At 36.7% G+C, this 72,089-nt stretch overlaps 1 protein-coding gene, 1 long non-coding RNA gene and 1 pseudogene across 4 annotated transcripts; 1 reads left to right on the forward strand and 2 right to left on the reverse strand.

Moving 5' to 3' along the window:
• Positions 1–13,538: 13,538 nt before the first annotated feature.
• Positions 13,539–14,910, reverse strand: LOC114382580. The gene has a single exon (XM_028342104.1). The coding sequence runs from the start codon at positions 14,771–14,773 to the stop codon at positions 13,775–13,777; it is 999 nt and encodes a 332-aa protein (XP_028197905.1). The 5' UTR covers positions 14,774–14,910; the 3' UTR covers positions 13,539–13,774.
• Positions 14,911–19,404: 4,494 nt separating this feature from the next.
• On the reverse strand, positions 19,405–26,369 carry LOC114381847. 3 transcript variants are annotated; one of them, XR_003660102.1, is made up of 4 exons: positions 26,090–26,369; positions 25,380–25,953; positions 20,575–20,702; positions 19,405–20,294 (listed from the first exon to the last, which is right to left on the reverse strand). It is a non-coding gene; the product is annotated as an uncharacterized LOC114381847 (long non-coding RNA). The 3 variants fall into 3 exon arrangements; XR_003660101.1 differs by lacking the exon at positions 26,090–26,369 and having other exon boundaries at positions 25,380–25,789; positions 25,880–26,081; XR_003660100.1 differs by lacking the exon at positions 26,090–26,369 and having other exon boundaries at positions 25,380–26,081.
• A 9,474-nt stretch (positions 26,370–35,843) lies between these two features.
• Positions 35,844–37,384, forward strand: LOC114381580 (annotated as a pseudogene).
• Positions 37,385–72,089: the final 34,705 nt, after the last annotated feature.

Consider the following 72,089-nt stretch of genomic DNA (forward strand, 5'->3'; position numbering starts at 1 on the left):
AGGGGAGAATCTAACACATTTTCCTCTGACAAACACTTTCTGATACTCATCACTCTTTCTGTTTGTTATGTCAGAGGGAATGTTGACAATGAATTCCCTGACTAGACTTTCATAGCAATCTCCCAACTTGGTGACAGTTTTCAGCAGTCCAGCAGCCTTGATGAGGTCCATGATCTCCTTGCAATCCAAGGCATCTCTTCCCAGTTCTCTTTCTAAGGCAAGTCTGCGTTGATATACAAATTTCCACCTTTCAACATTGCCAATGGAGTGGAATGAAATGTTGTCCAATGGTGCATCAGGGACATTTCCAGGCACCTTTTTCCCTGATTTCTTGGCCCTCTTGATGTCGGGAACATCTAGTTCGACATCATCATCAGAATCAGATGAGGAAATTTCTTTCCTCTTCTTGGAAGAGATTGCAACTTTGCTCCATCTGGATGTGGTAGGAGTGATTGGTGTGCTCTTCTTCTGTGCCATAGTTTTGATTCGTCCAGACCTAGTAATGGGGGTTTTTCCCTTTCTGCTTTGTAATCTTTCTGCAATGCCAGGTGCCAACTTGTTGGCAATGGGTTCCTCATCAGATTCTACTTCTTCTAGGTCAATGAGGTCACCTGGAGCAGGTTCTGGTGCCCTTGGTGCAGGGATCTCCTCTGTGGCTTGATCCTCTTCCTCTGTTGATTCCTCTTTACTGGATGAAGAGAGGACTTCAGCATTTGGGGTGGAGGATGTTGGAACATCTTTATCAGCATCAGGGACAAAAGCATTTTTCAGAATGCTACTCACAATACTGCGGATCTTCTTATCCATCTCCGTGTCTACTTCCCTAGGACTTGTTGCAAGGCTAGGGTTTTCAGAAATCTTCACTCCCTGTTGTCTTTTGGGGACCAGTTTCTCAGGAACAGGGGCTTGACCAGGAATCATTTGTATGGGTTGGATATTGAATTCAGGTTGTTCCTGGTTTGATGGTGCTTTGGTGGATGATGGAGATGATGGTACAGAGGGTGAACCAGGAGATGAAGTATCTTTTGGTGAGGTAGCCATGGAGAAGCAGAGCCTTTGGAGTGGTTTCGTGAATCTCTGAGAGGTGTTGGGGAATGCTGATGAAAACGAGATTACCACGAAAATATGAGTTTGAATGAGGAATGTAGAGGGACGTGTGAAGCAACGGTCGAATTTGTTTTGGCCCAGTAGTGAACGCGCTATTAACGTTTGAGCACGTTCAGATAAAAGTAATTGCTATAAATCCTCTAGCAGACAAATGCCCAGCTTGCCCCTCAGTTTTTCAAACTGATTTGCATCCAATGCCTTTGTGAAAATATCTGCTATTTGTTCCTCAGTGTCAACATGCTCCAGTGTGATAACTTTATCATCAACAAGATCTCTAATATAGTGATGTCTAATGTCAATGTGCTTGGTTCTGCTGTGTTGAACAGGATTTTTAGAAATATTAATAGCACTCAAGTTGACACAGTACAATGTCATGACATCTTGTTCGACATTGTACTCCTTAAGCATCTGTTTCATCCAAACTAGTTGTGAACAGTTGCTTCCTGCTGCAATATACTCTGCTTCTGCAGTAGATAGGGACACATAGTTCTGCTTCTTGCTGAACCATGAAATAAGATTGTTGCCCAAATAGAAACATCCACCAGAAGTGCTTTTTCTGTCATCTGCACTTCCAGCCCAATCAGCATCACAATACCCAACCAGCATTGAATCTGAACAATGACAGTACATAATCCCATAGTTACTGGTGCCATTTACATATTTCAGAATTCTCTTTACTTGATTCAAGTGACTTATCTTAGGATTGGCTTGATATCTTGCACAAACACCTACTGCAAAGGTGATGTCAGGTCTGCTGGCTGTTAAATATAGTAAGCTCCCAATCATGCTTCTGTACAGACTTTGATTAACACTGGTGCCAGCTTCATCTTTTGACAGCTTCAAGTGAGTAGGTGCAGGTGTTCTTTTATGGCTGGCATTTTCCATCCCAAACTTCTTGACAATGTTCTTTGCATACTTGCTTTGTGAGAGGAATATGGAGTCTTCCATCTGCTTCACTTGGAGTCCCAGAAAATAAGTCAGCTCTCCAACAAGACTCATCTCAAATTCAGATTGCATCTGTTGGACAAAATGTCGAAGCATCTCATTCGACATCCCTCCAAACACAATGTCATCAACATATATCTGTGCTATCATCAGGTTTTCAGCATCTTGTTTGACAAAGAGAGTCTTGTCAATTCCTCCCTTCCTATACCCTTGCTGAGTAAGGAACTCTGTTAGCCTTTCATACCAAGCTCTTGGAGCTTGCTTCAATCCATAGAGAGCCTTCTTGAGCCTGTATACATGATCTGGATGAGTTGGATCTACAAATCCCTTTGGCTGCTCCACATAGGCTTCTTCATTCAGGTATCCATTCAGAAACGCGCTCTTCACATCCATCTGGTACAGCTTGAATTTGAGGATGCAAGCTACACCAAGTAACAATCTGATGGACTCAAGTCTAGCAACAGGGGCGAAAGTTTCATCAAAGTCTACACCTTCAATCTGAGTGTAGCCTTGAGCAACAAGTCTGGCCTTGTTTCTGGTTATAACACCTTCTTCATTGGTTTTGTTCTTGAAGATCCACTTGGTGCCAATCACATTAGTTCCCTCGGGTCTAGGAACTAGCTCCCAAACTTCATTCCTTTTGAATTGCTCCAATTCTTCTTGCATAGCATTGATCCAGAACTCATCAGTCAGTGCCTCTTTCACATTCTTGGGCTCAATTTTGGAGACAAAACATGAATTGGAGACAATCTCAATCTCCCTTGATCTTGTAGTGACTCCTCTGTTTGGATCTCCTATAATCAGCTCCTTGGGGTGCATCTTCTGGATTCTAATGGAGGGACTCTTGTCAGGTTGATTGATGTTTGGTTCATCTGTAGCAGAATCAGAGTTTTCTGCATTTTCTGCACTTTTAGCTGTATCTGCTACATTGTCTCCCGATGTTCTGACATCTTCTTCGACATCCTTCTTTCTTGCTGGAGTTAGATCATCAACAACCACATTGATGGATTCCATCACAGTTCTGGTTCTGGAATTGAATACTCTATATGCTCTGCTGTTTGTAGAGTATCCCAAGAATATTCCTGCATCACTCTTGGGATCCATCTTTCTCCTTTGCTCTCTATCTGCCAAAATGTAACATGGACTTCCAAAGATGTGGAAGTGCTTGACAGTTGGCTTCCTCCCTTTCCAGATTTCATACAGTGTGGTTGGAGTCCCTCTTCTAAGTGTGACTCTGTTGTGGATATAGCATGTTGTGTTCATGGCTTCAGCCCAGAGATTATAGGGAAGTTCTTTGGCATGAAGCATGACCCTAGCAGCTTCTTGCAAAGTCCTGTTTTTCCTTTCAACTATGCCATTTTGTTGTGGTGTAATGGCTGCAGAGAACTCATGAGTGATGCCTTCAGATGTGCAGAATTCAGTAAACTTGCTGTTTTCAAACTCTCTGCCATGGTCACTCCTAATTCTCTTGATGACACAGTCTTTTTCTCTTTGAAGTCTTAGACTTAACTCTTTGAATACTTCAAAGGTGTCTGATTTCTCTCTGATAAAGTTGACCCAGGTAAATCTGGAGAAATCATCCACAACAACATAGGCATACCTCTTTCCTCCAAGGCTTTCAACTTGCATAGGCCCCATCAAGTCCATGTGAAGTAGTTCCAGCACCCTGGAAGTGGTCTGATGTTGAAGCTTCTGGTGGGACATCTTGACTTGCTTTCCAATCTGACATTCACCACAGATTCTGCCTTCTTCTATTTTCAGATTGGGAATGCCTCTAACAGCACCTTTGTCAATGATATTCTTCATGCCTCTTAAGTGCAGATGTCCAAATCTTTGATGCCATATTTTGACTTCATCTTCCTTGGAGGATGGACATGTGGAGGAGTAACTGGTTTCTTGAGGTGTCCATAGGTAGCAGTTGTCCTTTGATCTGCTGCCCTTCATTAGAACTTCATTCTTCTCATTTGTCACCAAGCATTCTGACTTTGTGAAGTTTACATTGAATCCTTCATCACACAACTGACTGATGCTGATCAAGTTTGCAGTCAGTCCCTTCACCAGCAGTACTTTGTTCAGACTAGGAAGTCCATCATGGACTAGCTTTCCCATTCCAGTGATCTTTCCTTTAGAGCCATCTCCAAATGTCACATAGCTAGTGGAGCAAGGTTCAATGTTCACCAGGAATTCTTTAACTCCTGTCATGTGTCTGGAACAGCCGCTATCTAGGTACCAATCTTCCTTAGCTGATGCTCTAAGTGAAGTATGAACAACAAGACTAACAATCTTGTGTTTTGGAACCCACACCATCTTTCTTCCGCTGCTGCTATTTTGAGTTCCATGACGCGGATGGCCATGTATATGATAACAAAAAGGCTTTATGTGACCATACTTGCCACAGTAGTGACACCTCCACTTCTTTCTGTTGCTCTTTTTCTGCTGCGTTCCATGATGTCGAGACCGATGTTGTGACATCGAGGCTCCAATGCTGTTTTTGGCAGGAACAAATTCTGTCATGGTTGATCTGCCAGCAGATTTATGATTAAATCCAAGTCCTCTTTGGTTTCCAACATTCTTTCCAAGCTGTAGCACCTCATCAAGCATATCTGAGCCTTTATTCAGCATCTTTATTGATTTTGTCATGTTTTCCAGTTTAGAGTTCAGAAAACCAATTTCTCCTTTAAGCTCAGAGATTTCCTCTTCATGTGCCTCCTTCTCAGCCTCCAGATTTGCAATGACCTTCTTCAGTTGTGCTTCTTGCTGAAGAATCTTCTCACTTTTGATGCATAGTTCTCTATAGGATATAGCAAGCTCATCAAAAGTGATTTCAATATCAATATCACTTGAATCTTCATCAGATTCAAATCTCCCAGTGAGTGCATTCACATCTCTGTCAGAATCACTTTCTTGTTCACTCTCTGTATCATCAGACCGACATACAGAAAGTCCTTTCCTCTGCTTCTTGAGATGGGTGGGACATTCAGCTTTGATGTGTCCATAGCCTTCACACCCATGGCATTGAATTCCTTTGCTGGGCTTTTCATCTGACATCTTCTGGTGTTCACTACCTTTCCTGATGTCGAAAGGGATGTTCCGGACATGTGGTTTCTGCCTCCTGTCCATTCTTTTCAGCACTTTGTTGAACTGTTTTCCAAGGAGCACAACTGCGTTAGTCAGACCTTCATCAGTATCCAGGTCATACTCATCTTCTTCTCCTTCATCATTGGACACGAACGCCAGGCTCTTGCTCTTCTTTTCAGTCCTATCCGAGAGTCCCAGCTCAAAGGTTTGAAGGGAACCAATGAGTTCATCTACTCTCATGTTGCAAATGTCTTGGGCCTCCTCTATTGCAGTGACTTTCATGTCAAATCTCTTAGGCAAAGATCTGAGGATCTTTCTCACCAGCTTTTCATCTGTCATCCTTTCTCCCAAGGCAGTGCAAGCATTGGCAATTTCAAGAATGTTCATGTGGAAGTCATGAATGCATTCTTCCTCCTTCATTTTCAGATTTTCGAATTTTGTAGCCAATAGTTGCAATCTGGACATCTTCACTTTGGAGGTTCCTTCATGAGTGGTTTTCAGAATCTCCCATGCATCCTTGGCAACTGTGCATGTGTTGATCAATCTGAAGATATTCTTGTCAACTCCATTGAATAGGGCATTCAAGGCTTTGGAGTTTCCAAGTGCCAATTCGTCTTCTTCTTTTGTCCAGTCTTCTTCTGGCTTTAATTCATCAGTGAGCTTTCCTTCTGTGTTCAGCATCTTGGGATGTTCCCAGCCTTTGATGACAGCTTTCCAGGTTCTGCTATCCAGTGATTTAAGGAAGGCCACCATCCTTGCTTTCCAGTATTCATAGTTGGTTCCATCCAGAATCGGTGGTCTGTTCACTGGTCCTCCTTCTTTCTCCATGTTCATCAGAATTTATCTCCCTAGATCTCACTCAGTGATTTAGAGTGCCTGCTCTGATACCAATTGAAATTCTGATACTGGGGACAGATGTCGTACAGGATGTCACGACATCGCGCTTCAGAACATGCAGATTGTATATGACCGTATGAACAGATTAAACAAGTAAATAACACAAGAGAATTGTTAACCTAGTTCGGTGCAACGTCACCTACATCTGGGGGCTACCAAGCCAGGAAGGAAATCCACTAAAATAGTATTAGTTCGAAGATCTAACAGCCACTGTATACAACCTTCTCACCTAACCACTACCCGTGCAACTTCTACCTAAGAGCCACTCTTAGATATGAGAACCCCTCTCACTCCCTCTCAATCACTCTCCCGTGTTTACAAATAAATCAAAGACACACCAGAGATTGCTCTCTGAACAATAGAGATCAACTCTACACACTCAGGTCCAACACTTGATGTTAGGGTAACATCAAGGTGGCTCACAAAACACTCAAGTCCCAAAAACTCACAAAATAACTCTTCAATCTCGGACTTGGTGAAAAACTCGTGCAGCCTTCATGTTTATATAGCAGTGTGCGTATCTGGGCTGCAACAACTTGCGCTGGATAAGATCTATCATTCTCCTGAAAATCTGCACTTAAAGATCTAAAAGATAAAGTTTGATCTTTTAGTTTTTATCTTTAATCTTTAATCCCTGAACGAACTATTCAAGTTTGTAATTCGAACTTTAATTATCTTTTAATTCGTTCCTAAAGATAGATCGCCAAATCTGTTGCTAACTGCACATTAATCTGTTAAAGATATAACAGATTTATGTGTCCAGTATTTTCGGGCAGGATGTCCTGGACATCGTATCCGACATCGTGGATCCTGCAGCTTCAATTCTTCATTTGACATTTTATCTTGCCTTGTGCATTGTGCAGCCCAATCTGATTCCTTGACATAACGTTGGACATCATGTGCAGCAACTCCAGCTTTCCTTCATTGTCTAAGTGCTTATGTTTTAACAAAATTTTAGCCAATCTTTTAAAACTCAGTAAAGCTAAGCACTAACAACATGAAATCAAATGTTTATTCAACTTTACTCGTCGCTTAGGGACCTCCACCAAACGTGTAGAACGTGTAATTTTTGATTGAGCAGACTTGGAGATCAACTCAGGAGCGCAAGTCACTTGAGTAAACAAACCAACGATGTACATTCATATTCTAGTGAAAGTTAAATAAATATGCAAAGATGTAATTGTGAGAGAATGAGACAACGACATCAAATTCATCCATGTTATTAGCATTGTGATTGTTGTTTACAGTTATAGCATAAACCTGAAAATCCTAATGAGTCATTGGAGATTTCTAACAACAACCTTCAAATTGCCCCAAGCATCATGCATAGTATTGCTTGACGACATTAGAATTCACAAGCAATTCTCCTCCTCAAATCTCAGCTTGACTGCATGAATCAAACTTTGCACCTTATGTTTCAGGGTCATACAATGCTGAATGGAATGCCCCGGAACTCCCCCATGATAAGCACATGTCACATTCGAGTTGCATCCTCAGGGAAATGGGGGTTGAGGGATCTTTGTTGGGCTTATGGCTACCATTGCATTATTGAGCAAATACGAGAGTAAGTCAGCATATGACATTGGAATTGGGGTGAATTCTACAAGCTTATTTTCTGGGAAATTTCTTCCCTGATTGGTGTTTTGGTTGGTATTAGGGGTGCTGTTTGGTCTTGGATGTGCAACAGGTGGATTTTGTGGCCGATTTAGGGATGGACTTTGTGGATGATTGGGTGTTCTTGGCTGGTAGGGTGGTGGGTAATGGGTAGGACTGATATTGGCTAGGTAGTGATATTGTTGGGAAGGATATTGGTACATGGGATTATAATGGACTAATGGAAAGGTTGGCCACGCGAGAAGTGCAGGCATAACATGAGGTTCTCCCTCCTTCTTCCTTTCACTACTCCTCCCGGGCCCTCCATTACCAGGATTCCCAAAAGCAACATAATTAAATTTTCCTTTCCTCAAACGTGCTTCAATTCTCTTGCCAGCAAACACTATATCTGCAAAACTCGAAGGCATGTAACCTATCATTTTCTCATAGTAGAACATCGACAGTGTGTCCATTATCATTGTTATCATCTTTCTCTCCTTCATCGGGGACATTACTTGAGCTGCCAGATCTCTCCACCTTTGAGCATATTCTTTGAAAGATTCATTGTCTCTCTTGCACATGTTTTGTAGTTGCATTCTATCTGGAGTCATATCAAAGTTATACTGATACTACCTAATGAAGGCATCCATTAGGTCCTTCCGAGAGCGGATCCGGGAAGGTTCCAGGTTAGTATACCAGGTAATAGCTGCCCTAGCAATACTCTCTTGGAAGAAATGCATCAATAATTTTTCATATTTTGCATATGCTCCCATCTTCCTACAATACATTTTTGGGTGATTCTTTGGGCAAGTGGTTCCTTTGTACTTATCAAATTCTGGCACCTTGAACTTCAGAGGAATAACCACGTTGGGTACCAAGCATAATTTTGTCATGTCAGCAAAGCCATAATTTCCTCCTCCTTCAATGCCCCTCAGCCTCTCCTCTATATGATCAATTTTTTTTTCTTTTCAACTATAACAAGAGGTCCTCCTTCCATCACAAAATGTAAGGGTTGTGATGGTGGTCGATGCTGAAGGTAATAGATACAAGGTTGAGAGACATAGGCATGAGTATGGTCTTAGGGAGCTTCATGTGTTTCCCCCATAGGTTGAGAGACATAGGCATGAGTATGATCGGGTTGAGGTTGTTGATTCTCAATGAATATATCTCATAAATGTCTAGGACCTGGTGTGTGCTATAGGTTGTACACGAAAGTTGATTATCAGTCTATGGACCTAAATCAAGAGTCGGAGATTCGGAGAGTTCATCTTGGTGTAGCAGTTCTGAGGATCCTTGCTTTAGGAGTGAAAGATGTGCTAGGTTTTGATTTTGTGGATGCTCCAAGTCCTAGCTCCATAGATATGGCAATCAAAAATCTAATTCAATTACGAGCCATTGAACTCAACTATGATGTTCATGATTTAACTTCTGAAGGTTGGTGCTTGGTAAGAATGGGAATTGAACCTAGGCTGGGTAAACTTATTCTTGGTTGTTTCAAACATGGTTTGGGTAAGGAAGGTATCATCCTTGCTACTGTGATGGCCAATGCTAGTAGCATCTTTTGCAGAGTTGGCAGTGAATTTGATAAACAAAGATTTGATGGTCTTAAAGTGCAATTTTGCCATTGTGATGGTGACCTCTTTACTCTTCTCTCTGTGTACAAGGAATGGGAAGCTTTGCCTCGAGAAAGGAAGAACAAATGGTGTTGGGAAAACAATATCAATGCCAAATCCATGAGGAGGTGCCAAGACACAATTTTGGAGTTAGAAACTTTCCTTGAGCATTAACATGACATTGTTACTCCGAGTTACTGGCGTTGGGACACTTGTATGCCTTCTAATCATGATAAGAATTTGAAAAGGGTAATACTGTCCTCACCTGCTGAGAATGTAGCCATGTACTCCGGCTGCTTCATTGAAGTGAATGTTGACAATAATGAAATCCACTTATATGCCTCTTCAAATTATATGGATATAGCCCTTGGGTTGGTTAATGATGTTCTAGAATAAGAGAGAAAGTGGTTATGCACTGAATGTATGGATAAGTTTTTGAATCATAGTTTTGGTTTCTCTCCACCTGTAGCTTTGTTTGGGTCTAGTGCTGAGATAAAACATTTGGAACTTGAGAAACATTCCTTGAGTGTTGATGTGTGTCATCCAAACGTAAATGAAATTGATGACAAGGAGCTCTTGATGTTTTTTTGAGAAGAATACCTCTGGTTGCATCTGTGCTGTGCACAAATTCACAGGCAATATGAGGGATGAAGATAGGGATAAGTGGGGCAGGATAACATTTATGTCCCCAAATGTTGTCAAAAGAGCTGCTAAGCTAGATGGACATGAGTTTTGTGGCTCATCCTTAAAAGTTGTTCCTTCACAGTTGGGAGGGGATAAAATTAAAAGTTGTTCCTTAAAAGTTGTAACCCACAAACTTTTGGGTCTATTTTATCTATGGCTGCATCAAGGGTTGAGTTGAAATTGGGAAGGTGCTTGCATGGGCAGATTTTAAGAGCTACTTTTTACTTGGATGCACATGTTGAAACATCATTGATTGTAATGTACTTAAAAGGTGGGAAAATTGACATTGCATTTAGAATGTTTGAAATTTGGAGTGAAGCCATCTCCTGGCACTATGGCCAATGTAATCACAACTTGTGCATAGTTGAATTTCTTTGGGTGTCCAGAGATCTAAGCCTTCAACTCCAAAACATGGTCCGTATATCTTTTATTTTAGCTTTGACACTGTAATCAATAATCTAGCTAATTTATAACCAACTAGTTGCATTCCAAACCCTAGTAGTAGTAACTAATTAACAAACTAACTAACAATCTATAACCAACTAGTTTTCATAAGAACAAATTACAATGGGAACATAAACATGTTTCAGACAGAAGTGAGCACAAAGAGCATGTACATGGAAACACAAAGTTACAATGAAGACATGAAGCTTACCTCGAACCCAACACCGACAATGGCAGCGAGACTCAGCTATTCAATGGTAGCGACAATGGGTCTCAGAAACCAAAAAAGGTACTTAGGTTAACCAAAGGTTCCAGAAACAGCCCTAGCTATTCAATAGAACAACACAGGTAGACGAAACGAAGCATACCTATCACGGTCTTCAGCACAATGGAGAGCAACAACCTTTGATGTTAACGGAGAAGAAGAGAGCGAGAGAGAATACACGGAGAAGAAGAGAACGTGAGCAAAATAGGCCGCGTCAAATATAATTTCAACATCGGTTTTGAATAAAAAATTGATGTTAACAAATTGATGTTAACGTTAACATCGGTTTTATTCAAAAAAACCGGTGTTAACGGATCATACGTTAGCATTGGTTTTGTAGAAAACCAATGTTAACGATACACATTATTTACAATTATGCCACCACATTTATGTTAACATCGGTTTTGTCAAAAACCGATGTTAATCTGTCGATGTTAAAACTGCTTTTTGTAGTAGTGAACCATCCCAATAGATGCAGCCTGAATAGGGTTATCTTGCCCAAGAGAAAGTGAAATTGCCTGAAATGGACTTAGTTAGACCCTAATTGGTGATCTTACTAGAATTGCACTTGGCTGAATCACATTAAGTTGAATTGAACTGTGAAACTCTTGTTGTGGAAGCTTGCTGGACTTCATAACTTTGCCCCACACCCTAATTCGACTGTACATTCCATCCCTAGGTAAATGATGTTGTTGAACTCCCATACGATCTTGATAATCCATTGTCAAACTCCTTCACATTATGATACTCATTATGGACCATAGGCTTTTCAATATTGACAAGTTGTTCAAACACCTAGTACATAATATCATCTATCCCTAAATCAATTTGTTGCCTAATGAATGACATAGTCATTATAGTAGACCCCTTTATTCCTACCTTCATGGCATCGACTGGTAGCAAAAACAACAAGCAAACTAGACACACTTGACACCGGGGTTGATTGTATTGCCAACATCATGGATGCATGCACATTGAGTGTGATGGATTCGATGGTTTTTCTATTGCACACCTTTTTCCAAGTTGGTTCCATATATCTTGTGGGGCGTTTGGCAGGGTAAAAACTTTTAGTTTCTTGGGAATCTTTGGTTGAGAATCCTAGTTTCCCATGTTTGATATCTATTTTAAAAAAATAATAGTCCTCAGAAACAATGTTTCTCAAGAATGTTTTTTAACTGGTTTCCCATGAAAACTTTCCCATGTGGGGAGGTAGGAATCTTACTTTCCCAAGTTAATTTTTCTTTTAGTATAGTAAAAATATGTCTTCTTACTTTTATTAAATTAAGATAACTAGTAATAATATTGGGTAACTCTTTGATTCGCAAGAAAATTATCTAAATATTCACAATGGCCAACCAAACAAATTTTATTCATTCTCAGGAAACATCATTCCTAGGAGTCATAATTTTTAGGTATGAAACAAACTTCTCCACTACCAAAAGCTCCCTTGTAGTTTTACCAAAGCGCAAATGCATAGGCCAATTTGACCAAAACCTTTATTTTGAATTTGGCAATCAATTCACCTACTAAGGTTCCACTGGACGTGCCAATTCTATTGTCGCGTGAAAATCAACCAATTGAGTTGATTAACTACTTCAACATGATTCCAAAATAGATTCAAGTGATTGGTATTGAGGAGGGAAATATGCTCCTCAATAATGAGTTCCTAAGTTACTTCCAAAAATGCTTAATGTAGATGAAATGGAAAAAAAAAATTGAAAAAAGCAATAAAACAATAAGTGAAATAAAAAAATGCATAAAAATAAGATAATTTGATTTCAATTTAAGTCAAAAGTCATTTTTGAATTCCTACATAACAAGTATTTATAGGAAAAATTATCTACAACAACCTTCAACCTACCGAATCATAACTTGGAGGTTTAAGTCCATGATATTAACGAGAGTCTAGTTTAATTGACAGAGCAGAATGAATGAATGAGGTAAATTCCTTAGTACCGTGTTCAAGTACTATGAATAAAAAAAAAAGTACATGACCTTCATTGTTTTTCAAATCCCTTGTTTTTCAGCCTCTATTTCAACTGTCATGTTCATGCTTTCCTTGACCTGGTCTCCATTGTTTCCGCAGCCTTTAATTAAAAATAAATAGATTTAATTCATTTTCAAGGCCTCCGAAATAATAAACGGATTTCATAACAATTCCTGCCCCCAATTGCTATCCCTTTCCTTGGGCTTCAATCATCTTCTATTATTAGTTACCGAAAATTTAAATTTCGGTTGCCAACAAGGTCATTGATAATCCATGTTTAAATCCAAATACAATTGTGTTTTCCTTTTTCAATTATAGTAGTAAATTGTTTATCTTTCTTCATTGAAAAAAAGGTAAATTGTTATTACCTTCAGCAATAACAAATTTGCTTGTAGTGACAGTTACAAACTCATAAAGAAGAATAGTGCTTTCATGAATTTAATTACCTTTTAAGCCGAAAGCCAACATTTCTCTCAAATTAGGAAGTATAGCTTGCTTCCGGTGCTATCACTACGTTTAAGATTTGAGATTTCCAATTACCTCTGGCCTAATATATAGAAAATTTTTTCTTTTCTTTTAATATCTTGGAATAGTCCCAATTTTTTTGTGGCACATGCTTGTCGTGAGATTTGAGTTTGAATAACTTCATTAGACGAAATTACAATTCAGATTATAGCTCTTACCATCTAACCGTATGTTCTTAATTTTCTGCTGTCACATCGGATTAATTTTGAGACTAAACTTATCCTTCTCCTTCGTAGACGTAACCTATGAAACTTCATCCACTTGCTAATTAAGGAACAATGAATGCGACTTTTAATCAACACATGATTCTATTTTTTCTCTGCCTCATACTCTAAGCTAAATTTAATTCGCTGATTGATACTGTTTACCATAACGTTCATACACACGCAAACTCAAAAACTGATGAAATAATAAACTCATCTCATAGCATTAATTAATACCTTTGCAAAAGATTCCTATTTTCAAACAGTAAATTAAATACATAATCATATAGAGATGGAGTAATCAAATTCACATCATCATACCTGCCTTAATTTCACACACAAAAGATATTTCTCATGACATCAAGAAACCATAGCAGATATAATTAACCACATCACCAATATAATTTATCCAAGCTATATTATAAATTATTAATCAAACTTGGTATTGCTCCAGCTGAACATCCTTAGCTGTCAATGGAACATACTCTCCTCTATACCCTTCAAGATGATCTGCCAAAGCCGATTTGTCAATATTCTCATGGTGATAGGACTTGCAAACAAAGTAGAGCACAGTTTGAAGAACAAGCCCAAAGAGGAACAAACAAGACAAGAGCAAGAAACAGAGAACCCCATATGCTGTTTTGTCCACAGAACTCACCCTCCATCCATCAACCACCATCACCTTGAACAAAACCCTAATGGAAACAAAAGAAGCCACAAGGGTGAAAAAGACGAATATGGATAAAACCATCTTCCCCTTTATCAACTCCTTGCTCTTGGCCATGGCTCGAATCCCCCACGAGTCCTCCAACACGGTCACAACACTTGCTAGCTGCCACACCACGGTGAGGTACACAAACCCAATGAAGTACAAAACCGTTATCAAAACCAAAACCACAACCCCACCACTACTTATCCCTATTGTGACTATTGACAAGAACATAACCAACATGGTCACGATATTGTAAATGAAAAAAGCAGCAAAGGCACATAGAAAGGTCAACATTAACCTTTTCCACACCTTAGGGACAACACTCATGACCCTCTTGAATGTCACTTCTTTTGCGGTGTAGATTGATGCGATGGTGTAGACTACTGCCGAGGTAGAAAGGAGAGAGAATATGAGAAGAAGAGTGAAGTATGCGATTTTGAAGAGCACAAGAGTGATCAATTCAGAAGAGATCATGCGGTCAAGCTTGTTGTATTGGGGTGTGTTACGCCTTGTTTCGTCCATGACTATTTCGTTGATGAGGATCTTCCTGAAAAGGAGGTTGGAGATTTCCATGTGGATTAGGAAGATGAAGGAGAGAGGCAGGATTAGTGTTGAGGTGATTTGGGTGAAGATTTTCCTCCATGAAAGTATGATCTTAGAGGCTTCTTTGTATATGTCAAAGAACCCAAGAAATTGCATCTCTTCTTGTTCTCTGTCCATGATGGCCTCTGAAAAATTTGTTTCTCTCTATTGAGGTTTTGGTTTGGAAAATTGTTGAGGTGGTTGGTTCGGTGAAGATGAGCAACGAGGAGGTTGTGTTGGAAAGAGGATCAATGAATGTGTCAAAGGTTTATAGCAAATAAAATATGACTTCGGACTTGAATGCAACACATTGCCCTTAGTTTTCAAATGAATTGCCTTTGTTGAAAAGTCAAATCACTACTTTTTCTTTCCTCTTGGCTCATAAATAATGACTAATATATATCTTACCATTTCTACAACAAATTAAGAGCATGTCATTGATTTTAGTAGAATTAGATTTAGAATCATTAAATAACATCTTGAATTTGGAGTTTGTAGATAGAAAAATAATGTAATTGTAAGAGGAGATCTAATTAAAATAATATGTTAGGTTCTCCTATTAAAATAATTGACAGGATATTTCAAACTAATGTGGCAACGAAAAAGAAAATTCTTTGATTTAATTTTGTGCCTAAATGCGTATTTTTTTAAAAATAATAATGCAAATGACTATATTTAATTTTTATCAATATTAATAAAAAAATATTTAACAATAGATTCAGATTCTCTATGAGACTCTGGCATTCTGACCATATTCAGTCTCTCTGTCTTTCTATTCCTTTGTTTTTCTTATTCTAATTTTAATTTATTTTTCTTCTATTTTCTCCGTTCTATATTTTGTTGTTGGAGTGGCAGGAGAAGATTCATATACTTCATCATTAATTGTTAAAAAATAACATTATTTTATCTAAAATATTAGTTATGAAACTCTTTTACCATTACTCTTTTTCTAGATTATACCGCTTTTGTTTTTTTGCTTAGTTAGGTCATATGTTCGTGAAAATCCTGGGCGGAAGCCATAAAGATAGGTATTTGGCAAGATTTGATTGAATTAATTTCCTTTCTTAACTAAAATTTAATATTTTTTTTTCTAATACTAATTTAAGTTCGAGTTAGGTAGTAATATGACTTTGGAGTCATGTGCAACTCCGTAGCATAAGAAAAGGAAAGGGAATACTCCTTAAAGGCTAATGCGTTTCTTTCAATAAAAAAGAAAAAGAAAAAGAAAAGATGTAATAGACAAAATGGTAAGAGAAGATGAATATGTAAAATATATCAAAATATATACTTAAATTTGCCTTTATTAATCCTTTTAAAATAAAATTTAAATGTCCTCAAATTAATATTATTTATGTGACTTGACTTATAAGCATACAAATTTGAGATTTTATATATCCTTCCTGTTTTTTTTTAATTGTTTCCTCTATGAGATCTACTAGGAGAGTTTCTTTAAATAAAAAAAAATCAATTTTTCTATCAATAACTTAGCTTAATTTAAAAAACCACCAAAATCGACCTACTAGTAGAAATTGTCAAATTAGAATATCTTATATAAAGTCCTAGATTCAAACTTTATTATCAATACTATATTAAAAATAATATCTCCAACTTAATTTACTTGATCGTTTAAGTTTCTTTTACAATATTTCATCGAGGAGATAAAAAATAGCATTAAAACTAGGTGATAAAAAAAGACAAATTATTCATCTAAAATTTGGTGATAACATATTTTTTTAATTATTATAATATTAGATTAAAATATTTATCAATTTTAATGTTAAATAATTCATGTCAAAGAAATCAACTGAACACATTTATATTCCGTATCTAAAATATATATGCCGCATATCAATTTCCATCATAAGTCAACTTTAGTGGAAAATTAGTCGGTAACTCGTGCGTACACACGGGTCTTTGTCTAAATGATTTTTGATAAAAGAATAAAAAGAAAGAGATTGTAAAAAGATAAAAGAACTAACATTCATATCAAATAGTTCTAAATAGTAGAGTTGATAAGTTGTCAAATTGTTTGAGTCACTTGATTAACCAAACTTCAAAGGTTAATGTTCATGTGAATTTAAAACCTGTGCATACATATGAGTCACTCGATGGAAGAATAAAAAGAAAGAGATTGTAAAAGGATAAAAGAACTAACATTCATATTAAATAGTTCTAAATAATAGAGTTGATCAATTGTCAAATTGTTTGAGTCACTTGATTAATCAAACTTCAAAGGTTGATGTTCATGTGAATTTGAAACCCGTGCATACGTATGAGTCACTTGATTAAGAGACTTCAAAGGTTGATGTTTATGCGAATTTAAAACCTGTGTATACGCATGGATCACAAAATTAACAAACTATATTAAGATGAATCTCATAAGGCTTAAACATAATAAACAAAATAAATGTTTAAAACTAAAAGGGTTAAAAAGTAAAAAAAAAATGTAATTAAATTGAGAATTGTAATTTCAAATAAGTAAAATAGTTTTTTTTATAAATATATGACAGCATGTCAATTATAATATAAATTACTCCATATTTACATTTGTCAGGTCACTTAACAATTGTTAATTTACATTTAAATACTTGAATTTGAAGCACCTCAACAGTGACCACACTATTTCCTCTAATTACATGCAATAATAGAGAAAAATTAGCAATTTCAAATCCATGTTCATGTTCTATTAACTGCACTTCAACTTAAATTCAAAAGACAATGCAAAAGAATAGAACTTACCACCATTTCTATGGGATTTTTCTCATTGTCATTCACTTCACCACAAAAAAAAAATTCAAGTGAAAAATGAGAGGAACGCTAATGTTTTAAAATCCCGTGATTATTTTGACCTACTCATGGTGGAGAAAAGGGATCAGAGAAGCGAACAAAAAAAATATGATAATAGCATGACTGTAATTGTAAAGAAGAAAATAAAAGACAAATTAATAAGAATGAAGAAAGAAGACATAAATCCATAACACAATAGTATGAAATTTGAAGTTGAAGTACCTCTTAAATAGCTTGAACCTTCCATAAAAAAAATTAAAATAATAATAATAAACATGCATAAAACAAAGTACAATGAAAGAACCTTGCAAGCAAGAAAATCAGAAAGTGGAAGAAAAGGAAAAAATCAGTAAGGAAGAAAAAACATGAAACAAACAATAATAACTAAATAATAATGATAATAATAATAATGATGATAATAGTAATAATGATAATAATGATAATAATAATAATAATAATAACAAAATTAATTAATTAATTAATTAAATAAAAAAAGAGAAAGTAAAGAAAATTTCTAATTTTCATTGCACCACTGACGTGATTTGTTTCCCGTGTGAATCTCAGCATTAAAGTTGGTATAGGAAACATCAATTATGGACTAAGGAACCACAATAATAAATGTTAGAAATCAAATACTTTTAATATATGTAGCTTCGTGAGTTTGGATGAAGTTCACATAGTCACTTTGGTTGTACATCCACTCAACAAAGCAACAATTTATTCTCTTCCCTAATCCTTTTTATTTATTCTCTAATTAGAAAATAAACTAAAAAACTATAGAAGAATAGAGCTTACATAATAATAATAATAAATAATAATAATAATAATAATAATAATAATAATAATAATAATAATAATAATAATAATAATAATAATAATAATAATAATAATAATAATAATAATAATAATAATAATAATAATAATAATAATAATAATAATAATAATAATAATAATAATAATAATAATAATAATAATAATAATAATAATAATAATAATAATAATAATAATAATAATAATAATAATAATAATAATAATAATAATAATAATAATAATAATAATAATAATAATAATAATAATAATAACAACAACAAAAATAATATTAATATTATTAGTATATATGAATAAGATAATATTAATAAATAAAACTAAGTTGTATTAATATAAATAACTTATTTAGTAGTAATAAATATATGCATTTATAAAAAATTAGTCATTAATAAAATTGATTAATATTTTATACTAATGCAATGTTATGGTGACTAAAAAACTAAAAAAATCAAAGCATCTCTATTTTTAAAATTATTGTATAAAATAGATTAAAAAAACAAAAACACAATCAAACACGTCTTGAAATTGCCTTTTTAAAAAATGGATGTAAAATCATTTTGAAAGTGAGGTAAAATTAATGTAACTCAATTTTGGTCAAATTTGCTTTGTATTTAAATTTTAATTTGTAACTATTTTGAGAAATAGATTGACAATAATCAATTGAATTTGTGAAGATTTTAAATAGAAAATTAAATTTTAGAATTCTAGATAGAAAAACACCACAAAACTAAATCTGCTTAATTTTAAAAATAGGTGAACTTAGTTAAATAATGGGTGCGTTCGCATAGGTTGAGTTCGTTGTTATGTCATTTATTGATTTTTAGTGGCTTTTTGTTTGTTACTTTTCATATACATTTCCGTTTAAAGACATTTTTTTTATTTAATTACTATTATTATATTATTTTTATGTTGAAAACTTTCATAAAATTTAATTTACATTCATCTTAAAACATAATTGACTAAATTTTTCTCTTGTAAATATTACTCTTTTTTATTATAGAACTTTGTAACCCCGCTCTATCTTAATATTTACTATTGAATAAACAAATTAATTAACGAAATCTTTTATTTAATTAGATGTTTTAAATTTAAATACATAAAAATACAATTCTATTAAAAACTTGGAATAAGAATTATGCGTGTAAGCTTGGCTCAAGGAAAACGTGCATAAGGTTAATAGAAATTTGGGAAGGCTTAGATGTTCAACAATGGTGCCATAGAAATGAGAAGTGGATGCTAGTATACCTACCATGATGCAGTTGATGTACTTTGCTGAGGATTTCCTTTTCATTTCTTGTGGTGTATAAATTATTTACTCCCACTTTCAAAAGATCTGCTGACCAGAATGTTGTATTTTGTGTTTAACATTTTTGCTGATACTAACATTGGCCTATCTATTGCTTCCTTCTTGGCTCACTGAATCATACATTGAATCACATACTCTATTCTCGATCTATGTAACATTTGCTATGAAATGATCAGCACTCGAAGGTGTAAAGTTTGTACCATAATGAAATACAAACTTCAAAATACATTTTCTTTTTGCTACAATTTTATAAATGGGTAACTTGAACATACTGCAGAATCTATAATGCTAGTATGCTGAAATAATTGTTTATTTGATTCAATATATACCACATTTTAAACAAATTAGTGAACTATTGTGCATGCACAGCTTTTAACATCATGTGGTTACATTTAAATCTCCAGCTATGGACAATGAAATTGTGAATTGTATTGATGTGGAATCTGCAAACCAATGTATCCAAACTCCATGTGATTGCCAGCACAAATATATTTTTTTGTTTAAAGTGATTGTTGTTGTTGGCATGCCAAGAACCATTGCTGCATGTCCTTCCCCATTGGTGCAGCCGGATATTATGAGAGTGAATTATTTCTTGACGGAATTCTTACAGAAGCACAGCTTTGAGTGAAAATTGTTGAACATCAATCAGACCACCCTCCATTAGTCCTGTACCCATTAGTCCTGCAGGTACAGGTGATCCCTGGAAACTTGTCACTGAACTTTTTCCAGATGACATGCCTGTAAAGAGAACACAATAAAAATTAAGACCACATGGAGTGCATTGTTCTCATGAATTTGAATCCCTCCTTACATAGTAGGCAACTCTATACCAAAAACATTTGATGATGAAATACCATAAAAGACAATCATGTTGATTGATTAATAATATAAAAGGAATTTGTAGACCATAAAATAGAAAACTGTTACGAATGCAGTTCCACAATCACCATTAACAGAGGCACAAGCAGAGCAACCATCAACAGAAAGGAATCAGAGGCAGAGAACTAAACCAAAGTACCTGAAGGACTTTATTGTCTAAAGGGGAAAGGAAGCTGACGTGGCATAGAGTGGTCCAAAAGGGAATTATCCCACGAGCCTTGTAATTCTGTTAGAATAGAATCTTCGTGAATCCTTTTCGGTTAGGCCCTAGCATCAGAATTTATCAATTCTGTTAGTAACAATTCAGAGAACATACTATATAAAGCAATTACTATGTAATCAAAAAAGGGCAGAATGAATAAAACTCATCTTCTTCATCTTGTTTCTGGAGAGTCCTAGCTCTCGAATTCTAGGAATTGCAGAAAAGGGGAATTCGGCCATAACAACTTTGGTGCTTTCATTGAGAGGTTGTCCATGGCCGAATCCACTCGATCTAAGTCCAACATGGAACGAATCGAGGAAGCCATTGCCAAATTAGCCACTAACCACCTCAACGTTTCAAATAAACTCGACGATCTTCTTAATCGAGTCTCCGCCATTGAAGCCAACCAACACAATACTCCTTCTCACTCATCTTCCTCCGCTAACCCAACACCCCCTCACAACCCAAATCCCTTACCTCGCATGAAACTGGACGTCCCCCGTTTTGATGGGACAGATCCCTCCGGCTGGATGTTCAAAATAAGCCAGTTCTTTGCTTATCACGCAACTCCTGAACCAGATCGACTCACCGTTGTTGCTTTCGCCATGGAGGGCCCTGCCCTCGCATGGTTCCAATGGATGTCACGGAGTGGGCAAATTTCTTCGTGGCTGGGATTCTTGCAAGCTCTTGAAGGCCGATTTGCGACGTCCCAGTATGAAGACCCCACAGGGCTCTTCTCGAAGCTTACTCAAACCGGTACAGTCGCGACGTACTTGTCTCAATTCGAGACCCTTGCCAACAGAACCATAGCGCTTCCAAACTCTTTTCTGCTCAGCTGCTTTGTCTCCGGTCTAATACCAGAGATACGTCGTGAGGTGCAGGTTGCACAACCCCTCACTCTCACACATGCCGCGGCCTTGGCTCGTCTACACGAGGAAAAGCTAGCAGACCAGCACCACGTGAACCGCGGTAGGTTTGGCCCACCAGCGCCACCACGGTCGTCGCTCACCGTGTCTCCATCAATGGTTCCTGCTCTCCTGCCGCCACCAGCTAAACCTCCCCCTCCGCCACTTAAACGCTTGTCACCGGAAGAAATGGCGATGCGTCGCGAAAAAGGGGCTGTGCTTCAACTGCGATGAGAGTTCTCGTGAGGGCACAGGTGCTCCTCCAAGTTCTTCCTTCTCATCGCTGAAGCAGATGACGCGGCCGTAAACCCCAATCCTATGGAAGAAGAAGAAGCCACTAATAGTGACCCTGACCCGCTCCAGGCCCAAATCAGCTTCTACGCCCTATCGGGTCAATTAGCCCCAGAAACCTTGCGAATGGTGGGCCGGGTCGCTAACCAACCCGTGGTTGTGTTGATCGACGGCGGGAGCATGCACAATTTCGTGCAAACCCATCTCATCCGTCCATTGGGCCTCACGGCACAAGCCACGCAACCTCTCCGCGTGGTGGTCGGAAATGGCAACGAGGTCCTCTGTCAGCAGCTATGCACGGGGGTCACAGTCACAATTCAGAACCAGGACTTCACCATGGACCTTCACGCATTACCCTTGTGCGATGTCGACATTGTTCTCGGCGTCCAGTGGCTTAAGTCTTTGGGTTCGGTCTTGACAGATTACAACGACCTCACCATGAAATTCATTTCCGACGGACACATAGTGGAGTTAAAAGGAGACACTGATGATACCTTGCAAGAAATAACACCGCCACAACTCCGCCGTATCGTTCGAACCGCAAGTGCCAGTGCCTATTTTCATATCAGCCTAATCCCACCTGAGCTTCCTTCAACCCAAACACTACCCAGAGATTGATGCCTTGCTTACTACCTTCATCACTCTCTTTCAGACCCCTACGTCGCTACCCCCTTCGCGCCCCACTAACCATTCCATCCACCTCCTTCCCCAATCAGAACCTGTGAATGTAAGACCCTATAGATATCCTTACTTTCAGAAATGCGAGATTGAGGCCCAAGTCGAGACCATGCTTCAACAAGGGATAATCAGACCCAGCACGAGCCCTTTTTCTTCTCCGGTTCTGCTCGTGAAGAAACGTGATGGGTCCTGGCGTTTCTGTGTTGATTACAGGGCGCTGAATGCCATCACCGTGAAGGACAGGTTTCCGATACCGACAATTGATGAGCTACTAGATGAATTAGGCGGTGCATGTTGGTTCTCGAAGCTAGACCTATTGCAAGGGTATCATCAGATCCGGATGAAGGAGGAAGATGTTGCCAAGACCGCTTTCAGGACCCACAACGGTCACTTTGAATTTCGTGTGATGCCCTTCGGGCTCTGCAACGCACCTTCATCGTTCCAGGCAACGATGAACAGTACATTTGGGCCACACCTACGCAAATTCATCATCGTGTTCTTTGATGATATTTTAATCTATAGCAGAACCTTTCAGGAGCACGTGAGTCACTTGGAACAAGCTTTCCAGATCCTCCTCGCCGGAAAATTCTTCCTCAAATTATCCAAGTGTACTTTCGCTCAGCAGCAGGTGGAGTACTTGGGCCACGTGGTCTCTTAGTCTGGGGTTCAACCAGTCTCGACGAAGGTCGATGCTATTCAGCAATGGCCGACACCATCATCGACCAAGGCCTTAAGGGGCTTCCTTGGGTTATCCGACTTCTATCGCCGGTTTATAAAGGGGTATGCTTCAATTGCAGCACCCCTCACTCAGCTTTTGGCCAAAGACAAGTTCCGATGGTCACAGGAAGCTCAAACAGCTTTTGAAAGACTCAAGACTGTCATCTGCAACGCCCCAGTCTTACGGCTGCCGGATTTCTCTCGGCCTTTTGTGGTGGAGACGGATGCATCGGGAATCGGGATGGGGGCCATTCTTTCTCAGGGAATCATCCCATTGCCTTTTTCAGTAAAGCTTTTTGCCCCAAGTTGCTCTGTGCTTCGACTTACGTCCGTGAGCTCGCCGCCATAACATCTGCTATGAAGAAGTGGCGCCAGTACCTACTGGGCCACCAATTCATCATACTCACTAACCATCGGAGTTTAAAGGAACTAATGTCCCAAGTGGTTCAAACTCCCGAACAGCAACTCTACTTGGCGCGATTATTAGGATACGATTATAAAATTCAGTATCGCTCCGGCAAGGCCAATGCGGCGGCAGATGCCCTATCTCGCATTCCAGACACAACCCCAGGACAATTACTTCTGCTAACAACACCAAATTTCGTGTTTTTGCAGGAACTTCAGACCCAACTTCACCAGCACCCAGACTTCATTGCTCTTCGAGCCTCAATTAACCAAGAACCTGAGAAACACCCTGATAGCATCATTGTTCAGGATTGGATCATGCAAAAGGGGCGAATCTGGCTTCCAAGGTCACTCAGTCTCATTGAACCCCTCCTTCATGAATTTCACTCAACCCCAACAGGGGGCCATATGGGTATCACAAAAACACTGGCGCGCCTTAGTGACAACTTCACATGGACAGGGATGAAAGATGATGTTTGTAAGTTTGTTCTAGCTTGCAAGGATTGTCAACAAACTAAGAATGACCATAGGAAGTCACCGGGATTACTTTGTCCCTTATCTGTGCCGGTACGACCGTCAGAAGACTTATCGTTGGATTTTATCGGAGGATTATCGGCATTCAAGGGTCACACAGTGGTGCTCGTGGTTGTGGACAGGTTCTCGAAGGGAATCCACCTGGGTTCACTTCCTTCCCATCACACCGCGTTCAATGTTGCCCATCTCTTCATGGAAATCATAGGGAAGCTCCATGGGATGCCTCACAGTCTTGTTTTTGATCGTGACCCGTTGTTTCTAAGCCGATTCTGGCAAGAGCTGTTCAGATTAAGTGGCACGAAACTCCGTATGAGCTCGTCCTATCACCCCCAGTCTGATGGGCAGACTGAGGTGATGAACAGGGTGGTGGAGCAGTATCTCAGAGCGTTTGTTCACTCTCGACCGACGACGTGGGGAAGGTACCTTATGTGGGCTGAATGGTCTTACAACACGTCCATTCATTCCGGAACGCAGATGACTCCATATGAGGCGACTTTCGGCAAACCACCTCCGTCCTTTCCTCAATACATCACAGGGAGCTCGAGCGTGGATGCAGTAGACGATTTCCTAAGTAATCGTGAGGAATTATTTGAGAAACTTCGAAGGAAGCTCCTCAAGGCACAAGATAATATGAAGCGCTTTGCTGATCGAAACAGACGTGATGTTGAGTTTGAAGTAGATGATTGGGTATTTGTTAAACTCAGACCACGACGCCAAGTGTCAGTAACGGGCAATTCCCACCCTAAGTTGACCAAGAGATTCTTTGGTCCTTTCCAGATTACTCAGAAAGTGGGCCCAGTAGCGTATCAACTTCGACTTCCCTCGTACTCGCGCATACACCCAGTTTTCCACTGTTCTCTGCTCAAACCATGTCATGATCCCTCAGATACCGGAGACACTGTGGAGTTACCCCCATCGTCGATTGGCAATGATCCCCTCATCACACCACTTGTGATTCTCAACACCAAATGGGACTCAACAGGGGGCACTCCTAACTTAAAGGTTTTGGTTCAATGGGCAGGCCTTCACCCAGATGATGCTACATGGGAATCGTGGGAAGAACTCAAAGCAGAATACCACCTTGAGGACAAGGTGCTTTTCGAAGCACAGGGGAATGTTACGAATGCAGTTCCACAATCACCATTAACAGAGGCACAAGCAGAGCAACCATCAACAGAAAGGAATCAGAGGCAAAGAACTAAACCAAAGTACCTGAAGGACTTTATTGTCTAAAGGGGAAAGGAAGCTGACGTGGCATAGAGTGGTCCAGAAGGGAATTATCCCACGAGCCTTGTAATTCTGTTAGAATAGAATCTTCGTGAATCCTTTTCGGTTAGGCCCTAGCATCAGAATTTATCAATTCTGTTAGTAACAATTCAAAGAACATACTATATAAAGCAATTACTATGTAATCAAAAAAGGGCAGAATGAATAAAACTCATCTTCTTCATCTTGTTTCTGGAGAGTCCTAGCTCTCGAATTCTAGGAATTGCAGAAAAGGGGAATTCGGCCGTAACAAAAACCGTTACAGTATTCTCAAATACAGATGAAACAAAATCAGATAATTGGAAATAGAGCTTTCTCAGCATATCAATGGCCGTATGCTACATTTGGAGTGTTCCCTGCTGTTCACAATATCCCATAGAAGTATTTATAAAACAAACAAAAAGAGGAGACCCATGATGCAGAGAAGAAAGCATATACACCCATACCTCTCAAATATACCAATAAGAAATAAGAAAATATATCCAAAAATATCATCTTGACATTTGATCAAACACATAACCTGCAACCAATAAATGTCCTAATGAACATGATCAGAAAATGTGAATTATCAATCTGAATGATTTTAATTAATCAAAAATGGGAAAAAAAAGTTATCCTAAAATGCTAATTAGAAACCTGCAACCTATGTATATTACCTATGATGAGCTTGCCAATTTGAAAATTTGCGAGCAATTTCCTTGGTTTGTCAGAATCTAGGATCCCTTTCGAGTGATGTTCCAGAATACCTTTAGCCAGATTGATACCATACCTGCAGCCCGTAACATGCCTAGAGTATTGACCAGTTTTTTTCCCTCCACCCTGTGCTATAAAAATAATCAGGTAAACATAAGCTCATCAAACACGCGATTGTGACCAAAAACTTTGCCCAAATCCACACACTTAATCCAATTTCCATAGAACATTGCATCATAAATAGTGCATGCACGACAATCATATAGAGTATGCAAACCTAGGCTTTTTGGTCCCTCAATCCCTAACAACAAAAATTAACTTAAAATCACAATGAATTAAGAAAAGACTTAACCAACATCGAGAAGCTCATTAACCGTTCGTAGAATCAATTGTGTCCGAAATCCAAGTGGACGCATTGCGTCCAGGGCAGCATCCATGCGCGTGATACCCTGCATCTTGTTCTGCAGACAAAATAAAACACCATTAAGGAAGGGAAAAATGTTAGAAAACTCCCAAATACGTTAAAACAAAACAAAAACAAAAACTTGGCAAACATAATATGATAAAAATGCAAAAATATTCACAAAAAGTTCAATGAATGAGGAAGAAACTCAAGAGGGTAACAAAATAGGGGGGAGAAAGTGCACGAAAGTGTGAAATGAATGAATTAAAAACTGTTTTAGTGCTTTAAGAAAAAGAAGACGTGTTGCTGTTTTGGAAAAAAAGCAAAACATGTGTTGCTGTTGAAAAAAAAGCAAAACACATATTCAAAATAGGTGAGCAAGTGAAGTCTGGAAAATCAGACACATGTAAGAAGCAAGAGAGTGAGAAATGAAAGGGCTAAAAGACCAAAAAATCAAGGAAATGAATAACTGTCACAATCTTAGACAGGAGTATTTTAGGAATTTTCTGAAGATTCTCTTTTATTAAGAGTATATAGATAAGAGAAATAAAGGTTAAAATGGCAAATCCGTAATATTGGGTGTAAATGAATGGTTTTTGGGAAAAGGCAAAAACAAAGATTTTGTTCATTAAAAGGACGGCGAAGACCAACCCAACAAGTCGTTCACGTCGAGGCAAAGACTATGAAATATTTAAATAATTAAATAAATAAAATAAAAGGGTTCAACCATTCAAGTCAATTTTTCGGCCATCGTCTATTATACCTCGACACGCTTTCTTGTTTCTATCCTTTCTTCTCCGAAATTTCTCAATCTTAGACTAACTCTCAATTTGTATTTAAAACTGAAATTTCTCAATTTAAGAGATTAAACGTGAATACCTTAATATTATAAATATTCATATAAAAATTCTCATTTTATTCTTTTTCTTTTTTATGGTATGAGGCCCGTGCATAACACGGGTTGCTATGTGTTTTTTTTTTTACGTTATTTAACTATTATTTTTATGTAAGTATTTAAGTTTTTGGTTCTAATTTATTTTTTATATTTAATTTAGTTATTTAATTTCTTAGGTTTAATTTGTTAATATAATTTTTAAAATTGATTCAATTTAGTTTTAGGGTCTAAATTGAATCAATAATATCAAAAAATCACATTTTAATTGAATCAATAATATCAAGAAATCACATTTTATGATAGTTTAAAACAGTAATTAAGTGATTTAAACAGCCTCAAAATATATCAAATGGAATCGGTTTTAAAAATAAAGGAACAAATAAAACTAAAAAAAAACTAATATACCCAATTAAAAGCCTAAATAATAAATTAAAGTATCAATAAACTACTTTAACCAATATCCTTTTATAATGTTTTAGTATTTTTTTACACAGTCAAGTTTGTTATTATTTGGAATATTTATACCATCGATCTTTTTATTAGCTGAATAAAGAAAAAAATGTAAAAAGTCGCTGAAGCATTTACACATGTATTTCCCCAGAAAAAATTATTTAGACTAATGAATAAATTATAAAAACCATACAACAATGTAACAATTATATTAGGTGTTAGTTAAACAATATATAATAATATATGGGCTTTAGCCCCTTTGAGTCAGGAAAAAAATAATATATAAAATTTTAGACATTTAATTTTTGTATCTTTTGATTTTTTTTCTTTCGAAAACAACATTATTATTAGTGATATTAAAGTTTCAAAATTTTATGAAGTCATAAAAAATATACAAATCAGAGCTAAAGTTTTTGGACTAATTAAATTAATACTTACAAAAATAAAGATAACTCTTTCATATATAATCATTTTTATATACTGATTATTTTAAAAATATCCTATAATTTAAGGTAAATTAATTAATCTAGTTTTCTAGGTTTTTAATCAGAATATATGTATTTTGCAAAATTACCATTTTTGTTAAATATAATATTATCTGTGAGAAGAATAATGGAGAAAAAGTAAAGAATAAGAGAATTTAAAAATAATGATAATTGTGTCTATTATTTTTAATATGAGTGTTGGACAAGTGGCCTCAGAAATTTTAAGAAGGGGAGTTGAATTAAGATTTCGTTGACTATTCCTAATTGAAAATTTTCCCTTACTTAGATATTTCCTAAATTCAATTATTTCTTTAATTGTAAGTTACTCGAATAACAAATAAGGAGAAGTAAACTTAAAGAAATATAAACACAACAGAAAGTAAAAGAGATTAAGGAAAAAGAGAATGCAAAATCAGATTTATACTGGTTCGACCACAACCCGTGCCTATGTTTAGTCCTCAAGAAAATTTCACTTAAGCGTTTTCACTAACCTTGTAAAAATCCTTTACAAGCAATGAACCACAAAGGACTTCCCTCTTTTGTCTTCAGTGTTTACACCAAGAAGCAAATTCCACTTCTTGCAGTGAACCCCAAAAGACGTTACTCCTTTGTGTCCAATGATTCAACCAAGGAACAAACTTGTCGATCTCTTGAAAAGCTTTTTGTAAGAATGGAGGAGAGGAAGAAAATAGAATAGCACAAGTTTTTGCTCAATGAACTTTTCTTGACAAAGCAAATGTTGAACAAAAACTCTTAGAAAGATGTTTAGAATAATTCTTTTTAAAATTCGTGCTATGGTCACATATTTATAGTCATTTGATGACTCTTGAAGAAACCATGTTAAAAGTTGTGACTCTTGGTAATTTCTTCAAAAGCAGTCACTGGTAATCGATTATGGTGTAATTGATTACACAGTTTATTTTATCAAAGGTTGTGGCTCTTCATGTTGAGGTTTTAAATCTAACGCTCAGAATCACTAGCAATCAATTACAAATATTGTGTAATCAATTACACTATTTTGAAAATATTTTTGAACATTACAAGACAATGGTAATCAATTACATGCCCATGGTAATCTATTACTACTTTGTAAATCGGTTATAAAATTGTTTTGGACTTCTGTAATCGATTATTACCTTATGGTAATCGATTACCAAAGAGTAAAAACTCTGGTAAAAAAATATTTCTTGAAAAATTCTCTTGGACAATTTTGTGTTGTTCAATCTTTTCTTCGAAAAATTCTTTTTAAACTTATCTTGATGCTTTTCTTGATGTTCTTGCATATCTTGAGTCTTCTCTTGAATCTTCACTTGAATCTTCTTGATTCTTTAATCTTGTTTGAATGAATCTTTAATAATCTTTGGCATCATCAAAATACTCATGGAAGCTTTGCTTCTACAATCTCCCCCTTTTTGATGATGACAAATCCTAAAATGAAGAGAATATATGCAATATTTGATCTATCGTTCACTCATCCCTTTCTCCCCTTTTCTTTTTGAATTTGTGCTTAATTTAAAATTCAATAAATAATTTTGTCTTGATTTCTAAAATACCCATTTTTCTCTCCCCCTTTGGCAACATCAAAAAGCCAAAGTGCGTGGAAAAGTAAAATCATACACAAGACATAACTAAAGCATATCCATAAATGCTAGTCATAGTCATATACCAATAAGGTAACCAAGTTTAAACACATAACACAAACAACTAAGTGCAAATAATTAAACAATATAACCAAGTTCAGAAAACATACAACTAACATAAAGTCATAATAATAAAACTTAACTGAATGCAATAATCAAACCTTGAGATAGTTCAGATGTTACCTCTTTTGAGATATAACTGATAATGTTGTCAAGAAGATGTTTTTAGGAGATATTCTACTCTTTTTGCTTTAGTCTTTGATTTCTTGAGAATCATCTTCTTCGCTTTCATAGTTTTTGGTCAAAAGGTTGATTTCTTCTTTTTCAGAACCTTTAGATGAATCATTATCATCCCAAGCAATGTAGGCTTTCTTAGCCTTCTTTTCTCCATAATTTTTCTTCTCAGTTTTCTGAGTCCACTACTTATTTGTTGGACAATTTTCCCTTAGATGTCCAGGTTGATTGCACTTGTAACATCTTAGGGTTGGAGAAGTCTCTTGTGATTCCTTATTTTGATTGAAATTTTGACGTCTTTGATTTCCTCTTGTTTTGATGAATTTGTGAAATCTTTTCACAAACAGAGAGAAACTTCTTCATCATTCGAGCCCTCGTTGTCACTATCTTCTTGGATGGAGGATGAGGCTTTGAGTGCTATTCCCTTTTTTCTTTTTTCACTTTCTTCATTTTGATTGAGTCTTTGCAATTCCATCTCATGTTCCTGCAACTTTCCAAATAATGTGGCAAGAGACATACTAGATAGATTTTTAGATTCAGTAATGGTAGTTACCTTTGGTTGTCATTCTCTACTTAGGCATCATAGTACTTTATTTATTAAATCCTCATTTGGAAATGTTTTTCCTAATGATGCAAGATGATTAACTATGTGAGTGAATCTTTTCTGCATATCTTGTATGTTTTCATTTGTTTTCATCCTAAAAAGTTCATATTCATGGGTTAGAGTATTAATCCTAGACCTGTTAACATCAATTGTGCCCTCATGTGTGAGTTGAAGTGTGTCCCACATCTCCTTGGCATTTGTAAAGTTTGAGACTCTAAAATATTTATCTATTCCTAGGGCAGAAGTAATGATGTTTTTGGCTTTAAGATTATATTGAACTCTTCTTCTATCTTCTTCGGACCATTGATCTCTAGGTTTTTCTATTGTTGTGCTTCCATCTTCTATGGTGAGTAGTCCTATTCCTATGGCTTCCCAAATGTTTAAATTTGTTGCTTCAATGAAGATTTGCATATGGGTTTTCCAGTAGTGGTAACCCTCTCCATTGAAGATAGGAGGCCTATTGATGGAATTTCCTTTCGGGAATAAGAAATTTGTTGAGGCCATTTTTCTTGAAGTTTCTAAGCTTTCTACAAGAAACCTACTTTTATACCACTTGTTGGACAAGTGACCTCAGAAATTTTAAGAAGGGGGGAGTTGAATTAAGATTTCATTGACTATTCCTAATTGAAAAATTTCCCTTCTTAAAATTTTTGAGGCCATTTGTCCAACAATGAGTAGCCTATTTATAAGTACAAAAGATATCTGAAAGATTATAAAAGATAAACATAAATACAAAAAGATTCTAAACTTTAATAACATATGTAAGAGGAATTATCCTAAACCTTAATTAATAACATATATAATATGGATAACCACAATTAGATTATTCATAACACTTTAATGTCCATTATTTGAGAATGTGTTTGGTTAAAACCTTGTTAGGACAAATCTCGTGGGATAAAAATCTAGTAAAGGAAAAAGAATACATCATTCTTCAATATGTTATCTCTTGCCTCATTATAAATCTTGCCAAGAAAATCCAGTGGGGCAAAACCATGACTAATAGAAAAAAAGTGCATAATGCATTATTTCTCCCCGTCATGCAGGTAGTTATCTTTAACATGACAAAATTCAATCTTGTTAACAAGGTACTCAAAATTTTTCCTTGACAATGAATTTATAAAGATATCTTCTAGATTTTCATGCGAACGAACTTCTTGAACATTTAGATCACTATTCTTTTTTAGATCATTGGTGAAAAAAGAACTTTGATAAAATATGATTTGTGTTATCTCCTTTGATGTTTCCTTCTTTCAATTGAGGCAATGCATCTATAACATTGTCTTCATGTGTGATCGTTGATGCCAATTTTCTTCATGTTTGGCTAAAATTTCTGCATGATCAATTAATGTGCCTATTTTTGGCTTGGTTCACATATTATCATGAAATTGTTGTATAACATCAAGTAAACTTATGATACATCATTATGAGGATCTAACAAATAACATCTAAAATAACAAAACACATGCATAAATGCCTTCATATTGGTGAATAAATATATTTTGCTAGTGAATTAGTGGAAAATGATATGTCAAGTCATGTATGCTTAGTAAAATACATTAGTGTTTCAATAACACTTAGACATAGCACTATAGGACCAAGTATTTCTTCATTATTTTCTCAATACCTAAAAGGATCCTAGTTAATATTTAGAGACCTTACGATCATTGGAGTGCACAATTAATGTGATTTTCCCATTTAAAACTTTTTAAGCATCTTTGCTATAAAAGCTTCTTGATGTAGAAAAGACAAAAGTTATATTCTTTAAATATTTAATTTCTCAAATAGAACTTTGGGTTTCCTATGTATTTCATCTCAAATTATTTCTTCAATCAATCTATAGCTTTTGGAAGCTCTTCAAAAGTTCCAATAATATATACGTCATCTACATAAGCAATGATTATGAAAATATATTTTTAGATTTTCCTGAAAAATGACAAATAAGATCATTTTAATATCCTTCCTTTAACAAGTACTCACTAAGTCTATTATACAACATGCGACTTGATTGCTTTAGTCCATACAAAGTATTCTTCTTGAGAATATGCATTATTGGACAAACTATTTCCTTTAAGGAGTTTTATGCAAATGCCATTATAAATAGAGTTATATAAGTAAGATGTAACAATATCCATTATATTTAAATTGAGCCTTTCATCTGTAACTAGACTAATTAAGTCTCACATCCACTACAAGTAAATATGTGCATTCAAAATTAATGTTAGGTCTTTGTGAAAATTCTTGAGCAACAAGTCATGCTTTATATCTCACAATTTCATCATTCTTGTTACAAAAATCTATTTTCATCCAACTAATTTGACATCTTTATGTGTATAACCTATGAGTTCAAAAACATTGTTGTTTTCACATCTTCAAGTGTATAATCTATGAGTTCAAAAACTTAGTTGTTTTTACATCTTCAAGTATATGGACTACAAGTCTAAAAACCTAACTAGTTTTATGTCTTCAAGTATATGGACTACAAGTCCAAAAATCCAACTAGTTTGTCATTTTCAGGTGTATGAACTAAATGTTCAAAAACCTAACTATGTTTTACATCTTCAGGTGTATACACTACAAGTCCAAAAATCATTCACTTTGGGAAGCAAGTCTAATTTTTCCTCAATTAAGTCTTTCTATTATGATCAGTCATTTCTTTGTTTACAATCCTTTATAGACTTAGATTCTTGATCCTCATTATCATTCATTACATTTAGTACTACATTATATACAAATATATTGTCAACTTTGACTTTCGTATGGTTCATTGTATTCCATTCATGACATAATATGATATCTCTTTATTTTCACTAATTTCATGCACCTAAGTTCTTCTCGAACCAAAATATATAATTATGTCAGAGGGATCTTTCAACATCCTCATAACCTCAATTTGGCCATTTTACTTTTAGCTCTTTTTCTCAATTTGTCTCCAAAGAAAGAATTGTCCATTTTCTCAAATATTTATGGGATTATGTTTATTGGCAAAAAATATTGCAAAATTTTACTATCAACAAAATGGTGCACTAGGTAGGGAGCCCTTAAAAGTGGGTAGCATATGTTAAATATTTAATCATGTCCATCAATTAATTGCCCTATAGATAGATCTGTTCATGCTTTACGGAATTGCAATTTTTGGTTATTTGCATAAAGCTTTTTAATATTTGATAATGGCCAATTTACGTTTGATAGTAACCACCCTAGTTTAAAAATTGGTTTTTATGAATTTAAATCTTTCAACCTGAAATAGTGGAAGTTATGTTCTAAAGCAATTAAAAAAATTGACCTCAGTGAATGGTAATTAAAAATCTAGGCTTCATGTATAGAAGTTTGGTATAAATCTTTGGAAATTTGTATTGGCAAAAAATAAATCATGTTGGCACGTGAAATGATTATCGAAGAATGGTTTAGCCAATAACCAAGCATCCAATTCCAAATTGAAAGTTCAAAAGTGAAGTTTAGTATAAAAAAAAAGTGGTTTTGAAGTCAAAATTGGAAAAGAAAATTTTGATTTTGAAATTGAGTATGCCATGCAATATTTATTTTGAAATTAGAGTTTTAGGCCAAGATTGAAGTTATTATTACTTGAAAGAGATTTTAGTATTTATCTTTTTCACTTAACTCAAAAGATAAATGTTGCAATCAATTATTGGGGAAGGGTTTAGTAGATGTGTGGAGCTTTGTTAGGGTTTAGGTTTTCTTCTTCTTGAACCCTAGTTGTGCAGCGATCATGGCGAAGGTTACGGCCATGCTATAAATAAATAAAATATAACAATTAATATATAAATATAATACCAATTACTATTAATACTACAATTACTATAGTTACTACTACTATATAATAACATGGTTTATGTGTGGCATGTAAGCATTATTTTTGTAAAGATTGCCTTGTGTTTTGTATGAGAAATTTATCAATAAGTTTTCGAACATTGCAATAATGATATATAAAATTAATGTTCATACATGTAATATGTTGTTATGACAATTTTTTTAATTTTCAATGTTTAACAATTGGTTTTGTTTGTAGGTACAAGTGTTGGACTGACATAGGAAGTTAAGGCTAACTTTTATGTTGTTGTTGTTTCACTCAACAAAAACTTGTATATACCATTGGCAGCATTGCAATCATTGTTTTTGTTAGTGAGCATCTTTCCTGATATGTATGTCATTGTCAGACTTATGTGCTTATTACATGTTTCCTCTTGTATGACTATTGTTTAATTATAAAGTTATGCGTATTGTGAGTGAATCATAGTTTCCCATTTAAAATTTAATACAATGATTAATATGAACAATTTGGATTTATTATTGTATTGAATCTTGAATTGTCTATTTGGACAGTTTGGGAAAAGTCATTTTTATACTTTATTCATACTTATAGGTTAAGTATGATGTGTTAAATTTTATGCAATTTATGTTTATTGTATAATGTTTTGTTCACCGAGTGCATACCTGATGGTGGTTAATATATCTCACCACTTTCATATCGTGTACTTGGAGACCAATGCAAAATATTGTCAAAATTTCATCAAATTTAACATTATGCACTTAACTAGTACGTATGAATGAAATATAAAAAATGTCCTCCTAAATGGGATAGGACAACACCTCTTTTATGAAAAAAAAGTGAGATCTTCATGCATATTGGATAGCATACTTAGTATCACAGAACACCAATCATGGATCAAAGTTGGATGAAACCATCACACATAAGTGATGAATATAAGAACGGGGTTGAAGAATTCTTGCAATTTGCGCAACAAAATGCATTAATAATGGGTGGAAAATATTTTTGTCCATGTGTGTAATGTGGGAATGGGAGATGACACAATCAGTGAATGACATATAGGTGGAAAATATTTTTAAGATTTCGTTGTATCTTCTTCCTTGTTTTTAAAGAAATTGAGGTAAATGCCATTTACATGCTTGCCATTATTTTCTACAGAACTTCTGTTAATAAGGATAGTTGGGAAAAGTTGGAAGGGACATTCTCATTGTCAACTATGCCTCATCGAGTTATATTTTATTTGGAAGGACCTACTCCTGGAGTTGACCTGCTTATACGATCAGTAGAGATCAATTGTTCCACTCCAAATAATAGTGTAAGTCAGTATGTCATGAAGTTGTGTATTTTAAGCAATGTTATTTCTTTGTGCAATTCAACATATTGGCAAAGTCTAATACTGTTAGATAAATATCAAACTCATGATTGTGCAATTTTTATTACTTCTTCTATGATTAGATTGAAATTGCAAAAAATGTGTTAGTTTCCCTGCTTAGTTGTCTTGTGAAATCTGTATGTTTTCAACATACTAACTCTTGTACATTATCCTCCTATTTTAAAAGACCACAAGCACAGGAAGTGTTTCAGCTAGAGATGACAACATCATAATTAACCCCTAATTTGATGATGGCTCGAATAACTGGCTTAGAAGAGGCTGCAAGTCGCATGATTCCATGAATGATGGGAAAATTGTTCCAAAGTCTGGGAAATTCTTTGCATCTGCAACAGAACGCACACAAAGCAGGAAAGGAATTCAGCAAGAGATCATTGGACGTGTGCAGTGCAAACTGGCCTATGAGGTCACTACATTAGTTAGAATATTTGGAAACAATGTATCTACTGCTGATGTACGGGCAACTTTGTGGGTCCAAACACCAAATCTTCGAGAGCAGTATATAGGCATTGCAAAGTTAGTATCTGTCTTATTTTTCTATCACTGCATTTCACATGGACTCTGAGGCATAATATGACTTTCTTTTTCTTCTTCTTGAATCTTGATGAAAAAACAAAAAGAAACTTGCTATAGTATGATTTACTGATATAATGATATTAGCATTCTCCTTTAACATTCCTTCCACTTGTTGAAGAAAGTCGGTGTGTTCTGAAGTGTGCAGGCAACAGATAAAGATTGGGTTACAATGCAGGGAAAATTCCTTCTAAATGGTTCTCCATCGAAAGTGGTCCTTTATTTAGAGGGCCCCCCTCCAGGCATTGACATTCTTCTAAAAAATTTGGTCTTATAGCATGCAACTAAAACACCTCCTTCAACCCCACTAGATGTAAAGGTTAGACTTTTGAAGCTTTTTTTGTTTTTGTAAATTACTTTAATAAAATTATTGCTAGTTTTTCCTGAAAATTTTTCCCCTTAGCAATCTGATTGATATGCAGATAATGAGAAATGTTTACCTCCTTCCTATATGACCTTCCAACTCACATATTTCATGAATTGTTCTATCTCTAAAATCTGCTCAAGATTACTAACAGGCATAAATTTTCTTCTAAACAAAACAAATTTTTCCATGGCAGTAAATAAATGTTGCATGAAGCTAAGTATGTTTTAGACTTTAGTGCCTTATCTTAATATTACATGATCCATTCTTCATTGATAGAATATGACATGATTTGCATTATTTTTATATATATTTTAATTTATATGAACTTGCTGCACTGCAGATTCGTAAACGTGGTGTTATCCTGAAATTCTCTGGACTGGACTCTGGTAGCTATGCTAATACCTTGGTAACAGTTATACAAACATGAGGTAAATTCTCTAGACTGGACTCTAGCAGCTATGCACATGTAATGTTATTAATCAAAGTATGATGTTGCATGTATTCTTTAATCTTCGTTGATGCTCTTATCTCCCTCTTGCCCCTTTTTCCAATTTATGCTTGAAATTCCTCTATTATAAATGTTTGATATGTTCTATGTCCTTATTCCTTTTCTTCTCTATAGCTGTTTATTTTTCATTATGAATCATCAAGATAAACAATTATTGTTATAATTTTGGTTCAAATTTAACTAGTTAGTGGTTTCTCTCATTGTATATACCTTATCTTATATGCATAAAAGTAATTCATTTTCCTAATTAGTACATTTGTTCCGACAACCATAGAGATGTAGAGAGGCTTATATATTGAGCTTGTGAAGGGAATTCCTTGCAAGATTAATCTTATCTCATTCAATCCGCACAGTGGATCATTCTTCAAACCAACCAAAGATGAAAGAATGATTGAATTCCATAATACATTGACTGAATCTTTCAGGGCAGTATACTGGCTACTTGTAGGTGATAGTGAAGATTCCTTTTGGAAATGACATGATGAAGGTGTTCACATTGGTATGGGTACTCGCTACAAGGAAATGGCTATTATTAACAAGAAGCAGGGTGTTCTAGTTCCTTTTCGTGAGACCAAAGCTAATTCAAACTTTGGACAACCACCTATTTTAGATTGATACTATAAACATTATTTACATTGTTACCTAATTCTAATTTGTCATATATGGTAATTAGTTTGTTATTTTTGTATTAGGCTATTTTAGTTTAGCAAATGAAATTAATTAATTAGTTCAATTGGTTATTTTTTTCGGTTAATTTTCAATTGTAGTATTTACGTGCAATAAAAAAACAAAAAAACCAACATCGATTAATACACAAAAACCGTCTTAGAAGGGAGCCTCTTCTAAGATGATTATCTCCAAAGACTGACGTAAAAATGCAGGAATTCAAAGACGGTTGAGACCTCATAACCGTCTTTGCATGCGTCACATTCTAAGAGAGTTATTGATGCAATCTACCCCCTAAGGGTATTGGATAGAAGACTCCAAGAGTATTGGGCTAGAGCTGCTAAAGAAGGCCTTGGGGTTCCCATGAACCTAAGGGTAGATTTTTTAGCCCAAGGGTCAAGGTTGGATCCACTCTTCTTTGTAAATATTAGAATAGGTTTTTCCTTCTTTTGAGCCTTGTATTTTGGTCATTCTAGTAGTATAGGGTTTTAGCCTTGTATTTCAGGGCATTTTGAGTAGTCTTTGTAGTAGGGACTTTTTTTTTTTGTATTTTCATATACTTTTGGAATTAGGGTGAGCTTAGCTATTATAGGGGGTGTGTAACTAAGCTCTAGCTTCTCATCTTAAGGAGGTGAGCTTAGCTATTAAAGAGGTATGTATAGCTAAGCTCTAGCTTCTTTAGGAATCTTCTCGAGGAAGATTCTCAAGGAGGTGAGTTTAGTTATTAGAGGGGTGTGTGTAGCTAAGCTCTAGCTTCTCAAGGAAGTTTTCTCAAGGAAGCTTCTCAAGGAAGCTACCTAGTCTATAGCAAGAAGCATGTGTAACACTTGTTGTAACTTTGATGAATGAAAGTCTTATGAGACACACTTCAAAGTTCCACTTCTCTCCCTCTTTTATTCCTTCAATTTCGTGCTCCCCCTTCTCTCTTTCTTTTCCTCCATTGAAGCATCCTCTCAAAGATCCAGCCTTCATAGAAGCCCCACAAGCAAGCTTCCATCAGTTATAACCTCAAAATCGTCTTGGTAAGTGACATATTCTAAAACGGTTTCGGCCTTATAACCATCTTAGAATGTGGTAGGCTTCAAAGACGGTTTAAAGGTGACAAACGTCTTAGAATGTGTCACATTCTAAGACAGTCGGAGAACCATCATCGTAAATGGAGGCACATTCCACGATGTTGGTTATGACAATAGTTAAAAACCATCGTCGAATGCGTAAAAGAACAGTCGTAGTAAAGCATTTTCTTAGTAATGTCTTCATTTAATACTTTATGTCTGAGATTCTTTCATGTGAAAAATATTCTCTTAGGATCTATCAAAGTTCTATGAAGAATAAATAAATTCCATAGTCTGGAAGACGTTGATCCTCATCAAAAGGCGTGCCCTATTGTTGCAGACCTACTATGATGAAAGAAGTGACTTCCCTACTAAAGTACAAGACACATTATCCTATCATCATGGACTTTGCATGAAGAAGGGACATGCATTTAATGCCTAACATTAAATGCCCCAATGAACTTAGGACCTCAAATGAAGAATAGAGTGAAGAATCCAACTATTGAGAGACGACGAATACTTGAAGATAAAGACTATATATAAAAGAAGCTTTGAAGAAACATGATACAAATTACCTACATGAATCATTCCTTCTTGTAAAGCTTTTTGTAAATTTATGTAAAGATACAAAGCTCTCAAAACACCTTGTATATCTTGAGAGAAAAGACTAAAAGAGTTAAGTGTTATATTCGTTTATTAGGCGATCATACTTTAGTTAGTGAGCAATCTTCCAACAAATCTTGTTGATTTGTTTAGAGCCAACAATAATGTCTTGGTAGGACAAAGAATATTGGGGTTTAAGTCAAGCTTAGGGTAACACTTGCAAATGTAAGAGCCAAAAGTGGAAGTAAACAATACTTGTAACTTTGATAAGTTAGTGGAAACTTGGTGGTTGCCATGAATTGGACATATTCTTTGGGTCATAGTGTAAGAATTGCACTGTGCATTGAGTCGTAGTGTAATTTGTCTCTATGTGAGTGGACTATGTGCATGGTTCACTCTAATTACAAATATCCCAAGGGATATTAGCACACTAATCTAGGAAGATAGCACATTAATCTAGAAGATCGAGATAAGATTTATCAGTTTTATCAAAAGTAGTTTTTACCATTTTTGCTTAAATCTACTTTAGTCATTTCTGGTTAAAAATTCAAAAGGAAAAATACCCATATATGATAGAATTTGGTAGGTCCACCATGGCTATCAAATAGTCATTCATGTTTTCAATTTGATCTTATAAACAAACATTAATCCTAAGTAAGTTTCATTTGGACCAAGCCTTAAAGTCTTATCACTTCACTTCTCCAAAAAAAACCAAACTTGGAACCTTCATTCTCCATTGTTTTGAATCAGTTCTTCAAGGGAGGGAGAGGAATCCATTTTCTTGTTCTTCTTTCAATCTTCATACAAGTGTCCTTGAGGCTTCTTCTCTCCAAGCTATGGTAGCAGGCTCTTAATCTTCATTTTCTTCTTGTTTCCTTACCATTTTCTTTCAAAACTCTCATTCTTGGTTCCAAATTTTTGTTTTTTCATCCTTTGAAGCTTGGGAACATCCAGATCTGAGTTCTTGGTTCATCTAAGTATTTTTTGTGAAAGCTTCATCAAGATAAGGGGGGCATTTCCACTTCTTGAACCCTAACCTTGTTGTCTTTGGAAGCTAGGCTTCATTGCATGTTGTTATGATGTTCAAAATTTGTAGCTACTATCTTGGCTCGAACTAGAGGATATGCTTTTTTTTTTTTATAGAAATTGTAAGGTTAAAAAGGAGTCCTTTGGGTGCCAAAACTTAGGGTTAGCCTAAAATTTCATTTAATTTGGAGTTTTCTAGAAAAAGTTATGAACAAAACAAGTTTAAGGATATTTTGTAGGATTAAATCTGTCACGAAATTAAAATGGTGGTTATGGTTGTATGGACTGTTTTCCTTAAATATTTGACTTTTAAAAAATATTTTGTTAGGTGTGAATATATATTTTAGCATGTAAAATTTATGAAAAAATGATTTCTAGAACACTTATAAATTTGAAGATAAGTTTAAGAGTGAAACTTTGCGAAACAGGACAGCAGCTTGACACTAGACATTAGATGACTTAATTTGGTAATTCTAAGACTAAAAATGGATTTAGAATGAATAAAACCCTAGGGAAAGTGTCAAGGATCCCTGAGAACAGCTCTAGGATCCATTGTGAACCTATAAGCTAAGACAAACACAATTACTAAACTCATGAGCCAGAAGTGGAAGTAAACAATACTTGTAGAGGCCATGTGTGTGCATTTTTTCAACTTTGATCATTTGAGAATTACACTTCAAATTTCATACCTCATTTGAGGCACAAAATTTCATGCTCCTTCTCTCCTTCTCCCTCCACTCATCTTCTCCTACCTTCGAGCTCTTATCTATGGCTTCCTATGGTGGTGAGCTTCTTCTTGACTCATCTTCTCCTTGAAGTGGCATATCCAATAATCTTTCTTCCTTCTCTATTTTTCTTTCATTCATCTTCAACAAGCAAAGGACTCCATTGATGAAGAAGATCCAAGGCCTACAAGCTCCACATGAGCTACATCATATGGTATCAAAGCATCTTCGTCTAGGTGATGTTGTTTTTCTTCCTCTATCTTTTTGTTCGGTCAATACACTTTAATTCCTTGCTCTTCATCTTATTCTCCATGTATATCCTCCATTGTCTTGTGGTTTGGTGTTGTTTAGAGTAGATTAAAAAAAAATAAACCGATTAAATCTTAGATCTACACTTGTTCTTGCATTTCTATGGTTCAAATTTTATAGATTTACTCTTGAATCATTTCTATGGTTTGGTGTTTTTCAGTCATAATTTTCTTGTGCTGAACCTTTAGATCTAAATTTTCTTCCAAAATATTGATTAGAAAAAAAAACACATAAATGTAAGTGTAAATTACTTAATCCATGTTGTCTTAGAGTCATGTTTAGTCATAATAATTGTCACATTATGTTCTAAGTTTATGCTAAATTTTGATTTTGTTGATTGAATTCTAGATACATTTGTTCATGTATTCTTGTCATTCTTAGCCTATCTTTTAAATTTTGAGTCTAATGCATGCATGTTATTTAGTTCATAACATGTTCTAAATCAATTCCTAGAAGTAGTCTGGTTGTTGAACTTTGTTTTGTTTTCTAAGTTTCCTATATGATGCCTATGAAGAAATTGAGTTGTGGTGCTGAGTTGTGGCTGGATTTGTGAATAAAAATAAGTCTTAAGCTCTCTTGAATATTGTTATTCAAGACATTTGAGCATAAACAAAGACAAATTGTAATTACCCAAGCCTTAAGCAACATAAATACTACTCTTGATTTCTAGGCTAAAATCACTAGTGTAGGCAGCTTGAACATACGAACTTGTAAAAATAACAGGGAATTGGTCACTGCAAATTTTAAGCTGAAATTTTTACTGAATTTTCTAGAAATTTGGAACAAAATTATAAAAAAGAACCAAGTTATTTGGATAAAAAGAAAAAATACGAAAAATAACAAAAGTTGTCAAGAAAAAAAAAAGTAAAAGGGAAGTGTGCTTGTTGTTTTGGCTCGAAATATTTTCTATAATTGGTGTCTATTTTATACCAATCTTAGTTCTGAAATTTCAATTGAAAATTAGTGTGAAAAAAGTGCCAAAACAAGAGGTTTCTTGAATCTTTTTTTTATAGTTTTTTTTACTCTACTCTAGAGCCATTCTAGGTTTCTCTTTGAGTCCTCGCTTGCTTTTGTGTGTTTTTCATTGCTTTAATTGTTGAATAATTCTTGAAAATTTGTCTTGTTAAAACTCTATTGGTTTAGCTTTGATTTCATTTTTTCGGTCCTTGGTTATTGCTTGTCTCTTTGTTTCCTTGTTTGTGAGTTGCCATATAGGAAATTGGAAAGGAGGATTGGTGTCATCCCTTAAAGAATTTGAGTCAAGAAGCAAGGGGCCAACTACCTTAAGAGCTGTTGGACTAAGAAGCACTCCAAATTGAGTGAATCACCAAAGAGAGAACAACCACCAAAATGGAGGACCATTTTGTAATTTTGTAATTGGCAATTTACTTACCTTCATTGCTTTCAAGTTTTGTAACAAAAAGGCCTTTCAATGGAAGTGTGTTGGGAGCCTCCAATAGGTTACCAAACTTCCATTTGTGTGTAATAATTTTAGGCAATTTTCCCTTAGGATAGTGAGTGTTTGTTGGGAACCTTAAATATGGTCATCCATACACTCCTAGGATCCGCCTAGTTTACATTTCTTGCACTTTAATTTCTTGCTTACTTTCATAGATTTTTTTCTTTACTAGTCACACCTAGTTTATCTTGTAATTACATAATACTTTCTTCTTGATTATCACGCTTATCTTGAGTTCTTTTGAACCCTAGCTTTTACCTTTTACAAACTCCCAACAAGAAAGAACCACAACTTAGGAACCAATATGAGTCATCATTCATCTAGTGTTAACGGTGAGGGTACTAGTCATAAGGATCCTCTATCTAGAATATTAGATGAGTTGAGTTCCCTCAAGTTATGGAAATAAAAACAAGAAAGAAAATAAAAAGGAAAAGAGAGGGTAGAAATAAATCAAGATGAGAGAGAACAAATAAGAGAGGAAAAAAGAAGAAAAATAATGAAAGAAATTAAAAGAGAAAAACATGCCTCCTATAGTAGTCATGACTCTTGCAAGAGTTTTAGTGAAGAATTTAGTGACTATTATAGAGGGCGCCATAGTTCACATACTAAACATCTTTCCCAAAGAAGAGAAAAGGATAGAAGACCTTAAGAGGTGATGCAATCCTACCCCGCAAGGGCATTGGGTAGAAGACTCCAAGTAGATTGGGCTAGAGATCCAAGGGAAGGCCCTAGGGTTCTCATGAGCCTTAGGGTAGATTTCGAGCCCATGGGCTAAGTATGAGCCCGCTTATCTTTGTAAACATTAGAATAGGCTTTTCCTTCGTCTAGGCCTTGTATTTTGGCCATTCTAGTAGTATAGGGTTTTAGCCTTGTATTTCGGGGCATTTTGAGTAGTCTTTGTAGTAAGGACTTTTTTTGTATTTCCATGTTTTTTGTCATGGGGGTGAGCTTAGCTATTATAGGGGGTGTGTAGCTAAGCTCTAGCTTCTCATCTCAAGGAGGTGAGCTTAGCTATTAGAAAGGTATGTGTAGCTAAGCTCTAGCTTCTTTAGGAATCTTCTTAAGGAAGCTTCTCAAGGAGGTGAGCTTAGTTATGAGAGAGGTGTGTCTAGATAAGCTTTAGCTTATCAAGGAAGTTTTCTCAAAGAAGCTTCTCAAGGAAGTTTTCTCAAGAAAGCTTCTCAAGAAAGCTACCTAGTCTATAAATAGAAGCATGTGTAACACTTGTTGTAACTTTGATGAATGAGAGTCTTGTGAGACACAACTCAAAGTTCAACTTCTCTCCCTTTTTCTTTCTTCAATTTCGTGCTCCCCCCTCCCTCTTTCTCTCCCTCTTTCTTTTCCTCCATTGAAGCATCCTCTCCAAGCTTCTTATCCAAGGCTCATCTTGATGGTGAAGCTCCTTCTTCCATGGCTTATTCCCTAGTGGATGGCGCCTCCTCTCACCTCTTCTCCTTTGTCTTCCGCTGCATCTCCATGGTGGAAAACCACCATTAAAGGACCTCATTGAAGCTCAAAGATCCAGCCTCCATAGAAGCTCCACAAGCAAGCTTCCATCAAAAGGTTAACATTAGCCTCCCATATTTCCATGGAAAAGATAATGTTGAGGCCTACATAGATTGGGAAATGAAGGTTGAACAACTCTTTTCTTGCCATCATATTAGCAAAGAGAGAAAAGTTCCATTGGCTACCCTTAGCTTTCAAGGGTATGCCCTCTATTGGTGGACTTCCCTTGTTAGGGAACAAAGGATTCATGGGGATCCTCCAGTAGAGTATTGGAATGATCTTAAGAGTGCCCTTAGAAAGAGGCACATTCCCTCCTACTATGAAAGGGAGCTTATGGACAAGCTCCAAAGGCTTAGACAAGGGAGTACGAGTGTTGAAGAATATAGACAACAAATGGAACGACTCCTTTTAAGAGCTGGACTTAGGGAAGAGGAAAGAACAAGTATAGCTAGGTTCCTTAGTGGGCTTAATATGGAAGTGAGGGACAAGGTTGAACACCTTCCATATAGGGACCTAGATGAGCTTGTCCAACTTTGTATAAGAGTGGAGAAACAACTAAAAAGAAGCCTTCTTCAAAATCATATGGCTTTCACTCTAATCCAAGAAAGGACCAAACCCAAGGAATTTAAGGGGCTGCACCTTCAAAACCCAAGGAAGATAAGAGTAAGACCATAGAGAAATCCACACCTAAGACTAATTCCCAAGAAAGTACTAGCAACATTAAATGTTTCAAATGTCTTGTGTATCACTTTCTCTCCCTTGTGTATCACTCCATCTCTCAAGTGTATCACTCTTCCTTTTTCTATTCCTCTGTGGTGCCTCACTATTGTCTTTCTCTTGTTCTCTCTTTTCTCTCATTCTGATTTGGTCATCACACACTTCTTTCAGGGATTGAGGTTTAAGAATAATTTTCTGGTCATGGTGCTGGAAAGAAATCTTGTTGGTGAAGCCATCATGCACTGCTTTGGTGTCCTCTTCAATGTTGGCTCTCACTAGAGCCATCTCCATCTCCTTGTCCTCAACAATCAAACTTCCCTAGGATAACCTCTGGAGTTTTTTTCGCATGGTTCTACTGTAGCTAGTTGGAACATACCTCTTTCGCATAACCCTTCTCATCTCACAGTCCATGTATCTATCTCCCGCCCTTCTTCTCTCTTCATCTCTCTTTGATTTTTCTTCCACCAAAAAAGGGCATAGTCTGAGAATGAAGCTGCTGCTAACTTCACCTTCTGCTCTTCAGGATAATCATTGTATGAGAATGCATGCTGAATCTTCATCTCCCAGTCAACATAGGCATCTGGGTCACTCCTGCCTTTAAAAGAGGATACATTGAGTTTTACGCCCTCAATTCTATCTTGCCCCTCTATTCGGTTCGATCCATCACTGACCCTTGTGTTGCCACCTTAAGGTCTCCCAGCATTTGGATTCATTTGGTGCTCTAGTCCTTCTATTCGCCTATAAAGCTCTTCATTGTTACAGTTCAACAAACATTGCATTTGTGTAGTCATCACGTCCAGTAATAAGCGCTGAGATCCGTCCAGTTGATAATATACACCACCATTGTCACCAGCTCCTGCCATGATTAAGGAACAAAGAATTTTGCAGTAATTTAAAAAAAAATTCAGGACCTCACCACACTCTACTCACGTGTTTCTTTTTTTTGATGATAGTTCACTCATGTTTGATGCTCTCAATATAGGCTTTTGTGTGATGTTTTCACTCTTGCCTTTTACCACTCACTCCCTCTTAAGTTCCTAGATGAATCAAATTAGACGCACAAGGTATATAACGGCAAAGACAGTTTAATTATCACAGATTGTGTAGCATATTTAATTTGGATAACAAATCAAATTTGATTTTGGTTAACAGATTAGACTTGATTTGGATTTAGATTTGATTTGGAAAACATATTAGACTTGATTTGGATAGTAGATTAGATTTGATTTGGATAACAGATCTGATTTGGATAACAAATTTTGGTTTGATTTGATTTGGATAACAGATCAGATTTGGATAACAAATAGAATAAACAAGGAAGATAACAAATAAGATAATGGATAAGATAACAGATAGAATAAAAAAATATTTGAATAATAGACTTGTAAAAAAAAAGCCTCTAATTGCCTCAATTTCGTGTTCAAAGATCAAACACTCACTTTCTTTCTTTCTTTTTCTTTCTTCTTTTCTTCTTTTGTTTTTTTCAAAATTTCTGCAACTTTTTTTTTAACTTGAAACAGAGTTCAAACAGATTTTTTTTATTTTGACACAATCTGAAAGAAACAAGAAACAAGAATAAGAACAAAAACGTGACAAGAACAAGAACAAGAACGAAACAAAGACACAAACAAGAACGCAACAAGACGCAAACAAGAAAACAAATAACAGAACAAGGAACAAAACACGAACCTGGACAAATTACAAAGAAAAAAAAGAAATGGATAAGATAGAACCTGTATCAAGAGTTGAAGCTCTAATACCAGATGATGTAATCCTGCCAGGGAGTAGATCGCTAGATACAAGCTATGGAGATTTGGATGATGCCACTTCCAGTGAAGGAAGATAAGTCACGGTAGATGCCACAAGGATTACCTTGATAAGCCTGAGATTGGTTCAACAAGGAACCCAGAGAGAAGTTCTCACCAAATTTTATGAAAATGCCAAAAGTTTTTTATTGAAAACAAAAAGCAATACTTATAGTGTATTTGAACAAAAAGATAAAAATAGACATGGGCCTTCAAAACAGTTTGGGCCAAAAAAATTATAAAAAAAAATAGAACATATTTATTATGGGCCTTCAAATTAATCTGGGCCTTCAACAACAATTAATAGTCTTGATAATCTGTTTGCCTCTGGGCCTTCATCCTTCTCCACTTGGGCCTTTAGCCTGTATTTGGCCAGTTTTAGGATTCTCATCATTCCCTCCTTCTTGGAAAACATTTGCCCTCAAATGTCAAGGATCATCACTGGGTTCAAGTACAACTTCCTTCCTTTTCTTGTTGGCTTGCTTATAATAGCTTTCATTCTTCTTTGCAATTTGCACCTTCACTTGGTTATACAATCTTTTCACATACTTAACTTTGGCCTGTGCATCCTTATGCTGAGTCTCTTGGGGCTTGCTGTTGTAAGTTGGCCTGTTAGGCAATGAAGCTTCTGGAAAAAGATCAACTTGATGTTCTATGCTTCTTGAAGGTGGCAGTCCATGAGAAATCTCCTTGGGAAAGACATCTTTAAATTCCTGCAATAAGGGTTAAACACTAGGAGAAACATAAATAGTTGACTGATTAGAATTATCACTCTCTCTCTCTTGTGTATCACTCCATCTCTCAAGTGTATCACTATTCCTTTTTTTATTCCTCTGTGGTGCCTCACTATTGTCTTTCTCTTGTTCTCTCTTTTCTCTCCTTCTGATTTGGTCATCACACACTTCTCTGAGGGATTGAGGTTTAAGAATAATTTTCTGGTCATGGTGCTGGAAAGAAATCTTGTAGGTGAAGCCATCATGCACTGCTTTGCTGTCCTCTTCAATGTTGGCTCTCACTAGTGCCATCTCCATCTCCTTGTCCTCAACAATCAAACTTCCCTGGGATAACCTCTGGGGTTTTTGTAGCATGGTTCTATTGTAGCTAGTTGGAACATACCTCTTTCGCATAACCCTTCTCATCTCAGTCCATGTATCTATCTCCCGCCTTTCTTCTTTCTTCATCTCTCTTTGATTTTTCTTCCACCAAACAAAGGCATAGTCTGAGAATGAAGCTACTGCTAACTTCACCTTCTGCTCTTCAGGATAATCATTGTATGAGAATGCATGCTGAATCTTCATCTCCCAGTCAACATAGGTGTCTAGGTCACTCCTGCTTTTAAAAGAGGATACATTGAGTTTTACTCCCTCAATTCTATCTTGCCCCTCTATTCGGTTCGATCCATCACTGACCCTTGTGTTGCCACCATAAGGTCTCCCAGCATTTGGATTTAGTTGTTGCTCTAGTCTTTCTATTCGCCTATAGAGCTCTTCATTGTTACGGTTCAACAAACATTGCATTTGTGTAGTCATCACGTCCAGTAATAAGCGTTGAGATCCGTCTAGTTGATGATATACACCACCATTGTCACCAGCTCCTGCCATGATTAAGGAACAAAGAATTTTGCAGTAATTTAAAAAAAAATTCAAAACCTCACCACAATCTACTCACGTGTTTCTCTCATTGATGATTGTTCACTCGTGTTTGATACTCTCAATATAGGCTTTTGTGTGATGTTTTCACTCTTGCCTTTTACCACTCACTCCCTCTTAAGTTCCTGGATGAATCAAATTAGACACACAAGGTATATAACAGGAAAGACAATTTAATTATCACAGACTATGTAGCATATTTAATTTGGATAACAAATCAGATTTGATTTTGGTTAACAGATTAGACTTGATTTGGATAACAAATTAGACTTGATTTGGATAGTAGATTAGATTTGATTTGGATTTGATTTGGATAACAGATCTGATTTGGATAACAAATTTTGATTTGATTTGATTTGGATAACAGATCAGATTTGGATAACAAATAGAATAAAAAAAGATTTGAATAATAGACTTGCCAAAAAAAAAGCCTCTAATTGCCTCAATTTCATGTTCAAAGATCAAACACCCACTTTCTTTCTTTCTTCTTTTCTTCTCTTTTTTTTTCAAAATTTCTGCAACTTTTTTTTTTAACTTGAAACAGAGTTCAAACAGATTTTTTTTAATTTTTTTTTATTTTGACACAAAGTCTGAAAGAAACAAGAAACAAGAACAAGAACAAAAACGTGACAAGAACGAAACAAAGACACAAACAAGAACGCAACAAGACACAAGCAAGAAAACAAATAACAGAACAAGGAACAAAACACGAACCTGGACAAATTACAAAGAAAAAAAGTATTGGATAGGATAGAACCTATATCAAGAGTCGAAGCTCTGATACCAGATGATGTGATCCTGCCTAGGAGCGGATCGCTTGATACAGGCTACGGAGATTTGGATGATGCCACTTCTAGTGAAGGAAGATAAGTCAGGTTAGATGCCAGAAGGATTACCTTGATAAGTCTGAGATTGGTTCAACAAGGAACCCAGAGAGCAGTTCTTACCAAATTTTATGAAAATGCCAAAAGTTTTTTTTATTGAAAACAAAAACCAATACTTATAGTGTATCTGAACAAAAAGATAAAAATACACATGGGCCTTCAAAACAGTTTGGGCCAAAAAAATTATAAATAAAAAAATAGAACATATTTATTATGGGCCTTCAAATTAATCTGGGCCTTCAACAACAATTAATAGTCTTCATAATTTGTCTGCCTCTGGGCCTTCATCCTTCTCCACTTGGGTCTTTAGCCTATATTTGGCCAGTTGCAGGATTCTCATCATTACCTCCTTCTTGGAAAACATTTGCCCTCAAATGTCCAGGATCATCACCGAATTCAAGTACAACTTCCTTCCTTTTGTTGTTGGCTTGCTTGTCATAGCTTTCCTTCTTCTTTGCAATTTGCACCTTCACTTGGTTATACAATCTTTTCACATACTTAACTTTGGCCTGTGCATCCTTATGTTGAGTCTCTTGGGGCTTGCTGTTGTAAGTTGGCCTGTTAGGCAATGAAGCTTCTGGAAAGAGATCAGCTTGATGTTCTATGCTTCTTGAAGGTGGCAGTCCATGAGAAATCTCCTTGGGAAAGACATCTTTAAATTCCTGCAATAAGGGTTAAACACTAGGAGAAACATAAATAGTTAACTGAATAGAATTATCACTCTCTCTCTCTCTCTTCTGTATCACTCCATCTCTCAAGTGTATCACTATTCCTTTTTTTATTCCTCTGTGGTGCCTCACTATTGTCTTTCTCTTGTTCTCTCTTTTCTCTCATTCTGATTTGGTCATCACACACTTCTTTCAGGGATTGAGGTTTAAGAATAATTTTCTGGTCATGGTGCTGGAAAGAAATCTTGTTGGTGAAGCCATCATGCACTGCTTTGGTGTCCTCTTCAATGTTGGCTCTCACTAGAGCCATCTCCATCTCCTTGTCCTCAACAATCAAACTTCCCTAGGATAACCTCTGGAGTTTTTGTCGCATGGTTCTACTGTAGCTAGTTGGAACATACCTCTTTCGCATAACCCTTCTCATCTCACAGTCCATGTATCTATCTCCCGCCCTTCTTCTCTCTTCATCTCTCTTTGATTTTTCTTCCACCAAACAAGGGCATAGTCTGAGAATGAAGCTGCTGCTAACTTCACCTTCTGCTCTTCAGGATAATCATTGTATGAGAATGCATGCTGAATCTTCATCTCCCAGTCAACATAGGCGTCTGGGTCACTCCTGCCTTTAAAAGAGGATACATTGAGTTTTACTCCCTTAATTCTATCTTGCCCCTCTATTCGGTTCGATCCATCACTGACCCTTGTGTTGCCACCTTAAGGTCTCCCAGCATTTGGATTCATTTGGTGCTCTAGTCCTTCTATTCGCCTATAGAGCTCTTCATTGTTACAGTTCAACAAACATTGCATTTGTGTAGTCATCACGTCCAGTAATAAGCGCTGAGATCCATCCAGTTGATAATATACACCACCATTGTCACCAGCTCCTGCCATGATTAAGGAACAAAGAATTTTGCAGTAATTTGAAAAAAAAATCAGGACCTCACCACACTCTGCTCACGTGTTTCTCTCTTTGATGATAGTTCACTCGTGTTTGATGCTCTCAATATAGGCTTTTGTGTGATGTTTTCACTCTTGCCTTTTACCACTCACTCCCTCTTAAGTTCCTGGTGTAGAAGCAAATCTTCATGATGAATCAAGAGTGATTCATGGATGTTTTGATGATAACAAAGATGATAACAAAAGATGATGACAAAGGTGATGACAAAAAGCTCAAAGGTCAATCAAAGAATGAGTTCAAGATATTCCAGATAGAATCAAGAACACTTCAAGATTCAAGAGGAAAGTTGAATTCAAGAATCAAGAATTAAGATTCAAGAGATCAAGATTCAAGACTCAAGATTCAAGAATCAAGAGAAGGATTAATCAAGATAAGTATGAAAAGGTTTTTCTCAAAAATTGAGTAGCACATGGATTTTTCTCAAAACATGTTTACCAAAGAGTTTTTACTCTCTAGTAATCGATTACCTGTAGCAAAATGGATTTGAAAAAGTTTTCAAATGAATTTACAACGTTCCAATTGATTTCAAAAATTTGTAATCGATTACAATGTTTTGGTAATCGATTACCAGTGCCTTTGAACGTTGAAATTCAAATTCAAATGTGAAGAGTCACATCCTTTCACATAAAAGCTTTGTGTAATCAATTACACTGTTTTGGTAATCGATTATCAGTGATTGTTTCTGAATAAATCAAAAGATGTAACTCTTCAAATGGGTTTTGACTTTTTCAAATTGGTTTTAAGTTTTTCTAAAAGTTATAACTCTTCAAAATGGTCCTCTTGACCAGACATGAAGAGTCTATAAAAGCGAGGCTTTGTTTTGGATTCAATTATTCATTCAATCTTTTAAAGAATCTTTCTATCCAATCAATTCATTACAATCCTTTACAAGCCTTGAATCTCTTTGAACTTCTTCTTCTTCTTTGTACCAAAAGCTTTTTGAAGTTTTCTGGTTTTCTAAACCTTGAAAACTTGTGCTATTCATCTTTTCATTCTCTTCTCCCTTTGCCAAAAAGAATTCGCCAAGGACTAACCGCCTGAATTCTTTTTGTGTCTCTCTTCTCCCTTTTCCAAAAGAACAAAGGACTAACCGCCTGAATTCTTTTGTGTCTCCTTTCTCCCTTGTCAAAGAATTCAAAACAACACAGTCTGAGAATTCTTTTGATTCTTCCATTTCCCTTATACAAAAGTGTTCAAAGGACTAACCGCTTGAGAATTCTTTTGTATCCCCATTCATAAAGTATTAAAGGTTTAACCGCCTGAGATCTTTGTCTTAACACATTGGAGGGTACATCCTTTGTGGTACAAGTAGAGGGTACATCTACTTAGGTTTGACTGAGAACAAGAGAGGGTACATCTCTTGTAGATCAGTTCTAGTGGAGGGTACATCCACTAAGGTTTCAAAGAGAACAAGGGAGGGTATATCCCTTGTGGATCTTTTCTTGTAAAAGAATTTTTACAAGGTTGAAAGAAATCTCGAGGACCACAGGTCGCTTAGGGACTGGATGTAGGCACGGGTTGTTGCTGAACCAGTATAAAAACTCTTGTGTGTTTGTCTCCTTCTTCCCTACTCTTTTACTTTCCGCTATGCATTTTAATTTCCGCTTTTACTTTTGGTTAAGTTTCTCATCTACTCCTTATTCTCTTGATTTGGATTTAGATTTGATTTAGATAGCAGATTGGATTTGATTTGGATAACAGATCTGATTTGGATAACAAATTTTGATTTGATTTAATTTGGATAACAAAAAGAATAAACAAGGAAGATAACAAATAAGATAATAGATAAGATAACAGATAGAATAAAAAAAGATTTGAATAACAAACTTGCCAAAAAAAAGCCTCTAATTGCCTCAATTTCGTGTTCAAAGATCAAACACCCACTTTCTTTCTTTTTTTTCTTTCTTCTTTTCTTCTCTTTTTTTTTCAAAATTTCTACAACTTTTTTTTTAACTTGAAACAGAGTTTAAACATATTTTTTTTCTATTTTGACACAAAGTCTGAAAGAAACAAGAAACAAGAACAAAAACAAAAACGTGACAAGAACAAGAACAAGAACGAAACAAAGACATAAACAAGAACGCAGCAAGACGCAAACAAGAAAACAAATAACAGAACAAGGAACAAAACACGAACCTGGACAAATTACAAAGAAAAAAAAAGAATTGGATAGGATAGAACCTGTATCAAGAGCCGAAGCTCTGATACCAGATGATGTGATCCTGCCAAGGAGCGGATCGCTTGATACAGGCTACGGAGATTTGGATGATGCCACTTCCAGTGAAGGAAGATAAGTCAGGGTAGACGCCACAAGGATTACCTTGATACGTCTGAGATTGGTTCAACAAGGAACCCAGAGAGAAGTTCTCACCAAATTTTATGAAAATGCCAAAAGTTTTTTATTTGAAAACAAAAAGCAATACTTATAGTGTATCTGAACAAAAAGATAAAAATAGACATAAGCCTTCAAAACAGTTTGGGCCAAAAAAATTATAAATAAAAAGTTAGAACATATTTATTATGGGCCTTGAAATTAATCTGGGCCTTCAGCAACAATTAATAGTCTTAATAGTGTCCCTGCCTCTAGGCCTTCATCCTTCTCCACTCGGGGGCTTTGTCCTTCTCCACTTGGGCCTTTAGCCTATATTTGGCCAGTTTCAGGATTCTCATCACTATGAAAGACAAGAGGGATGAGGAAGAAAAACTAGAAAAACAAAAGAAAAAGAAGGATAGTAAGGCCTTGTCTTCAAAGGCCAAGGGGAAGGAAAAAGAGGAAAAGGATTCCACCAAGAAGATTGTTAAGAAGGAAAATCATTTTGTAACATAGGGACTCATTAGGTAGGTTTGTTCTTATTTTTAGTTTCAATACAAACTTAGGTGTTCATATGGGACACCTTAGGTTTGTCGTACTTTTTGGTAGGAATAATCAACATGAAAATATAGAAAAAGGTATGTTTTATTGCATTACTTTCCTTAATTTTTTAAATAAAGATCAAGGGGTCCTCACGGACCCTAAGAGAATAAAGGTCATTCCTGAATGGCCCACTTTACTAAGTATAAGGAAAATTTGGGGCTTTCATGACTTAACATACTTTTACAAAAGGTTTGTCCTTTATTTTTCTATACTTGTAGCACCACTCATTGAGTTGGTGAGAAACCATGTTCCCTCATGGGAAGATGCCCAGGAAAGGGGTTTTCAAACCTTACCCTACTCCAACATACCAAACACCACTAATATATATGTTATTATTCTTTTTACAAGTGTTGAGGGAAGAAGCCCAGAGCTTCAAGAACCTCTAGATTTGAGGTCAAATCCTTTTCAAGGGGAAGGGAATTGTTAGTGCTTAGCTCTACGGAGTTTTAAAAGATTGGCTAAGATTTTGTTAAAACATAAGCACTTAGACAATGAAGGAAAGCTGGAGTTGCTGCACAAGATGTCCAACGTTATGTCAAGGAATAAGATCGGGCTGCACAATGCACAAGGCAAGATAAAATGTCAAATGAAGAATTGAAGTTGCAGGATCCACGATGTCGGATACAATGTCCTGACATCCTGCCCGAAAATACTGGAGTTGCTGCACAATGTATAAGTCAAGATAAAATGTCAAATGAAGCATTGAAGCTGCAGGATCCACGATGTCGGATACGATGTCCTGACATCTTGCCCGAAAATACTGGACACATAAATCTGTTATATCTTTAACAGATTATTGTGCAGTTAGCAAGAGATTAGATGATCTATCTTTAGGAACGAATTAAAAGATAATTAAAGTTCGAATTTCAAAGTAGAAGAGTTCGTTCAGGGATTAAAGATTAAAGATAAAAACTAAAAGATCAAACTGTATCTTTTAGATCTTTAAGTGCAGATTTTCAGGAAAATGATAGATCTCATCCAGCACAAGCAGTTGCAGCCCAGAAACGCACATTGCTATATAATCATGGAGGCTGCACGAGTTCTGTACCAAGTCCGGGATTGAAGAGTTATTTTGTGAGTTTTGGGACTTGAGTCTTTTGTGAGCCACCTTGATGGTACCCTAACATCAAGTGTTGGACCTGAGTGTGTAGAGTTGATCTCTTTTGTGTAGAGTTGATCTCCTTTGTTCAGAGAGCAATCTCTGGTGTGTATTTGATTTGATTGTAAACACGGGAGAGTGTTTGAGAGGGAGTGAGCGGGGTTTCTCATATCTAAGAGTGGCTCTTAGGTAGAGATCGCACGGGTAGTGGTTAGGTGAGAAGGTTGTAAACAGTGGCTGTTAGACCTTGAACTAACACTATTTTAGTGGATTTCCTCCCTGGCTTGGTAGCCCCCAGATGTAGGTGAGGTTGCACCGAACTGGGTTAACAATTCTCTTGTGTTATTTACTTGTTTAATCTGTTCATACAGTCAAATACAATCTGCATGTTCTGAAGCGTGATGTCGTGACATCCGGTACGACATCTGTCCCCAGTATCAGAATTTCAATTGGTATCAGAGCAGGCACTCGAAATCACTGAGTGAGATCTAGGGAGATAAATTCTGATGAACATGGAGAAAGAAGGAGGACCAGTGAACAGACCACCAATTCTTGATGGAACCAACTATGAATACTGGAAAGCAAGAATGGTGGCCTTCCTCAAATCACTGGATAGCAGAACCTGGAAAGCTGTCATCAAAGGCTGGGAACATCCCAAGATGCTGGACACAGAAGGAAAGCCCACTGATGGATTGAAGCCAGAAGAAGACTGGACTAAAGAAGAAGACGAATTGGCACTTGGAAACTCCAAAGCTTTGAATGCTCTATTCAATGGAGTTGACAAGAATATCTTCAGACTAATCAACACATGCACAGTGGCCAAAAATGCATGGGAGATCCTGAAAACCACTCATGAAGGAACCTCCAAAGTGAAGATGTCCAGATTGCAACTCTTGGCTACAAAATTCGAAAATCTGAAGATGAAGGAGGAAGAATGTATTCATGACTTCCACATGAACATTCTTGAAATTGCCAATGCTTGCACTGCCTTGGGAGAAAGAATGACAGATGAAAAGCTGGTGAGAAAGATCCTCAGATCCTTGCCTAAGAGATTTGACATGAAAGTCACTGCAATAGAGGAGGCCCAAGACATTTGCAACATGAGAGTAGATGAACTCATTGGTTCCCTTCAAACCTTTGAGCTAGGACTCTCGGATAGGGCTGAAAAGAAGAGCAAGAACTTGGCGTTCGTGTCCAATGATGAAGGAGAAGAAGATGAGTATGACCTGGATACTGATGAAGGACTGGCTAATGCAGTTGTGCTCCTTGGAAAGCAGTTCAACAAAGTGCTGAACAGAATGGACAGGAGGCAGAAGCCACATGTCTAGAACATCCCTTTCGACATCAGGAAAGGTAGTAAAGACCAGAAAAGATCAGATGAAAAGCCCAGTCACAGCAAAGGAATTCAATGCCATAGGTGTAAAGGCTATGGACACATCATAGCTGAATGTCCCACTCATCTCAAGAAGCAGAGGAAAGGACTTTCTGTATGTCGGTCTGATGATACAGAGAGTGAACAAGAAAGTGATTCTGACAGAGATGTGAATGCACTCACTGGGAGATTTGACTCTGCTGAAGATAGTGATACAGATAGTGAAATCACTTTTGATGAGCTTGCTACATCCTATAGAGAACTATGCATCAGAAGTGAGAAGATTCTCCAGCAAGAAGCACAACTGAAGAAGGTCATTGCAAATCTGGAGGCTGAGAAGGAGGCACATGAAGAGGAGATCTCTGAGCTTAAAGGAGAAGTTGGTTTTCTGAACTCTAAACTGGAAAACATGACCAAATCAATAAAGATGCTGAATAAAGGCTCAGATGTGCTTGATGAGGTGCTACAGCTTGGGAAGAATGTTGGAAACCAGAGAGGACTTGGGTTTAATCATAAATCTGCTGACAGAATAACCATGACAGGATTTGTTCCTGCCAAAAACAGCACGGGAGCCACGATGTCACAACATCGGTCTCGACATCATGGAACGCAGCAGAAAAGGAGCAAAAGAAAGAAGTGGAGGTGTCACTACTGTGGCAAGTATGGTCACATAAAGCCCTTTTGCTATCATTTACATGGCCATCCACATCATGGAACTCAAAGTAGCAGCAGTGGAAGGAAGATGATGTGGGTTCCAAAACACAAGACTGTTAGTCTTGTTGTTCATACTTCACTTAGAGCATCAGCTAAAGAAGATTGGTACCTAGATAGCGGCTGTTCCAGACACATGACAGGAGTCAAAGAATTCCTGGTGAACATTGAACCTTGCTCCACTAGCTATGTGACATTTGGAGATGGTTCTAAAGGAAAGATCACTGGAATGGGAAAGCTAGTCCATGATGGACTTCCTAGTCTGGACAAAGTACTGCTGGTGAAGGGACTGACTGCAAACTTGATCAGCATCAGTCAGCTGTGTGATGAAGGATTCAATGTAAACTTCACAAAGTCAGAATGCTTAGTGACAAATGAGAAGTGTGAAGTTCTAATGAAGGGCAGCAGATCAAAGGACAACTGCTACCTATGGACACCTCAAGAAACCAGTTACTCCTCCACATGTCTATCCTCCAAAGAAGATGAAGTCAGAATATGGCATCAAAGATTTGGACATCTGCACTTAAGAGGCATGAAGAAAATCATTGACAAAGGTGTTGTTAGAGGCATTCCCAATCTGAAAATAGAAGAAGGCAGAATCTGTGGTGAATGTCAGATTGGAAAGCAAGTCAAGATGTCCCACCAGAAGCTTCAACATCAGACCACTTCCAGGGTGCTGGAACTACTTCACATGGACTTGATGGGGCCTATGCAAGTTGAAAGCCTTGGAGGAAAGAGGTATGCCTATGTGGTTGTGGATGATTTCTCCAGATTTACCTGGGTCAACTTTATCAGAGAGAAATCAGACACCTTTGAAGTATTTAAGGAGTTGAGTCTAAGACTTCAAAGAGAAAAAGACTGTGTCATCAAGAGAATCAGGAGTGACCATGGCAGAGAGTTTGAAAACAGCAGGTTTACTGAATTCTGCACATCTGAAGGCATCACTCATGAGTTCTCTGCAGCCATTACACCACAACAAAATGGCATAGTTGAAAGGAAAAACAGGACTTTGCAAGAAGCTGCTAGGGTCATGCTTCATGCCAAAGATCTACCCTATAATCTCTGGGCTGAAGCCATGAACACAGCATGCTACATCCACAACAGAGTCACACTTAGAAGAGGGACTCCAACCACTCTGTATGAAATCTGGAAAGGGAGGAAGCCAACGGTTAAGCACTTCCACATCTTTGGAAGTCCATGTTACATTTTGGCAGATAGAGAGCAAAGGAGAAAGATGGATCCCAAGAGTGATGCAGGGATATTCCTGGGATACTCTACAAACAGCAGAGCATATAGAGTATTCAACTCCAGAACCAGAACTGTGATGGAATCCATCAATGTGGTTGTTGATGATCTAACTCCAGCAAGAAGGAAGGATGTCGAAGAAGATGTCAGAACATCGGGAGACAATGTAGCAGATACAGCTAAAAGTGCAGAAAATACAGAAAACTCTGATTTTGCTACAGATGAACCAGACATCAACCAACCTGACAAGAGACCCTCCATTAGAATCCAGAAGATGCACCCCAAGGAGCTGATTATAGGAGATCCAAACAGAGGAGTCACTACAAGATCAAGGGAGATTGAGATTGTCTCCAACTCATGTTTTGTCTCCAAAATTGAGCCCAAGAATGTGAAAGAGGCACTGACTGATGAGTTCTGGATCAATGCTATGCAAGAAGAATTGGAGCAATTCAAAAGGAATGAAGTCTGGGAGCTAGTTCCGAGACCCGAGGGAACTAATGTGATTGGCACCAAGTGGATCTTCAAGAACAAAACCAATGAAGAAGGTGTTATAACCAGAAACAAGGCCAGACTTGTTGCTCAAGGCTACACTCAGATTGAAGGTGTAGACTTTGATGAAACTTTTGCCCCAGTTGCTAGGCTTGAGTCCATCAGATTGTTACTTGGTGTAGCTTGCATCCTCAAATTCAAGCTGTACCAGATGGATGTGAAGAGCGCGTTTCTGAATGGATACCTGAATGAAGAAGCCTATGTGGAGCAGCCAAAGGGATTTGTAGATCCAACTCATCCAGATCATGTATACAGGCTCAAGAAGGCTCTCTATGGATTGAAGCAAGCTCCAAGAGCTTGGTATGAAAGGCTAACAGAGTTCCTTACTCAGCAAGGGTATAGGAAGGGAGGAATGGACAAGACTCTCTTTGTCAAGCAAGATGCTGAAAACTTGATGATAGCACAGATATATGTTGATGACATTGTGTTTGGAGGGATGTCGAATGAGATGCTTCGACATTTTGTTCAACAGATGCAATCTGAATTTGAGATGAGTCTTGTTGGAGAGCTGACTTATTTTCTGGGACTTCAAGTGAAGTAGATGGAAGACTCCATATTCCTCTCACAAAGCAAGTATGCAAAGAAAATTGTCAAGAAGTTTGGGATGGAGAATGCCAGCCATAAAAGAACACCTGCACCTACTCACTTGAAGCTGTCAAAGGATGAAGCTGGCACCAGTGTTGATCAAAGTCTGTACAGAAGCATGATTGGGAGCTTACTATATTTAACAGCTAGCAGACCCGACATCACCTATGCAGTAGGTGTTTGTGCAAGATATCAAGCCAATCCTAAGATAAGTCACTTGACTCAAGTAAAGAGAATCCTGAAATATGTAAATGGCACCAGTGACTATGGGATTATGTACTGTCATTGTTCAGATTCAATGCTGGTTGGGTATTGTGATGCTGATTGGGCTGGAAGTGCAGATGACAGAAAAAGCACTTCAGGTGGATGCTTCTATCTGGGCAACAATCTCATTTCATGGTTCAGCAAGAAGCAAAACTGTGTGTCCCTATCTACTGCAGAAGCAGAGTATATTGCAGCAGGAAGCAGTTGTTCACAACTAGTTTGGATGAAGCAGATGCTGAAGGAGTACAATGTCGAACAAGATGTCATGACATTGTACTGTGACAACATGAGTGCTATTAATATTTCTAAAAATCCTGTGCAACACAGCAGAACCAAACACATTGACATTAGACATCACTATATCAGAGAGCTTGTTGATGATAAAGTTATCACACTGGAGCATGTTGACACTGAGGAACAAATAGCAGATATTTTCACAAAGGCATTGGATGCAAAACATTTTGAAAAACTGAGGGGCAAGCTGGGCATTTGTCTGCTAGAGGAATTATAGCAACTACTGCAATCTGAACGTGCTCAAACGTATCACTTAACACTAATAGCACGTTCACTACAAAGCAAATTCGACCGTTGCTTCTCACGTCCCTCTACATTCCTCATTCAAATTTATATTTTCGTGGCATTCGTGTTTTCATCAGCATTTCCCAATAGCTCTCAGAAATTTGTGAAACCATTCCAAACGCTCTGCTTTTCCATGGCTACCTCACGAAAAGAAACTTCAGCACCTGGTTCACCCTCTGCACCATCAAACCAGGAACGACCTGAATTCAATATCCAGCCCATACAGATGATTCCTGGTCAAGCCCCTGTTCCTGAGAAACTGGTTCCCAGAAGACAACAGGGAGTGAAGATTGCTGAAAACCCTAGCCCTGCAACAAGTCCTAGGGAAGTAGACCCGGAGATGGACAAGAAGATCCGCAGTATTGTGAGTAGCATTTTGAAAGACGCCTCTGTTCCTGATGCTGATGAAGATGTTCCAACATCTTCCACCCCAAGTGTTTCTGTGCCTGATGTTGATAAAGATGTTCCAACATCTTCCGCTCCAAATGCTGAAGCCCTCCCTTCACCCAGTGAAGAGGAATCAACAGAGGAAGATGATCAAGCCACAGAGGAGACCCCTGCACCAAGGGCACCAGAACCTGCTCCAGGTGACCTCATTGACCTGGAAGAAGTAGAATCTGATGAGGAACCCATTGCCAACAGGTTGGCACCTGGCATTGCAGAACGACTACAAAGCAGAAAAGGAAAAACCCCCATTAAGAGGTCTGGACGAATCAAGACTATGGCACAGAAGAAGAGCGCTCCAATCACTCCTACCTCATCCAGACGAAGCAAAGTCGCAATTCCTTCCAAGAAGAGGAAAGAAATTTCCTCATCTGATTCTGATGATGATGTCGAACTAGATGTCTCGACATCAAAGAGGGCCAAGAAATCAGGGAAAAAGGTGCCTGGAAATGTTCCTGATGCACCATTGGACAACATCTCATTCCACTCCATTGGCAATGCAGAAAGGTGGAAATTCGTGTATCAACGCAGGCTTGCAGTAGAAAGAGAACTGGGAAGAGCTGCCTTGGATTGCAAGGAGATCATGGACCTCATCAAGTATTGTGTGGCATTATGTTGAGTCAACATCCCAATATGTTAAACTACACTGACTCTGTGATGAAGAGAGAATCTCCTCTATCCCTGCATTACAAATTGTTTGAGGGGACACATGTCCCAGACATTGTCTCGACATCAGGGAAAGATGCTTCAGGTGCTGTGTCCAAGGATGCCTTGATTGCTGAACTCAAGGACACATGCAAGGTGCTGGAGGCAACCATCAAAGCCACCACAGAGAAGAAAATGGAGCTGGAACGGCTGATCGAAAGACTCACAGACAGTGGCATTGATGATGGTGAAGCAGCTGAGGAAGAAGAAGCAGCTGAGGAAGAAGAAGAAGCTGCTGAGGAAGAAGAAGATGCAGCAGAGGATACAGAATCAGATGATGATGATTCTGAAGCCACCCCATGATCATCAGACCTTTATATTTTTTACTTTTACTAGCTAAAGGGGCATGTCCCTTGAACAATTACTAGTTATTGGTCTGTAATATTTGCACCTTAAGTTCATGCATTCTACTTTTGTCAAATTCTGTCTAAAAAGGGGGAGTAATAGTATTATGCTTGCTATTATGCATGATTTTGAGCAGTAGGATACTATGTATGCAATAGTCGTATTATGCATGATTGATACGATGTATGGCAGTAGGAAATGATGTATGTATGAATATGATCTTGAGGGGGAGACTGCTGCTGCTGAGGATGACTGATGTAAGCTACTAGAAGCTGATAGAAGATGCTGCAGTAAGAGCATGAAGACAGGGGGAGCAGAAAGCTGATGTCACAAGAGATGTCTTGACATCCTGGAAAGACTAGTAGCTGATAGAAGATGCTGCAGTAAGCATGAAGACAGGGGGAGCAGAAGCAGAAAGCTGATGTCACGTGAGATGTCTTGACATCCTGGAGAAGACTTGTAGATTTGCAACTTGAAGAATTTCCGTTGTGCTTGATTACTCTGATAATGAAAGTTGCTGATCCCACTTGCATAACTGCTCGTACCTGCTCAGGAAGTGTCTAAGTATGTTTTAGACAAAATTTGCCAAAGGGGGAGATTGTTAGTGCTTAGCTCTACGGAGTTTTAAAAGATTGGCTAAGATTTTGTTAAAACATAAGCACTTAGACAATGAAGGAAAGCTGGAGTTGCTGCACAAGATGTCCAACGTTATGTCAAGGAATAAGATCGGGCTGCACAATGCACAAGGCAAGATAAAATGTCAAATGAAGAATTGAAGTTGCAGGATCCACGATGTCGGATACAATGTCCTGACATCCTGCCCGAAAATACTGGAGTTGCTGCACAATGTATAAGTCAAGATAAAATGTCAAATGAAGCATTGAAGCTGCAGGATCCACGATGTCGGATACGATGTCCTGACATCTTGCCCGAAAATACTGGACACATAAATCTGTTATATCTTTAACAGATTATTGTGCAGTTAGCAAGAGATTAGATGATCTATCTTTAGGAACGAATTAAAAGATAATTAAAGTTCGAATTTCAAAGTAGAAGAGTTCGTTCAGGGATTAAAGATTAAAGATAAAAACTAAAAGATCAAACTGTATCTTTTAGATCTTTAAGTGCAGATTTTCAGGAAAATGATAGATCTCATCCAGCACAAGCAGTTGCAGCCCAGAAACGCACATTGCTATATAATCATGGAGGCTGCACGAGTTCTGTACCAAGTCCGGGATTGAAGAGTTATTTTGTGAGTTTTGGGACTTGAGTCTTTTGTGAGCCACCTTGATGGTACCCTAACATCAAGTGTTGGACCTGAGTGTGTAGAGTTGATCTCTTTTGTGTAGAGTTGATCTCCTTTGTTCAGAGAGCAATCTCTGGTGTGTATTTGATTTGATTGTAAACACGGGAGAGTGTTTGAGAGGGAGTGAGCGGGGTTTCTCATATCTAAGAGTGGCTCTTAGGTAGAGATCGCACGGGTAGTGGTTAGGTGAGAAGGTTGTAAACAGTGGCTGTTAGACCTTGAACTAACACTATTTTAGTGGATTTCCTCCCTGGCTTGGTAGCCCCCAGATGTAGGTGAGGTTGCACCGAACTGGGTTAACAATTCTCTTGTGTTATTTACTTGTTTAATCTGTTCATACAGTCAAATACAATCTGCATGTTCTGAAGCGTGATGTCGTGACATCCGGTACGACATCTGTCCCCAGTATCAGAATTTCAGGAATGATTCAATCTTACCTCCCAGGGGAATTGGATAGAAAAATCCAAGAAGATCGGGCCAGAGATGCAAGAGAAGGCCCTAGGGTTCTCCTGAGCCTTAGGGTAGATTTTGGACCCATGGGCTAAGTATAAGCCCACTTATCTTTGTACATACTAGATTAGGATTTCATTATTTTTGGGTCTTGTATTTAGGGCTCCATAATGTAGGTAAGGTACCCTAGAAATGTAGGATTTTTCAGCCCTTGTATTTTAGGGCACCTAGACTAGTTTTTGTATTAAGGGTAGTTTTGTAATTTCACATGCATTAAGTGAATATTTGATGTGTGTGTTGAGAAATAAATTTAATTGAATTAGGAGAAGCCCAATCCAATTAAATTTTAGAGGGGGAGGTGAGCATTTGCTTGCTACACCCCATTACCACATCATTTAGTCACACTTTGTGCATTTCCTTCATGCTTTACATGTTTCATGACACCTAAGCACACTTAGTGGAGAATCTTGGACTTGATCTTGGATTATTGGGCTGAAATTTGAATAGAAATTCAATTTCAATTTTGTGTGACACTTAGGCTATAAATAGAGGTCATGTGTGTGCATTTTTTCAACTTTGATCATTTGAGAATTACACTTCAAAGTTCATACCTCATTTGAGGCACAAAATTTTGTGTTCCTTCTCTCATTCTACCTCCACTCATCTTCTCCTACCTTCAAGCTCTTATCCATGGCTTCCTATGGTAGTGAGCTTCTTCTTGACTCATCTTCTCCTTGAAGTTGTAGAAGCAAAGCTTCAAGAATTATTTTGATGATGCCAAGGAATTTAAGAATTATTTTGATGATGCCAAGGAATTTCAAAGATCATTCAAGATGAATTTCAAGGATGAAGAAAGCAAGATGTCAAGCAAAGCAAAGATCTCAAGATAAGAATTAAGATAGACTCTTAGAAAAGTTTTTGAAAAGCACAAATGATTGGCCAAGTGAGTTTCTATCTTAACAAAAACTTTTCCAAGCATTTTACTCTCTGGTAATCGATTACCAGAGGTTGTAATCGATTACTAGTGGCCACAAAGCTTTCTGGAAATATTTTCAAAGTTTTCAAAGTTGTAATCGATTACCAATGCTTTAAAATGGTCAAACATGATTTTGTAAGTGCGTAATCGATCGATTACTAGAGCTTTTGAACGTTGGACATTTGAATTTTGAATAAAAATAATTGTGTAATCGATTACGCCAATGCTGTAATCGATTATCAAAGAGGATTTTCGAGAAAATTTGCCAACAGTCACAAATTTTGATTGGATATTTTAATGGCCATCAAAGGCATTTAAATAGGTGACTTGGGCACGAATTTTCTTTAGAGTTTTCACTGTTCACAAAAGGCATAATCCTCTCAAACAAAAATCTCTAATCTTCAAAAATTCCTTGGCCAAACACTTGTGTTATTCAATAAGGAATTGAGGGCTTCGTTGTAACATCTGTCTCTTTCAAGAGAGATCATTTTTTCTTCTTCTTCTTACTTCTGAAATAGGGTAAGAGACTATGAGTCTCTTGCTTTAAAGCATATGAGCACAAAGGAAGGGTTGTCCTTGTGTATTTCAGAAGGTGTAAAGGATTTGTGAGATAGTGGAATTCCCAAGTGGGTTTCTTGGGGACTGGACGTAGGCAACAGACTTTGTCGAACCAGTATAAAAATTGTGTTTTCATTTTCTCTTCCCTTAAACTCTTTTATTCATTGTTGCTTATTGTTTCTATTCAGTAAGTTTAATTTGAATTATTATTCAGGAATTCATTTTAAAAGGAATCTTGGGACTTGGGTTAAAATCAAAGTAGAATTTTTAATTGGGGAATAGTTTGTGATATCTTAATTCAACCCCCCCCCCCCCCCTTCTTAAGATTTTTGAGGCCACTTGTCCAACAAGTGGTATCAGAGCTTCATTCTTGTACAAAGTTTAGAAGCTTCAAGAATTAATGGCCTCATCAAACTACTTGTTCCCCGAAGGCAATTCAATTAATAGGCCTCCCATTTTTAATGGAGTGGGTTACCACTATTGGAAAACCCGCATGCAAATCTTCATAGAGGCTATAGATTTAAACATTTGGGAAGCCATAGAAATAGGGCCTTATATTCCCACCATGGTTGCTAGAAATACAACAATAGAAAAGCATAGGGAAGATTGGAGTGAGAAAGAAAGAAGACTAGTACAATATAACTTAAAAGCCAAAAACATAATTACATCTGCCCTGGGAATGGATGAATACTTTAGGGTATCAAACTGTAAAAGTGAAAATATATGTGGGATACCCTACAAGTAACACATGAAGGCACAACAGATGTTAAAAGATCTAGGATAAACACATTAACTCATGAATATGAACTATTTAGGATGAATACAAATGAAAGTATACAAGACATGCAAAAGAGGTTCACACACATAGTTAATCATCTTGCATCTTTAGGAAAAATGTTTCCAAATGAGGATCTAATAAATAAAGTTTTGAGATGTCTAAGTAGAGAATGGCAACCCAAGGTAACAGCCATCACATAATCTCGAGATTTATCTAGTATGTCTCTTGCCACATTATTTGGTAAATTACAGGAACATGAGATGGAGTTGCAAAGACTAAATCGACATGAAGAAAATGATAAGAAGAAGAATGGAATTGCTCTTAAAGTCTCATCTTCAATCCAAGAAGAAAGTGATATGGAAGATTCAATTGACTTGGATGATGATGAAGAACTTAGTCTCTTTGTCAAAAGATTCAACAAATTTCTTAGGACGAGAGAAACTCAAAGAAGACAAAACTTCAAACCTAAAAGAAGGATTGAAGAATCATCTCAAACTTCAACATGCTATGAGTGCAATCAACTCGGACATCTGAGGGTTGATTGTCCAATCTTTAAGAAAAGAATGGAGAATTTTGAAAACAAGAACATTGGAGAAAAGAAGGCAAAGAAGGCCTACATCACATGAGATGATAACGACTTAGAATCATCTGATGATTCTGAAAAAAAAGTGATTAATCTATCTCTAATGGGCAAAAACTATAAAAGCGACGAAGAGGTAACATCTTCTAACAAATCTATTTCTTTTGATGAGTTACAAGATGCATTTGCTAAATTACATAGTGAATCTATTAAACTTGCAAAACTTGTTTCTTCATCTAAGAAAACTATTTTAGATTTAGAGAAAGAGATTTCAAAGTTAAATAAAGAGTTAGATCATCTTAAGTCTGAAGTGTCAATCTCTAAATCAAGTGATAAAGTTCATGCTTCTACTATGACTATTGAAAAAGAAAATTCATGTCAATGTTGTAGTAAATATGTAGAAGAAATTAAAAATCTAAAAAACTCACTTGCCAAATTTTCAAGTGGCAAAAACAACCTAGATATTATATTAGGGAAACAAAGATGTATTTTTTATAAAGTAGGGATTGGATATAATCCAGAAAAATGACAAAAGTTTTATAAAAATTTCTTTTCTTCCACACAAAAATATAATTCTCCTTTCATTACATGTTTTTACTATAGAAGAAAAGGGCATGGCATATCTACATGCTATTTTAGGAAAAATTTAACAATATTAAAATGATTTGGGTCCCAAAAGGATCCATTGTTCACACTAACACTCAAGGACCCAATAAAGATTGGGTACCTAAGTCACAATATTGATCTTGTAGGAACCCTTGAGGAAAAAGTGATACATAGATAGCGGGTACTCAAAACATATGACGGGAGATGCATCAAAATTCACACATATTTCTCCCAAGAAAAGCGGGCATGTAACCTATGGTGACAACAACAAAGGTAGAATTCTTGGAGTTGGTAAAATAGGTACAAATTCTTCAACCTCCATTGAAAATTTTCTACTTGTTGAAGGTCTTAAGCATAGCCTGCTTAGTGTTAGTAAATTATGTGATAAAGGCTATTTAGTATCATTTGATTCTCAAAAATGTGTCATTGAACATGGACATGATACAAACATAAAGCATGTAGGGTTTAGAGTCAATAATGTTTACATGATAGACTTAAGTCAAAAACTAGGTGATAATCAATGTTTTCTTAGCAAAAATGATGATCCATGGCTATGGCATAAAAGGATTGGTCACATTAACATGGAACACTTAAACAAATTAATTTCAAAAGATTTATTTGTTGGTTTGCAAAAACTAAAATTTGAAAAAGATAGACTATGTGATACATGCCAAAAGGAAAAACAAACTAGAGTTTCATTCAAATCCAAAAACATTGTTTCAACTACTCAACCTTTACAATTATTACACATGGATTTGTTTGACCCTTCTAGAATCATGAGTTTTGGAGGAAGTTACTATGCCCTTGTCATAGTTGATGATTATTCTAGATACACTTGGACACTATTTATCACTCATAAGAATGATGCATTTCAAGCATTTAGGAAACTTGCAAAAATGATTCAAAACAAGAAAAATCTCAAAATTATATCTATTAGGAGTGATCATGGGGGTGAATTTGAAAATAAAGAATTTGAATTATTTTGTGATAAGCATGGCATTGAACATAACTTTTCTGCACCTAGAACCCCTCAACAAAATGGAGTTATTGAAAGGAAAAATAGATCTTTGGAAGAAATTGCTAGAACCTTATTAAATGACACTCCTCTTCCAAAATATTTTTGGGCTAAAGCTGTGAATATTGCATGTTACATCATGAATAGGGCTTTAATAAGACCCATTTTAAAGAAAACTCCATATGAACTATTTAATGGTAGAAAACCCAACATTTCACACCTTCATGTTTTTGGTTGCAAATGCTTTGTATTAAACAATGGAAAAGAAAACTTAGGAAAGTTTGATGCTAAGTCAGATGAAGGAATTTTCCTTGGTTATTCCTTGCATAGTAAAGCTTATAGAATATATAATAAGAGAACTATGACTATTGAAGAATCTATTCATGTTTCCTTTGATGAGTCTAACGTTATTCCTTCAAGAAAGGATATTTTAGATGGTATTGCAGAATCTTTAGAACAAATGCATATTTAAGGACAAGATTCTAAAGGAAAAGGAAAAGGAAAAGGAAGCAATGAAGATCCTCCAGAAGAAGCCAAATCAAATGATGAACTTCCAAGAGAATGGAAAGCTTCAAGAGATCATCCCCTTGACAACATTATTGGTGATATCTCAAAAGGGGTAACAACTAGACATTCTCTTAAAGATTTATGCAATAATATGGCTTTTGTGTCTATGATTGAACCTAAAAATTTAAATGAAGCCATAATAGATGATCATTGGATAGTTGCTATGCAAGAAGAACTAAATCAATTTGAGAGAAACAATGTGTGGGAACTAGTAGAGAAACCTGAAAACTACCCCATCATAGGAACAAAATGTGATATGAACCCTCATGGCACAAGGGCTGACTTAGGATCATCTAGGATTAAACCTTGATGGAAAATACGGAAATTGATTAAGGAAAGGATGGAAAATAAGGTGGTTAATTTCGTGGGTCTTAATAAGGTGGTTCTTGGCATAAAATGGATGAATGGGATGGTAAAATGTAGGTTAAGTGGTGGCTGGACAGAAATATAGAAATGGCAATAACTGAAGCTACAGGGCTCCAAATGAGATGATTCCAAAACGAGGTGAAAGGTCTCGTTTTGAAATTCAATTTAGGCTCAAGAATCACTTAATTTGAGTTCGTAAAACGGGAGTTATGGCCACGAGATAATTCTGGGCAGAGGTGGATTTTCTGGAATTGTGGTTTGAAAGAACAAGGGTGAAGATGAAAGGAAGGAAAGAATCACTCTTTCCAGCGAGGGCAACACACAAAGGTTGTGAAAGTCCTTTGATACAGCCAGGGTGTTCTTGAATCACTCAAGAATTTAGGAGAATCACTCTCACTAAGATAAAAGAGATAAACTCTAATTTTCTGAATAAAACTCAACTTGTGTTTATTGATAAAATGGTTCAGCTTATATAGAAGCTTTATAGCAGATTTTAGTAATGACCCACTAACCTAGAATTAAAATAACTTAATGTCATTAACCTAGGGAATTAAAAAAAAAACTTAATGGCTGAGTGTAACTAAAATTGTGGCAACCAAAAGTCACCCCCAACAGCCAACAAGTCAGCCACCATTTGGTCTCCCAAAAGGCTGATTCCTAGGTTGCCAATTGGGCCCTTATTACAACTTGAACTAAACCTAACTAAAGCCCTTTTAGTTGATTAACCCAAAACATATTTTTGGTCAGCCAACTTTACAAGGATTGGGTCATTATTTAGACAAACTAAACACTCTAAAATTGAAACAAAGTGGTGTCATTTAGTCCTCCTCCATTTGGGCCATGATACAACTCACAACCTTGGACTTTTCTCCTTGAAACTTGGGCTTGTATTCAAATAGTATGGACAGCACTTGTTGAAGATCTTCCTTGGCTTTCCTTGCTCTATCCCTTGTCATAGGTCCTCCAAGTGGATCCTTGCCCTTGCTCTTGGTCATGTCCTCATCATTCTCTCCCTCTTGAGAAGGATTTGTCCTCAAATCGGATTCTCCATCTGCATCAAAAAGAGATAAATCAGAGACATTGAAGGTGGAACTAACATTATACTCACCGGGCAGCTCAACTTTGTAAGCATTGTCATTGATTCTTTCAAGCACTTGAAATGGTCCATCTCCCCTTGGTTGAAGCTTTGATTTCCTTTGTTCCGGAAACCTTTCTTTTCTCATGTGCACCCAAACCCAATCTCCGGGTTCGAAGACAACCTTCTTTCTCCCTTTGTTGGCTTGTTTATCATAACTTTTATTTTTCCTCTCAATTTGATCTTTGACTCTCTCATGAAGCTTCTTCACATAGTCCGCCTTTGCTTGACCTTCTTTATGCTTAAAAACAGAAACATTAGGCATAGGCAAAAGATCAAGAGGAGTTAGTGGATTAAAACCATAAACAACTTCAAAAGGAGAACAATTAGTGGTGTTATGAATAGCTCTATTGTAAGCAAATTCAACATGGGGTAAACAAGCTTCCCAAGTTTTTAAGTTCTTCCTTAAAACTGTCCTAAGCAAAGTTCCCAAAGTCCTATTAACAACTTCTGTTTGCCCATCGGTTTGTGGGTGACAAGTGGTTGAAAATAAAAATTTAGTGCCCAACTTGCTCCACAAAGTCCTCCAAAAATGACTTAGGAACTTAGAGTCCCTATCACTAACAATGCTCCTTGGCAGATCATGGAGTCTTACAATCTCCTTGAAAAACAAATCAGCCACATGGGAAGCATCATCAACTTTTTTACATGGAATAAAATGAGCCATTTTAGAAAACCTATCAACAACCACAAAAATGGAATCTTTACCATTGCTTGTTTTTGGCAGCCCCAAAACAAAATCCATGGATAAATCAATCCAAGGATACTCCGGAATTGGCAATGGAGTATACAATCCATGAGGCTTTACCTTAGACTTTGCCTTTTTACATACAATGCAATGTTCACAAAATTTCTGCACATCCTTTTTCATATGAGGCCAATAAAAATGTTTTTGTAATGTTTCTAGAGTCTTTTGGACCCCAAAATGCCCCATTAAACCTCCTTCATGTGCTTCACAAACAAGCAAATTTCTAGTAGAACATTTAGGCACACACAATTTGTTTTCTTTGAAAAGAAAGCCTTCATGTCTAAAGAAACCATTTTCTGAAAATTTTTCACAATTTTTAAAAATTTCTCCAAAAGTTTCATCATTTTCATACATGCTTTTCAAACATTCAAGACCAATCAATTTTGTTTCAAGCATAGAAAGTAATGCATGACGCCGAGAAAGAGCATCAGCTACAATATTACCTTTTCCCTTTTTATGTTTGATAACATAAGGGAATTGCTCTAGGAATTCCACCCACTTCGCATGCCTTTTGTTAAGCTTGCCTTGCCCATTGATATATTTGAGGGACTCATGGTCACTATGAATGACAAATTCCTTGGGATAAAGGTAGTGTTGCCATGTTTTCAAAGCCCGTACTAAGGCATACAACTCCTTATCATAAGTTGAATAGTTAAGGGTAGGACCACTTAACTTTTCACTAAAATAAGCAATTGGATGG

Source organism: Glycine soja, chromosome 13, assembly GCF_004193775.1.
Source record: "Glycine soja cultivar W05 chromosome 13, ASM419377v2, whole genome shotgun sequence".
Taxonomy (NCBI): Eukaryota; Viridiplantae; Streptophyta; class Magnoliopsida; order Fabales; family Fabaceae; genus Glycine; species Glycine soja.

Coding starts and splice junctions, on each gene's coding strand:
- LOC114382580 (XM_028342104.1), bottom strand. CDS start 14,773: ATGGACAGAGAACAAGAAGAGATGCAATTTCTTGGGTTCTTTGACATA.